The sequence below is a fragment of the Astyanax mexicanus genome, chromosome 5 (genome assembly GCF_023375975.1).
Source record: "Astyanax mexicanus isolate ESR-SI-001 chromosome 5, AstMex3_surface, whole genome shotgun sequence".
In the NCBI taxonomy this organism is placed as follows: domain Eukaryota; kingdom Metazoa; phylum Chordata; class Actinopteri; order Characiformes; family Acestrorhamphidae; genus Astyanax; species Astyanax mexicanus.
In genome coordinates, this window is record NC_064412.1 from 32,593,508 (window position 1) to 32,665,596 (window position 72,089).

Below are 72,089 nucleotides of genomic sequence, written 5' to 3' on the forward strand. Positions count from 1 at the left end.
AGGCCTGTCACAATAATTACATTATCGACTTACCGTACAATAAATGGACATGACCTCAATAATATTTGATATTGTGATATTGTCTATTGTGTTTATTTGTATGTTTGTACACATATATAACAATGAAGAGTATTTTAGCCAGCAATAACAGACCAATGTTTTAATAACTGAGACTTCATACACACAGTGTGGACTGCAGTAGGTAAAGAAAAATATGTATTTCCAAGACTATGATTATTAAAATTTAGTTTTCTTTAAAAGGGTATAATTCCTTTTTTGTTGTTTGTTGGTTATTTTTTGTATATTTTATTATCATTATATCAGTGACATAAAATTGGCTTAAAATTACAATAATATCGATTATCGCAATAAATTTTGGGACAATATATCACCCACAAAAAAATTCCTATTGTGACAGGCATTCTGTGACTAAATTAATATTAATAATATTAAAATATATAATATTTAATCATATAATAATATTCTAAATATTAGAATAATATTATAAAATTAATAAAATATTTAACAATGTAATAATATATTATATAATATATGTATATAAAAAATATTTAATATAATATTCAATAATATAATAATATATAATAATTTATTACCTCTAAACATATAAAGAAAACTGATCAAAAATGTAAAGGTAACTTATTAACTCTATTAAAATGTAAAGTAAATTCATTACCTTTCTAAAAATATAAAGAAAATAAATTAACTCTATAAAATATAAAGAACATTTATTAACTGTAAAAAATGTAAAGGAAACTTAAGATAAATAAAGAGAAATATACAGAGAAATAAAAAAGGATACTAAAGGATACTGGTGAATCAGACACGAAGTTTCTTGTGTGGTGGTTCCCAGTCCTCTTCTGTGAGCGCGATGCAGGGGCCCTTGTGTTCGTTGTCCCTGTCTGACAGAGGATCCAGCTGTCTGCAGGCAGATGTGGCAAACCTAAAGACAAATGACAATGACAAGACAAAGACAAGACAAAACAAATATTATCCCTGGACTATTTTAAATGAAAAGGTATAGAAAGAAATAGAAGTTTCTGAATTTATTGTATTTAAATGTTCATTTTTATATCTATGTAATGAGGAAAATGATGGTTAATTGTTCATTGTGTTATATTGTAATGTTATAATCTTTAATAAAGTCTATTTAAAAAAGCAAACCTGGTCTTCTGGTAGAGTCTCCAGGTCAGTTCCACGAAGCAGGTGTGCAGCATGGCTGCGCAGACGCCACTCCCAGTACTCGAACCTGTCCTCCCACTCGATCGGGAAGAAAGAGGGGTAGAACAGGCCTGCAAATAAACAGAAAAACACAAAATACCTCATCAGTGCTGCTCAAAACCATCTACACTCATTTACTGATCAGTCAGGTACAGCTGCATATGTACAAAGAGAACCAGATTAAAGAAGGGAAAATAAGAAACTTACCGGTAGCTGGGAAGTAGAGGCGCTGAAAAATTCCATCTGGTCCATACAGGGGAAAGGATGGACAGAGGAACACGAAAGCCACTGTTGGAGCCGATCCGGGCACTGTAAACGACAATATCAGATATTTTACACATATTTGCAGTATATTTGTACTGAATGTACTAAATGGATACACAAGGTGGGGGGTTCTGTTCAGTTTTGGTCTTTGAACATGTAAGATTATTGTAGAAAAAGCTGTTTCTTACCAGGAAAAAAGACACGACCGGTTGGTCTGGGGAAATAGGGGTGGTGCTCCTCCAGCCAGTCCAGGTACTCCAGCAGCTCCGGCCCTGAAAAAAAAACTGGAAAACTGGACATGGTGAGAAAAGCCCTGACAGAAATGTGTGACGAAATGTGTAGGAATGTGTGAGAAATGTGTAAAAAATTAGTAAATATTTGTAAAAATGTCTGAGAATATAAATGAGTGAGAAATGTGTGAAAGCTAGTGAGAAATGTGTAAAAAAAATAGTGAAAATGGCTAAAATGTGTGTGAATGTAAATGAGTGAGAAATGTAGTGAGAAATGTTTTTAAAATGTGTAAGAATGTGTAAAATTAGTAAATGTATATGTTAGGTCATATATTGATTAAATGTTTACTTAGTAAGGTCAGAATGAAATAAAGTGCTCCCAGAAATTGATGTTTTATTATATTATGTAATACAGTCCTTGATTTTAGTCACCTTTAAAATTATATTTTCTACCCTGGGGCTTTTATTATGAAAAATAAACATGGCAGATTAGCCTAACTGCTAACTTTCAAGGCTAACGGCTAACTGGTGAAGGTAACAGCTAACTGGAGATGCTCACAGCTAACTGGTGATGGTAAGTGTTTTCTGAATGAATGTGTGATGTTTGATAACGTGTATTTGTGAATTATAGCTGTAGTTTAGTCTTTAGTTATTGAACAACACCGCAGTGCCGCCAGTGTCTGAACTCTAGCTAACAGCTAAACTCAGCAGTAGTGTTGGAGCGTGTTGGAGTCTGGATGTTGGTGTTTCCTGAGATTAATTCATGAGGTTTGATATCAGAATGATCTTACTGTGCTGTTAGATATTGTAACTTCTGCTGTTTGATATGATTTATAAACTTTTAATATCTAACCACCTTCAGACAGCCTGTAAGTTACATGTTTTACTTTATCTTATTTCTTCTTTTATTTCTTCTCTTAGTTCTTTATTTCTTTTTTATTTCTTTCAGTGTTTTATTTTCGTTTTGTATTATCACTCTTATTCTTATAAGTGTATTATTATAATTTAATATAAAAAAATAATAAAACAACAACAATAATAATAATAATAATAATAATAATAATAATAATAATAATAATAATAATAATAATAAAAAATGTGGAGAGGACTGAAATCAACTGAACTGATCAGGACTGGACTGAAGTATTAATGAAAGATTGTTAATTGTGTAGGCCCCTTTGGACTAATAATATATTTTTTTTTTGTAAAAGCTCATGATACTATTTTTAGGTCACCAACAGTCATTTTGCTGAATTTGTGCACCCATTTGTTCAATTTTAAATTCATTATATATATATATATATATATATATATATATATATATATATATATATATATATATATATATATATATATATATATATAAATGTTTTATTTAGGCTTTATTATAAGAATTACATATGTAGGAATATCCACAGCATATCAACAAAGGTAGACCTATTAAATTCTGATAATCTAATTGTGGTGTGTAAGTGGTTATTTTAGATTTCTTGTAAATTTGTCTTAAAATGTAAGGGATACTGAACCTTGGTTGGGATAGTGGGATGGCTCGAAGCGGGCGGCAGAAAATTTTCCTTATTTTTAAATTCAAAACTTGACAGGTATGGGTATGATCCCATCACAGAACCCTGTTTTGGTTGATAAAAAATTATTTTTACTAGATTCAGACAAACTATGGTCAGAAAAACATTAGATTATGTTTTATTTTTAGTTACTGATTAAAGTTCATTTAAAATATGTTAATGCTTTAGTTTGAATTAATTTTTGTCAGCCTCGTGTACTGTACATTACAGTGTGCCAGTGTTGTTTATAGGCCTTTCATTTGCACTCTATTTTTGGTAATTAAATTGGTTGTAATTAAATAAAAATGTGCTGGAAAACAGCAGCATCACTGTATGCACTCACATATCAATAAACCTTCACATCCAAGCATTAAGATATTATACTTCTTGAACTTGTTCTGCTTTAAGTAAAGCTTTAAAAAAACTGCCTGTGAATGTCGAGCTCAGAAGGTACTGTATTTTTCGGACCGGATTATAAGGTGCACTGTCAAAGAACTTCTGTTTTCTGGTCTATTTTTATACATAAGGTGCACTGGATACGGCACAGTAAGCAAAACTAGTAGGATGCTTTCATTGAAGTGAGCAAGGATGTTACCATGTTTCCCTTTAATAGGGGGAGGTGGGAAACAAGTAAACAAAAAAATTAAAAAGTCAAACACGCACTGGAAATCTACACAGATTTCTCCCCTGAAAACCGTTTATTTAAGTGAGTTAAGCGCTTCTGTTTATTTACAGTAGGCTTAGAATACCAGTATTTTGTCCAAGGGTGCTAGCCACAGTTAGCAGCATAGCCAGCTATGGTTAGCAGTGCTGGCCAGCCCCAGTTAGCAGCACAACCCAGCCCCAGTTAGCAGCACTACCCATCCCGCAATAGCAGCACTAGCCAGCCCGCATTAGCAGCTCTAGCCAGCCCTTGTTAGCAGCACAACCCAGCCCGCATTAGCAGCTCTAGCCAGCCCTTGTTAGCAGCACAACCCAGCCCGCATTAGCAGCGCTAGCCAGCCCTTGTTAGCAGCACTAGCCAGCCCTTGTTAGCAGCACTACCCAGCCCGCATTAGCAGTGCTAGCCAGCCCTGGTTAGCAGCCTAGCCAGCCCCGATTAGCAGTGCTAGCCAGTTCCGGTTAGTAGTGCTACCCAGCCGTGGTTAGCAGCTCTACCCAGGCACAGTTAGCAGTGCTAACTCCCTTATACTCTGTAATTCCTCAGAGTAGCTTTACTACTCCCTACAACCTCATACATAAGGGAAAATTTTAGGTTTGCCTTGTAGTCTGAAAAATACAATACCTTTTTTATATAAAATATGGAATATAATCAAGAGGAAGATAAAAACAAACCATCAAACCAAGCTTAACTGCTTGAACTTGTGCAACAGGAATGTCATAAAGTTATCCAAAAGCAGTGGAGGAACATGACAAGATGCATGAAAACTGTGATTAAAAAGCAGGGTTATTCTACCAAATATTGAAACTTAAAATATTGAAACTTTTAAACTTTGTAAATACATGAACTTGTTTTCTTTACATCATTTGTACATTATTTCTTTATATTATTTCTTATTTTTTGCAAATAAATGCTATAAATGTCAATATTTTTATTTGGAATTTAGGAGAAATGTCTGTAGTGTATAGAATAAAAAATGATGTTCCTTTTACTCAAACATATACTTATAAATAGCAAAATCAGAGAAACTTATTCAGAAACTAAAGTGGTCTTTAAAATTTTTCCAGAGCTTTACACACATAGACACAATCACACACACACAGCTGCTGCTCCTGTCAAACATAAATTTTCCGTGTCTTTTCTCCTACCTGAATAATCCCCCGTTTATCTGTTAAAGCTGTTTGAGGTGAGAGCTGCACATTAAGGCTTCTGTGTCCAAGCTTCATTGACACCACCAATTTTTTGTTATACTGAATGATATTTGTACCCCGTTCTGCAAAAGCTTGTCCAACCTAGCAACCAACATTTGCTACAAAATAACTCATCTCTCTCTAACATAAATAATCGAACAAGGCTCTGCTGAGCAGCTTTAATCATGTTGAAACATCAAGATATAACATAATATGCTCTTCATTACACATTGTGCTACACATTAGTACAACATAACATAAAAAAACACACACACCATAGCATTTTAGCTTTGCATTCAACCAAATCTATGTGAATTATTACAGTATCTCATGTAAATGCACGTACAAATATTCTTTACAGGATTCTATACACTGCTTAGAGCATTACAGACCCAGCAATATAAACATATTCTAGTCTGGAGAAATCGCTTTATCACCTGCTAATACCAGTTGTATATGCCATAAAACTTACAAAAGAAAAAAAAGTTTTTCACAATTACTCTTTTCTTCTCAGGCTCTTATTCTCACTGCAGAAATAAACTCTCTGCTGTAATTTCATTGTTTCATAGTTTCTGAATAAAGATGTTTATGTATATATATACAGTATATTACAGTTTCTAAAAGTTTGTTTGATATTTGAGCCCTGTGAATAACCATATATCAACCATTTCTATTCTTAAAAAAATAATAATAATAAATAAAAAAAATCTTTATTAGAGTTTAGGTTGATCCAATTAAAAACTGATGTCAGGTCTAATATTGGTGTCAACAAATGTATTGGAAACCGGATTGACCATGGGTCCATGCATTTGGATCTCGTTCCCATGTCTTAATAAGTCAAGGCCACGCTGTCCGATCTTGTTTATGTGCTTCAATAAGCCATGGCCATGCATTACAATTAATAAAGCGACTTACTAAAGCATGGGAACAAGATCCTAATGATTGGCCACGACTTATTAAAGCATGGAAATAAGATCCTAATGCGTGGCCTTAACAAGTTAGGACCACACATTAGGATCTAGTCTTTTGCACTGTAGAATATCATTTCCATGTTTCAATAAGCCGTTGCCAGAACTTATTAAAGCATAGAAATAAGATACTAATGCATGTCCTTAATAAATTGGGTCAAATGCATTAGGATCTCAGTACCATGTCTTAATAAGTTATGGCCACGCTGTTCAATCTTGTTTATGTGCTTCAATAAGCCATGGCCATGCATTAGAATTAATAAAGCGACTTACTAAAGCATGGAAACCAGATCATAATGCATGGCCATGACTTATTAAAGCATGGAAATAAGATACTAATGAGTGGCCACGACTTATTAAAGGATAGAAACAAGATCCTAATGCATTAGGATCTAATCCTAATGACTTAATATTTATTTTTATTTATATACAATGAGTCCAGGGACAAGATGTCATAAATAAATTGTTTTAAAAGGCATAAAAAAATGCATTGTATTTGTGTATATTTTGCCCTCCTAATAGAATGTGCTGTGTTGTCAGTTTCAGTGTTGTGATGTAAAAATAATAAAACAATTTAAACAATATTTACACAAAAGTGCTCTTCTATCAGAATGTGCATTGGTAATGGCACTTGTGTATCAGAATCTGATCAGCACTGCAAATATGTGCATCAACCCATCATTAAGACTTAAATTCATGAAGGCACTAAAAATAATAAAATTACTTTTAATAAAGAGAAAGGTTGATAAATGCTTTTTCATTGGACAGGCTCATTTAAAAACACAAGACACTTGCTGATGATTTGTCCCCTGAAAAGGTTGCCTATAGCACTCCACTTCTGCTGGATTTTGAGGAAAAAGAGGAGTAAAATAGTCACTTCATCATCTTTTAATGCATTTCCTTTGCTCACAAGTAGCTGATTTCCAGGACAGTCTCTGATGTGTCATCTGACAGCCGCTTGCAGTTTCCCTTGTGGGCACCACTGAGAGAAGCAACAGGTCCAAAAGTTGGACTGATATAGCCTCCATTCCCCCCAGTCCTGGTTCCATTAATGGGGCCTGCTGCTTTGCCCTCAGATGTGTGTGAGAACCGGGCCCTGGCTCCCTCCGTGTGTCCATTCCTGCAGCCGTTCTGTACCGACTTGCAGATTTCCGTCATCTGAGTGGCACTTTCCATGTAGCCCATCTCCACTCCCTCTTCCTCCTCATCTTCTTCTTCTCCTTCCCCCTCTCTTTCTGGCTGTATCTCTGAGCAGGTTTCTCTCAGGCACTCTCTGGGCTCTAGATCTTTCTTGACCTCCTCAAGTGGGAGGGTGTGATTCCCCATGGTTCCTTGCTGAAGGTCCTGACTGTCCACTCGCCGAGTCGAGCGGCATAGAGCTTTCCGAAACCCACGCTTGAAGTTGTCAGAGAGGAACCCATAGAGAATGGGGTTGGCACAGCTGTTGGCATATGATAGAACAACCACAAAGTAGTACAGGCCACGGAACTCACCAGGGAGCACCACTAGCAAGTTAACGATATTAAGGACGTAGAATGGCAACCAACAGAACACAAACACGGCTACCACGATCACCACCATTCGTGTGATTTTCCGCTCTGATTTGCGCCGCCGGATGGATGTGGCACGGACTCTGCGTCCAGAGTTGCGCACTTTGACCACGATAAGCAGGTAGCACATGCAGATGACAAGCAGGGGGCCAAAGAATCCGACTGTCGCAGTGTAAACGATGAATGAAGCTTTCCAAACCTCTGCAGGCTCTGGCCAAACAATGCTGCAGTTTCCATCATCCTGCAAGACATCAGCAAACACCACCACTGGCAGAACCACCACAAAGGAAACCGCCCACACTGTGGCATTCACTGCTTTGGCCACTCGAGGACGTCGCCAACTAGAGGACCGGAGGGGATGCACTACAGCCAAGTAGCGATCGATGCTCATCACAGTCAGGCAGAAGATGCTGGTAAACTGATTGATGGCATCTACTGTCATGACCAGGCGACACATTAATGAGCCAAACGGCCAGGAAAGAAGAGCATTCTGGACTGCCAGGAAGGGAAGCCCCAGCATGAAAAGCTCATCAGCTATAGCCAGATTCAGAATGTAGATGTTCGTGACAGACTGGGTTTGAGAGTATCTCAGAACGATGTGGATGACAAGGGTGTTCCCACCTAAACCAATCACACAGACGATTATGTAGATAAGAGGTATAAGGATTCCAGCAACGCTAGTCACAAAACCGGCATCATTGATATCTGTCCAGTTCTGCAGGGATCCATTGAAGAGGAGCTCTTCATTTTGGGGATGAGAGGGGAAGGGAAACACTGGGTTGGCAGGGAGAACCGAAGTGTTACTCCAGGAGTTTAAGTGTTGCTGGGATTTGAGTCCAAACCCTGGCTCTGTAATTGGTGTCTCCATCTTGCCACAGTGGTCTCTAGCAACTCTCCATGTCACCTAAAAATGAGAAAATAAGAAATGTCTATTAGTTGTAAACAGAGGTGGAAACAGGTAATTTAGTTCCAAGTAAGTCTCAAGTATTAAACTTCAAGTCCTGGTCAAGCAACCAAATGCAATGTTATTTAATGTTTATCACCAATTATTATATGATATATATTATTTAATGAAACAACAATAAATTACATACAAAATGAGATCAGTTGTCTGGTCTGACACTATATGACTGAGCTGCTATGTGTTTTAAATGGTGCCACTGTTCTTTAATACCATTCATTTAATAGAGGGCAGGAAAGGAAGGATAGAGCATTGTTTACATTAGCTATTGTTTATCATTACATTGTTAAGTTAGCTAGCTAGCAGAGACATTGAGCATTGTTTCTCAAGAACCAGGAAGTATGTTTTTAACTATTACAGTAAATTAAAACCAAACCATACCATAAAATTAATAATATATGACCTGTGACTTAAGGCTGAACTTATAAGATAATAGTTTTCGTAAAATTTAATTACAGCGATAGAAGAATAAACAGAGAAGGGGAGCAAAATTATACATTACACAAGATTCCTAATAAGATGCACCCTAAAATCTAGCACAGTATTTTTTTAAATAGCAAAATATAGTACATTCCACATTTAGGCATTACATAATGCAAGAACAGGATTAAACCAAGCTTGAAAATTTGTCTTTTTTTTTTGCTGCTAAAGCATCAAGAAAAAGTCTGCGGTGAGAAAGATGCTGTAGTTTGGAGTCATCGTTAGGAAGAAAGACCGTTGGAAAAGAAAAAAATGGGAAGGTCTAAATCTGTTAGCACTGAAGCTATCTTACACCAGAGCTTATAAATAATGGGGCATTCCCAGAACATATGCATTACTGTGCCAGTTTGATTATTAGTACAGAGATGACACAGACTGCAAAATTAATTCATTGGGAATGCAGGCATTCCAGCTGTTGCTGAAAATATCTCCATAATATTCATGCATTTTTACGGAATTAATTCTGCAATCTGTTTACTAATCCTAATACTTTGGAGCATTTCACACATGAAAACTGAAGTTCTTAAAACCAGTCTGTGAATCGTCTAGTCACTTCTCATTTATTTTATACAAACAGCAAATTATTCTGTACAACTGTCTGCTGATTTCAAAATTATTAATTGTTTCTTTTACGCAGATTACAATATACTATACGATACTCTGCTGACCTGGTTTACCCATTAGAACAGATAGCCTTTAGTCCACTGCATACGTCAGAGCCTGTAATGCAGATTTGATATATTTGTATTAGATTTTGTCTGATAAATATCTCCTGAATTGATGACTAACTAAAGTGTTCCTATATGCTATAAACAATCTGTGATCTGACAATTGTTGTGGTTTTAGAAACATACATCTGATATGTTTTCATATATGTATGTATATATATGTAACTGTATCTTGTCATTCGGACGGAGAAAAACTGCAATAAGCTACCTGTGCATTTTCAAAGACCTCAGTGCCTAAATTTTTTAAATGCTAGGGCCCTCAGAATTCTATCAATCAAGTGTGGAGCTACTTTGAGCTTGTAAATGGTTTTAAAATTGTAAAAAAAAAAAAATATTGCAAAATGTTGCATGGGCAACATGATGTCCCTATCACTAGCATTGTAAGCCTGTTGGCAGCATCAGCTAACAACGCTGTTTTTTGCTATAATGCTGTGGGTAAATGGAGATAGATGATAGATAGATACTTTATTTATCCTGGAGGAAATTTAGGAATGGAGGTGGGCTGTTCAACAAATGTTCCTACTCGCTATCATGTTTCACTACAACCCAAGTCCATTTCACATTGGATTTCTCCTTCAAGTTCAACTCAGTGAAGGTAAGGTCGCAAGTCGTAAGATCTGGTACTCGAGTCCACACTTCTGGTTGTAACAACAAAAGGATAAAACTTCCACCAGGAGGCTCATGAGAAGGAACTGTTTTTGAAGCCTCAAGCCAAAGTACAAGTTGTGCACTAAAACCTGCTCTATTAATTACTGAGACAGACAGAAAACATATACAGGCCCGGGAGAGCATCAGCGAATCATTTCTGAGAGAAAACTCTGCGAGATTACAGAGCGCCTGGACCCCGGCGGTGCAGGAAATGAGCGGGAAGGATAAATAATGGCGTGTGACGAGGCTCGCCGATCTCGCAGCGGCTGTGCTGGTGCTGTTAGGTACCCCTTCGTGACACTGGCGCCCACGCTCTGCACCCTTTCTCCGCCACCATGCTAATGCTGGCTAATTGGCTTTCTATTAGAGGCGCCGAGAGCAAGGGAGAGGCAGAGTGGTTGCGTGGCACAAGGAACAAACTGGTCTATTAGCACTGGTGGTAAAAAAAAAACACATACATAAGCCTAAGTGTATGAAATGGCTTCTTATTTAGCACTACTCCACAGCAAGACAGCAGGTGTTCCTGAAGACCACATTAAAAATTAAGTCTTCAGAAAGCATTATTTGGCCCTTTTTTAAAGCATCAAGAGAAGGTTCTTTACAGAATCACTTTCATGAGCTTCATAAAGAAACACCTTCAATCCTATACTTATTTATTATTTATTAAAATTGAGTATACTGGGGCTCCGAGTGGTCCAGCGGGCTAAGGACTGCCACTGTAATAAGGAGATCGCCAGTTCAAATCCTGTTCATGTAGCTTGCCATCAGCTACCAGAGCCCTGAGAGAGCACAACTGGCCTAGCTCTCCCTGGGTGGGTAGATGGCGCTCTCTCCCCTCATCACTCCAAAGGGTGTTGTCTGCAGCACATGGCGACTGTGAGCTGATGTATCGGAACCGAGTCACTGCACTTTCCTCAGAGCGTGCCGTGATGCTACTCAGCAATGCTGCATCAGCAGCAGCTTGAAAAGAAGCGGTGGCTGACTTCACATGTATCAGAGGAAGCATGTGCTAGTCTTCTCCCTCCTGGGGCATCACTAGTGATAGGGGGAGTCATAATAAGTGGGTTGAGTAATTGGCCTTGTAAATTAGGGAAAAATGGGAAAAAAATTAAATAATAAAAAAATATATAGAGTACATTGTTAAAGGAACATTCAGTATTAAATGTAAACCAGAGTGCGGAATAGCTGCAATTTCCAGTCCAATTTCCAGACACTGGAGAGAGAGCTGAGATCTGTCAGCATCCCCCACTCCTCCCCAGATGTGAAGCTTCTGTGGGTTGCCAGATTGATGCAGCTGATCAGCTGTCACAACAGCTGTTGTGACTGATATCAATTTTATTAAAAAAATTATAGCATTCAAGTCATCTATCTATCTATCTATCTATCTATCTATCTATCTATCTATCTATCTATCTATCTATCTATCTATCTATCTATCTATCTATCTATCTATCTATCTCAAATACTAGCTGCCTGGATAACCCAACTGTGCACTTGAATAGTGAAATGTCTTACAATGCCCGTTCCTACTACGCTAATGGAGATTAAAAATTACCTAGCTATGTTTAGCAAAACTTACTGAAGCTCAGTGATTACCAGTTAATGAGAAACATTGTTAGGACGCAGTGCACTGTTTGCGTGCTGTTGTGTTCTCTACCTGCCAAACAGGGGTGTGGAAATGGGACTGAAAGTATTGCAGTGAACAGGTTCAGAGGTTACAACCCACACAGATTATTGTGCTACACCAGGCAAAGCAGGATAAACTCTCTTTAATACACTTGATATTAGATGAAACCAAGAACATTGAAAAACCAAATGTCTCAAAGCTTTTTCTCATTGAGTGTATGTGTACCTAAGCTTTTGCTGATTACATATTCTAAGAAACAACCTCACGTTTGTCCTGATACTCAATTGCCTTCCAAGTGGGTTTAAGTAGATGCCCCACAGAGTATGCTATATTCGTTAAGACAGTGACCGCAGGCTGGTTTAAGTGTGATGCCACTTAAAATTTCGACACAGCCTTTGTGCCTCGGTAATATGCAAAGTGAAGTAGCATAACAATGCAATTAGCATTTTAGCTCGACCCAGACCGGAACCTGTGCCCGCAGGTGAGCTCTCGGACTCTCTAACCAATCAGACAAAAAAAGCCATCCCAACAAAACCGTGCCAGATATGTTGTACTCCAGGTTCATAAAGGTGCCAAAAAATGATGTTTAGGAGACTATAGTCTGTGTTTCATTTACATTTCTATCTCTCTCTCTCTCTCTCAATTTTTTTTCTCGCCTTCACCATGCTGTGAAAGCCACAGTGAACAGCCGCTGATGTGATTTATTTAAAAAAAGATATTAAAACAAATCTTTGTTTATTCCATGAGCAACAGAAAGACATCGCTAAATAAAGCACACACACAATACATACAATAAAATTTTAGACTGTCTTTAGGTGTCAATTGTTAAAAAAAGTCATCAGATTAATCACAACAATATTCTGTTGTTAACAGCGATTAATTGCACTTGTTCTTAAGACGCAGAGGTTTTTATAGTGAATATTTAAATGTAAATAAAAGAATCAATGTAAGAAATGTAAAACGCAACTATAATTATATTAGTGGTGTCAAATAAAATACTAGTATATACTTGTATATTTGAGAGAAGATAAAACCAACTTCGTTTGCTGGAATAAAGAATGCATGACAAATTGGATAGAGGTAACCTTTTTACTTTATTGTAAACATCTCAGCCTGGTTGTAAGGATTTCTAAATTATAACTTAATTTGTTGATTATAAAAGGGCGTTTTCACACCTGTAGTTGGTTTCTATGGTCTGGATCAGTTGATTTGTTTGTTTATTTAGAGCGTTTTCTCCCTCTGTTTGGTTTGGTTTCACACAGGCACAAACCTAAACGCAACAAAATGCTCGTCAATATAAACATGAGCACATTGTCTCCTCTGATTGGTCAGAGCTGTCTGGCATGGGAACAAAAAAGTAAATATTGTGAGAAGATTTTGTGTTACGAGACCAGATCACGTTTTCACCTCAAGCGAATGCTCCTGAAAAAAAAAATCCACGGACTAGGAGAGGACAGGGCAGATAACAGCAAAAGTTGAGGTCAAATTGGTGGCCTAATTAATTGCATTAAAAAAATAATAACGCCTTACTGAATCCAAATTAATTGTGTGTTTATGCTTTATCGTTGACATCCATACTTTAGACCCTTTCACTTTTTTTCACCTTTTATTATGTGTGTTAAGTTTTATTTCCCATCAGTCTACACTTAGTAACCCATCATGATGAGATGAAAACATTTTTTTTTTTTGCAGATCTATATAAAATTTAGCGTAGACATTTCTCTAATGTTTAAACTTTAGCTTTCAGTCTGTCCAGAATAATGACTTATATTTTCTAGGTGTTAGAGATATGTTAGTTTTAAAGGTTGTGCAAGTCATGTTGTCCTGGGTCATGGCCCTAATACAAAAATAGAACATACAAAAAAATAATAAATCATGTATATAAACACCACCTTGTGCAGGCTTTGTGTTACAATGCTGCAACCGATGTTCTGGTAACATCACACTTATCCATATGGAAGCCTCTGTCCCCCCTGTATCTGTCATTGGCAGTAAACTCTACTGTATGTCATGGTCTCCAATCACCAACATGCACCAGACTCTGAATTCACTGCTTCACATGCTTCACGTGAAACAATTCCGGTAAAGGTCACCATAATTCTAATTGTTCCAACCTGGATCACACACTATAAATACCCTGTGCTGTTACTCAGGTGTCGCTGAGTATTATATTGGTTTGCCCGGCATACAGAGTCTTAGTTTTTAATGATTTCGGACTGTGCTTTTCGCCATGTCTGTGATATTGATATTCTTCGAAGTCACCGAATCTACATGTATCCTTGTTAGTAGTATTCTTTTATTAGTATTCTTGAAGATATAGAAGGATGCTGTTTTTCAGAAACTCTTCTCTAGCCTTGTAATACAATCTAATGCTCTTGTATAAAGCCTGCAGATTTTTATTTAAAAATGTCTAACAGACCTTTACAATCAAATCCATTCAAAGGCACCACTGAGTTGCAATTCATTTGACTGAATGAACCTGCTCCTGCTGTAAGAGTCTGTGGTATGACTGTATTCTACTTGAGTTAATTCATGGCTTTTTCAGAGGCATCGCATTCCATTGGAGCTGAAAGACTTAAGTGGAAAGGCTTTAGCATTGTAATGCAGTTTTATGAGAGGGTTTACATGTGCTGCATTCATTATTATTCCACATAAGTCTTCAATATGAAGCTGGAAAACAACATTTCTTAAAGAAAATGCAGAGTGTTTGGGCAGATTTGGAGGTTTACACTTCCTGGCAGTAGCTAGGCTGCTTCTAAGGAGCCAATATGGTGAAACTTCTTCATCAAGCCACAATATTATGACCACCTTATTGTTTCTACACACATTATCCATTTTTTTCTGCTTCACTGATCATATAGGAGCACTTTGTATGTCCAACATTACATACTGTAGTCCGGTATCTGTGTCTCTGTATATTGTAATATCCTCTGTTCACCTTGTTCTTCAATGGGCAGGGCACCACAAGAGAGACCACCACGATAGCAGCTATTATTTGGGTGGTGGGTCATTGTTCTCAGCACTGAAATGACACTGATTGGCATGGTGGTGGTGTATGAGGTGTTAGTGTGTGTTGTGTTGGTACAATGGTAGCATTAAGTAACACTAGTAAGGAACTTCTAATTAAGCAGGTCTTGTCGCTGGGTGGTGGTGGGGGGGCAGCTAAGTAAGTTAAGTAAAGCTAAGCTAAGTAAATCAAATTAATAAAAAAAATACTGTCTTTTAAAGTCAAACAAGCACTGGATGTTAATCTACACATAATTCTCTCCTGAAAACTGTTTATTAGGGTGAGAACGCGCTTCCCTTTATTTATAGTAAGCTTAGCATTAGCATTAGCAGCTAACTGCTAGCAGTAAGGCAGGGCAGTTTGTCCCACGTAGCTTGTTTTACCACACAGGCTACTGTCCCATATACTCACCTTTGAACGAAGAAAGAGCTCCAGCAATGCTAGCCGGGATTAGCAGTAGGCTACAGGCCAATAATACTCACTTCTGAATGGCTAAAGAGTTAGTGCTTAGCGTGGTTAGTGGGTAATGCTAATGCTGCTCCAGCAGTACTAGCCGGGTTAGCAGCAGACTACAGGAAAGGATTTTATGTGTGCCTTATAGTGCAAAAAATATGCTACTATAAATTGTCATTGTGTGTGTTTGTGCATGACTCTTTACCCAGATATGGATTGGCACTATAAATTGGGTCAGCTCTTTAGTGCCTGACGCAGTTCTCCAGGTGGACAGTTGTTTCCGGTTGAGAGTATGCTGTGTGCGATTGGCTGTCGCTTCTCACTGGTGTGTGTGTGTGTGGATGATGCTGAGTGTAAATGGGTCTGTGTAATACGTGATTTTAAAACGTTTCTAGAAAAGTGCTACATAAGTAAAACTAAATGTATTCATTAATTTTACAATCTTATAACATTGTGATGTGAACAATTATTAGGTAACACGTTTTCAGATCCTTCCCGGAACATTATTTAAGTTTGGCACTGACACTAATGTGTTTAAAAACTCCAGCAGCACTGCTGTGTTTGATCCATTCATACCATAATAAAACACACCACCACCATGTCAGTGTCACTACAGTGCTGAGAACAAGGACCCCCTTTCCAAATGAAAGCTGCTCTGTGGTGGTCTTGTGGGATCCTGACCTTTGAAGAACAATATACTGTATAACAGAATCACTGCTTCTATGCCTGAGCAGCTTCTGTAATAGGATTGTACTGATCGACACTATAAGCTGACAGGCTCTCTATCTTGGTATAAGAAGATGGATTTCAAGCAAACGTTGTTAGATTGGAACCCTTGAGAGCCTATATTTCAGTATGTTAATTGCTGGACAGGTAGACAGGATTGAGCTGTCATCGCTCTGCAGGTTTGATCTGGAGTGAGGAGCTTCCCACTGTTCTTTTAGCAAAACGTAATAAAGATATATACTCTGAGGATACTTCCCTATCAGCAGAAGTCAAAACTCTGGCCCATAAACTATAATTACAGGAAATCAATCTAGATTCTGGAGTCAAACTTAGAATAGAATGATACTGTGGGTATCATACACTGGATAACCTTATGAAAATTAATTAGGCACTTTAAAGACACTAAATCTTACCACAAAATGGGGTAGTAACACTTACCCTGCTGAGGAACCATTGTACACGAAAGTCAATTACCCCATATAGCGATACAAGGGACACCAACAGCTCAGAGATACTGTATGTGCAAATTGTCCTGTAGTCAAATGTGTTGTCTTTTATGGCAGGGCTTCCAATTGGCATTTTTCAGCAGGACAATGCAACAGATTGGCAGATTTATCGCACAGTTGATCATTTATGGGACTAGCTGGGATGCCAGTTTCAGCAAGCTACGAATGTGCAGGACCTTTAGATCATGCTGCAACCTGCAATCTGTGGGCAAATGTGCTGAAGGATTCCTGATATGGAACCCATTATGCCTCACTCTTGGACAACATGGCACTAGAGCCTCCCTTCAGACATACAGTTTTCCCCAATAAACATTTCTATTCATCCTAATATTGTAATCACTTACATACATATATTATCTTTCAATGTTCTCCACAGTAACATACATCTACTATAAGCAGGATTTTTTATACCAAAGGTTGTTCCTCAAGGGCATCGCTTAAAGAATCCTCGCAAGCATCAAATACGAAGTTTGCCCAGCTATAGCACCTTTATAGCACCTGCTTCTCTACAAAAGGGCTGTGAAATTTCTGAAGCCTTCCATTTCCCTCTGAGATGGAATTAACTTTCCCCTCCAGGTAAGAGATGTTCATTCTTCATTCTGAATGCTGTTGAATTGCTTTCAGCAGCTAAGGTGAATGCCAATGGCTTCCACAAAAGATAAGCTTAAACACATCTTCACCCACATACGTGTTTCCAACCTTCCTCCCAGATTATACGATACTACCTGCATCTGGATCTGATGCATTTCCAGACCCGATTAACACCCCAACCTTAGGCTCTTACTCAGTAATCTAAAGATCTGTGATTATGTATGACTCACTATCTAATATGAAAGAAATGCAGAGATGAGGAAATTAGGTGCAGGTATGGGCCTTTAGGGATTATGGGGTTAACAAGAAAAGGGATTTTGGTGTCAAGCAGTTTTCCGATAGCACAGTGTATTATGAAGTAGGTGGCCAAACCAATCAGGCTGTGCTCCACTCAATTCTACTGCCAAATTATACCGGATCCAGACATCATCGCAGGAGTGAAGATGGTTGGAATTGAGAAGAGATCGCGGCTAGATATGCTCTTCCTCTCGACACCTGAAAAATGGTTTGTTCAGTGGGCCAGTGGAAGTGGGAAGTGTGAAGACAGCTCTAAATAGCTCAGGTGTAAAATCTAAGAGAAAAGGTGTGCAAGAAATTTGAACGGGTGAAGAGATGGGGCGCATGAACGTGGCTTGTGTCTATTGGGAAACAGAAAATGAGGCATTGCTCAAAGCACCAGCCAGCAAACACAATGTGACAACTTCTCATAGACATGTAACATCTACCCTGAGCCAGCATGAAAAAATAAATAACTAAAAAATAAATAACTAAAAAACTCCAGCTTCTTAAGCTCAGAGAGCACTGACCCAATATTGACCCATGCACCACTCCAGAAATAGAAGTGGCAAGCCAAAGGAACCACAATGAATAGGGGAGAACATTCTAAACCAATGAATCCAAGATTCTAGATCAGCGTGAATCACTGGAGCATTTTAGACCAGTGTGAATCACTAGAGCACTGTAAATCAGCATGAATCACTAGTGCATTCTTGACCAGTGTGATTCATTAGAGCATTCTAGACCAATGTGATTTAAACATTCTAGACCAGTATGAATCACAAGAGTATTCTAGACCAGTGTCAATCACTTCAATCATTCTTGACCTGTGTTACCAAAGAGCATTCTAGCATATTTTGAATTACTAGAGCATTACAGACAAGTTTAGACAGTGGAGAACATTCTTGAACAGTGTGAATCACTACAGCTTTCTAGAGCATTGTGCATCAGTGTAAACAGGGGAGAATATTCTAGAATATTCTCCAGCGTAAGACCTTTTTTAAAATATTGTGAATCTAAATCACTACAGCATTGCAGATGAGTGTCAATGAGAAGAATATTCTAGACCAGTGTGAATCACTACAGCATTCTAGACCACTGTGTATCACACATTCTAGACTAGCATGAATCACTACAGCATTCTAGACCAATATGAACTTCACACTTCAGACCAGCATGCATCAGTACAGCATTCTAAACCATTGTGAATCACTGCAGCATTCTAGACTGTTGTGAAGTGCTAAAGTTCTGAGCAGTAGCAACACTATGTTAACATAGCTAAAAACACACTAACACATCAACAGGTTCTGTAAAAAGAGTGAATTATTGCAGGAAGTTGGGGCCAAAAAGGGGTAAAATGATTAATGCTTTAAAAAATAGCTTTTTCCACGTGAGGTTTCCAGGTGAATCTTGTGCGTTAAGGTGTTACTGACAGCACTACTATGGCACTAGATGGATGAAACACTAAGTAAAAAGAGGGAGTAAAAAATAGCTTTAAAAAAAGAATCTGTGTAATTTAATCAAAACTGCTCAACCTGGAAAGACTGGATTTTTACAATTAGCCAATTACCTTAGCCAGTTTCTGCAGTTACTGCCAGTCACCAATCTGTAAGTGTTGGCAAGCCTAAGCCTCCTAAACCCTGTCCTAAGCCCCCCTATCATTCATTACTGCCTCCCCCCACCCTATTCAGCTCAGGCTTGCCTACCAGGCAGTGATAGCCCTGCTCGTGTCCTTTCGGCCGCGGCCGTAATGAAAGGCAGCGGTGATACAGGCCTAATCTCCCACACACACAAACAGGAAGTACACAATCTCTCGCGCCGAGACCTGCCCTCCTTTGTTGTCGCTGCCTTTTCAGGCCTCGGCTGGCCCTGGCATGTCACCATGGAGATGAAGGGTTGGAAGAAGGTAACGGTCCTCTTTCTGATCTAAATTGGTTGGGGGGTTAAGGGGGGGTTGGGGAATGCATGTCCAGCACTGTTATTGTGACTGCAGGGATTGTAAATTTATATGGCACCCAATTTTGCCTTTCTTTCACAGCATTGATGTGGTTTGGAGGTATAAACACACACACACACACACACACACACACTACATGAAAGTACTGTAGTCATGAGGGAATTATCCTACAGGACTCCACTTCGGGTGCATTGAACTGTTTTGAAGAGTGCTTTTTTCAGGAACCTGTTAGAACTTACCAATAAGCCCTGCTCTGTCATCACCTAGAGTTGTTTGAAGTGAAATATGGTTCACAATAAGGCTGGGTTAATGGCCAATTGTCCTCTCTCAGACTCTGGCTGCTGATGCCAAGCAGGTGATATGTGTGGTTGAAAGATGCAATCGGCTAGTGATCGGCAAATGATCACCCAGTAATCGATGATGCCTCACAGACCCCCAAATATTGTACAGGTTTAACATCAAGGCCTGTCTGCAACTTTACGGCCAATAGGAGCACAAAACATGGGGTGGGGAAAAAGTCAAGGTTGGAGTTATTTATGCACCTCTGTGTTCGTTTTCTCATCCATATTCTTTTCTACTTTATTACAAATCAGTGTTTCTTACCAAAATAATAATAAAACGACAACACATCAATTCTCGTGTGATTTTTTTCAGGAGAAAAAATATGATTTTTTTGAGAGCAGTCAGACTCACAATGGGCTCCTCCACATTTCCCTCCATCCCTTATTTTACCCATATGCTAAAATAAACACTGTGACCTGCAGATGCTTGAACAATCTTTGTTAATGACTGCCAAAGGATGTTTTAAGTAATGAGTTTCACAGCTGCTTTGCCCTTCCAGGGAAGGCACAATATCTTATCTTTTTTTCTCAAATTAGTGTGAAACAGCAGCATACATTTGGAGAAAATGCAGGTCTGCACTTTCTCTAGGAATAGCCATCGTCATTAGATTCCAGATAACATGTCTATATAGGACCTGTATGGTAGCCCATCTGGGAACCAGAATGTTTTGTCCACAGGTTGCACATGTTGGACCCACCTAAACACAATGAGCAATCCAAAGCAGGTCAAATACCAACAGGATACTCTACAATATATAATAACTATTACACTATTAGAATTTGACAAGAAAAAGAGTGACACTTTACAATAAGGGTCACAAATAACAGAACTTACACTTAATTGTTAATAATTAGTTGATACATTCTTTTGTAAGTACTGTTAAATAATGTACCAGTATTGTAAAATGTTACCCAAAAAAGTTTGCCCAAGAATGTTACACAGTGTTTCTGATTAGAAAAAAATATCTGATCAGATGAGGCAAAAGTGGAGAGTTGTTTTGGCACAAAATGCTTTAATGCAATGTTTGGAGAAAGAAGAAAATTGCATACAAACATAAAACTCCTGATTCTATCTGTGAAGCATGGTGGTAGGAGCATCAAATCCTACCAATATGACTGTAGCTGAAGATGAAGGATGTGTGCCTAAAACAAATGAATGCCATCTAAATGAGCTGGAGTGTACATCCAGAAGCTCTGACTGCTCAATGCTTCTCAATGTTTTAACACCTCGGGTAAAGAATTCCCAGAAGTCTAAAAGACTATTGCTTTTTGCAGGAAAAAGGGACAAACTCTCTATTAATGTTAATAATAGCATTAACATTTGCACAGTGCACTTACAAGGGAACTTGGTTTCCAGACTATTTGATTTCCAATTACTGGTGCATTAAACTATTTTAAAATAACAGTGATTTGTACTGAAACCTATTCAGTAGGTTCTGCAATAAGTGCAATGCTATCATTTTAACTAGGTGCACACTCGAATAGACTCTTTTTGCTTCGCACACACTCATTCACACATTGCATTACCTTGCTGCACAACACCAGAGTAAAACACAACACGTTGCCCGAAGTTGTGTGGTAAAGCCGCACTTAAACGGCTGATGATAACTCTAGTGCACCTGAATGCTCTGCCTGATTGCATGGTTCAGCAGCTAACGCTTTGCTGCCTATTGTGGCGTCTGAGACAGCTTCACTGTAATTACATATAATAACAAATCCGCCTCGCAATCCTCACCGGAATAAATGGGGGGAGGGGGGGTGGGGGGGGGGTAGGGTGCTCTCTAAAGGACCCGAGCACACCCATCAAAGCCAGCCAGCAGGCCTGTAAACATTCTCTCACAGGAATCAACCGGCAACAGCGGCCGGTACATTTTGTCTCATTTAATGTGAAATTAGCTCTTAAGAGGTCAGAGAAATGCTAATGGACAGCAGGCTTTAGAGCAAATGGCTGAAATGCCGCTTAGATAGTAATGGATCGACTGGCTAATGCACATGAAGATACTAGCGTCATTCTGACTGGAGCTGCACAGTGCACCTGGAAACCTGGTTCAGATCCTGGCTGAGCCACGTGCCTCCCTTCTGATAAGATGACAAATCATACAGATGATGGACCACGAGTACTTGTGGTGCTGAACTGAAATAACAGCAGCGTTCACCACTGAACTGCTGTCCATAGCAATGTATTTTAGCCTTGACTAGCAGGTTCATTGGAACTAGATGACCAGAACATGTTATGTATTTTAGATTCTTTAAAATACGCACCTCTTGCTTAGATACGGCTTTCAGTTAACAGCTGTGCCTTGTCAAGAGTTAATTACTTGAATTCCCTGCGCTTTTAATGTGGTTGAGAGCATCAGTTGTGTTGTAAAGAGTTAGAGTTGGTGGTATACAGTGAATAGCACTATTTGAATAATGTTCTAATTCAAATTATAGCAAGAACTGCTGAAATACGTTAAAATGTTTAGGATTTTTAAAACAAATAATTTTATTTCTAATTTTTCCCATTTTTCCCCAATTTACACGGCCAATTACCCAACCCACTCACTAGGACTCCCCCTATCACTAGTGATGCCCCAACACACCAGGAGGGTGAAGACTAACACATGCTTCCTCTGATACATATGAAGTCAGTCACCGCTTCTTTTCGAGCTGCTGCTGATGCAGCATTGCTGAGTAGCCAGCGCGCTTGGAGAAAAGCGCATCAGCTCACAGATGCCCTGTGCTGCAGACATTACCCTAGGAGTGATGTGGGGAAAGAGCGCCATCTACTCACCCACCCGGAGAGAGCAGGGCCAATTTTGCTCCCTCTGAACGCAGGCAGCTTGATGGCAAAGCTGCATACGCGGGGGTTCAAACCACTCAGCGACCCATGTTTAGAAACTTTAAAAGTATCCCTAAGTGCAGTCGCCATCAAAGACCATCAAAAAGCATTACGATGAAACTGGCTCTCATCAGGACCGCCCCAGAAAAGGAAGACCAAGAGTTACCTGTGTTGCACAAAATAAGTTCATCAGAAACTGCAAGCCACCTAAATGCTTTACAGAGTATTTTGGTTTGCTTTTACGTTACTACATCCAAAGTCCAAACTTGGTACTGTATAACCATATATAACCACAGGAATAAGCATCAATTACCAACAGTTAGCAAGTTAGCAAGACACAGTTAGCCTAGATAGCACACAGCCCTCCTCACACCTGGCAAAATGCAAATGTCTTATGTAAGCACTTGTGATCAGATTTCTCTCATATCATTTCTCATACGGCGAGGCGGTTAAGGTATTATACAATATTATTGGCTGATTTATGAAATCACCTGAAAAAACACGTAGCCTAGCCCTGCTTAGTAGCTTTTATACACTGATGACCTGGCCACTAGAGGGCCCTCCACCAGAATTTATCATTTCACAAGGCTAGAGCAGGTGAAAGTAGCCCAAATATGATTTTTTTTCACCAAATTCAGTGTTTATTTAGTCTTATCTGTTTTATGTGACCAATTTCTGACATTTATCTGACCAGTTTGCAGTAACTGTGTAAATGATGATCTTGCACACAAAAATATTTGCTAGAATCACAATATATACACATGCTTTATTTTGTCTCCTTGTTTTCTTTAAACTTAAATTTAATTTTTTTTTTCCTTTAATGGAGACATCAAGAAAAACATATCATAGACACCAGGTGACTAAATACATTAGTCCAAAGGGGTGTTACCTCTATATCTCACTACTTAAAACCCTCACTCACTGCTTAGGTCCATTTTCCCTTCCCCTTGACGTCAGTGTTACATACATTTTGGACTTGGCTGTTCAATTGTATTGGTAAGAATCAGATATGTATCACATTTCAATACCACATGCTCAAACCAAGTGCCAAGTTCCTCAAATTTGAACTTAAACTATCAGATTCTGTGTATTTTTTGCTGTTCTCACTGCAAATGATTTAACAATCAAGAGCTTCTTCAGTGACAATGTTAGACAATCTAATGAAAACAATGAGTTGCTGAAATCACCAAAGTGAAATTTACTCAAGAAAGAAGTAGCACGCTGAAATTAGCATGCTTTTGTTATTTGACTTGTTACAAACAGAAATCAGAGGCAGAAAGGTTTAGTGAACGTAGATTGAGCGGAAGGTATTTCAAATTACGCATTCAAAGCACATACGAACATTCTGCAGGAGGTAATTACACTGGTTTTAAAAACAGCATTTGGCTGGCTGTCATCTGTGTTTATGTGGGGCACAGAACTAGCCTCCAACTCTGCTTTCATTCCTTCTCATGCAGCAGTGCTGTGAGTGACAGGCTGGAGTTTTGTATCCATTTAGATAGCATGCTTTTAGTTTGTATTCCAGGCTTCCAGCATCTCAGTTTCCAAAATGTAGAACAAAATGCACATAAGCAGACACAGTGAATGTGCCCATCACCACCTGATTTTAGTTTGCATATTATTGACCATCATCTTATTTAAAAATTAATTATATTAATAATTAATAATTAATTTAAATAATATATTCATTTTAGTTCATTTCTATTTCAGTGTATATTTTGTGTTTTGGCTTGTATTGGCCTACATTGTAAATTATGACTATCCTTAATGTATGAGTTTAAATAAAGGTTGATTAATTGATTGATGATATACAGTGGCTTGCAAAAGTATTCATACCCCTTAAACATTTTTTACATGTTGTCACCTTACAACCAGAAACTTAAATGTATTTTAATGAGATTTTAAATGATTGACCAACACAAACCAGAACATAATGATGACATGGAACAAAAATTATACATTTTTCTGAATTTTCTTTTATCAAACACAAATATGAAAAGTTATAAAAGACAGCTTCTTACATAAGGGTCTCCAGAGGATATGGCCAAGTCTCTTGTGATAGACTGATAGACTGTGACCCCGGTCATAAGTGAGAAAAGATGCTTTTTCTTCACTTTTTCTTCACATAGGAGAAGTGTGTGTATGGGAGCATTTGTGGCAGACCATCTAATTTATAGGTGCAAATGTATTGGAACTATTTCTTCCACCTAAGGCAATTTAAACCATACACATCATGCCACAACCTGCTTGTTTCAAAAGGAAAAATCACACTGTTCCCTGTTCTCATTTTATATCTGCCCAGTTTAATTTATATACAGAGATGTCATAATTAATATCTTGCAATGCTGACTCAAAGAGTAAATTCTTGAATTAAAAAAATAATTTGAAGTAGGAAGGTAAGTAGGTAGACTTTATAAATATAAAGTTTTTGGCCAATTACATCCAATCCTAGACCCTCAACACCCCCTTAGTCTTACGGCCTTACCCACAGGTTAAAAAAAAACCTGTCATAGACAACTGTCTGGTCTTCCTGTTGGTTTAATCTTTTAAACAATAAATATAATTTTTTAGAACAATAACAAATAAATACATATAACAAATGAATTATGTTTAGTGTGCATTTAAATGATCCTTTAAGCTACAGTATTAATACATTTAAAATGGCTATAGCTACCGCTCTTGAAGTTTATTTTCACCTCGTTTCCAAAGTTTTAGAGAGTTTTATCACTTGTGCTAAATAAATGATTCTGTACTCAAGACTGATTCTGGGCTCATCAGGGGGATGAGAGGAACTTTTTCCGAGCTGCAGATCGATTGCATAATTCCATGCTGCTCTTTTCTGAGTAAATAATTGCTGTTTGTTGTTGTTTTTCTATTTTACTCGCATACAAACTCTCATATAGTGAGGAACAGCAGCAGGAGCTCATCAGATAAAGTGCTGTTATCACTTTTTAATTACAGCCAAAAACCAGGGCAAATTAAGATCTAATAGGCCACACCTGGACAATTACATGACATAGACATCCTTTCAATGTAAAATTTCCATTTAAACCTGGAGCACCCACCATAATATGTTTAATAACTATAGTAACTGAAACCTGTCTGAAAGACAACTATCATAGAACTATCGAAGAGCTGTATTATAAGCATTATGCCTCAAAGGCCCAATCCCATTTGGCCCTACCTTGGCCCTACCACTTACCCCTACCCCTCTGTTTTGCATGTGCACACCAAGGGGGAGGTGGTGTCACAATTCTTGTTAGGCTAGAGGGGTAGGGGGAAGGGTTAGGGCTTCAAACGGAATCTCTGATAAGATGGTGGAATAAGCGACCAAAGAAACCCACAAATGAAAGTATTTTCCTTGTTAAAAGTTATGATTAGCACGATATTACCATAGTTTAATGTGTAGTTTCAATGCTTTATAGCCAAATTTTTCATAACAAGCATTAAAAAAATCGCAAGTAGTTTGTCTCGGTAGATAGCTAGCTAGCTAACTTTCCCGTTCCACCTTTAATGGTGCAACATAAGGCAGGGGCTGCAGCATTTAAGGTGTAACGGGAAAAATAAAATAAAATAAGAGAACATCTAAATCTCAAAACTGTAGTGCTGATTGCTTTGGTGTGGCTTTTCCAGACCAGTTATAGGAGCATTACTATCAGTTCAGTCCAGGCAATCAGTTTTCTTTAGTTTGTTATCGCTGTTATTGCATTAAACAAATCAAGCTGTAATTTCTGCAAAGCACTGGCTTAGAAAAGCTTTAGCCTATCTGAGTCACAATAATGTCATAATAATCACCCGCTAAATGTCTCAAGTATGAATATTTTATTAATCATCCGAACACACGCTGACTGGCTCTCTGCTGGTGTTGTGTGATAAACATCACAGCCATAAAAAGACAGAACTGATATAAAACTCTACAGGATTAGCAGTGGAGTCATATTCCCCAACACTTTAACTCCTAAATAAGAACAAAAAAAACTAGAAAAGGAAAGTTCGATAACGAACTTTAAGTTGGCTTGGAAAAGTACGTTAAATAGTTAAATAACGTTGAATAGTTAAAATGGTTGCTAAGATATTTCTGTCTAAAGCGTGTGAAGAGTGGTTGCTATGCTGTTGACTTTCGGCTAAATGTTGAAGTCCAAAAAGTTTTGGCTAACATGGTGAAAAGCTTATAATTATCTTATAAAGTAAAGTGTTGCTAAGTGGTTGCTAGGTAGTTGCTAGGCAGTTGCTAATGTAGTCCACATCGTTGCTTAGTGCTTGCTAATTGGTTGCTAGGCAGTTGCGAAAATATTCCAGGTGGTTGCTAAGCTGTTGCTAACTTGTTGCTAGGCAATTCCTAACGTATTCCAAATGGTTTTTAAGTGGTTATTAGGCAGTTTCTAATATTTTCCAGGTGGTTGCTAACTGGTTGCTATGGTATCTGGGGTGGTTGCTAAGGTGTTGCTAGGTGGTTGCTAAGGTGTTGCTATGGTATCTGGGGTGGTTGCTAAGGTGTTGCTAGGTGGTTGCTAGAGGGTTGCTAGGTGGTTGCTAAGGTGTTGCTATGGGATCCGGGGTGGTTGCTAAGGTGTTGCTATGGTATCCGTGTTGGTTGCTAAGGTGTTGCTAGGTGGTTGCTAAGGTGTTGCTATGGTATCCAGGGTGGTTGCTAAGGTGTTGCTAGGTGGTTGCTAGGGTGTTGCTAGGCGGTTGCTATGGTATCCAGGGTGGTTGCTAAGGTGTTGCTAGGTGGTTGCTAAGGTGTTGCTAGGTGGTTGCTATGGTGTTGCTATGGTATCCGGGGTGGTTGCTAAGGTGTTGCTAGGTGGTTGCTAAGGTGTTGCTATGGTATCCTGGGTGGTTGCTAAGGTGTTTCTAGGTGGTTGCTAAGGTGTTGCTAGGTGGTTGCTAAGGTGTTGCTATGGTATCCGGGGTGGTTGCTAAGGTGTTGCTAGGTGGTTGCTAGGCGGTTGCTTAAGTGTTGCTATGGTATCCGGGGTGGATGCTATGGTGTGGTTGCTAAGGTGTTGCTAGGTGGTTGCTAAGGTGTTGCTATGGTATCCAGGGTGGTTGCTAAGGTGTTGCTAGGTGGTTGCTAGGGTGTTGCTAGGCGGTTGCTATGGTATCCAGGGTGGTTGCTAAGGTGTTGCTAGGTGGTTGCTAAGGTGTTGCTAGGTGGTTGCTATGGTGTTGCTATGGTATCCGGGGTGGTTGCTAAGGTGTTGCTAGGTGGTTGCTAAGGTGTTGCTATGGTATCCTGGGTGGTTGCTAAGGTGTTCCTAGGTGGTTGCTAGGCAGTTGCTAAGGTGTTGCTATGGTATCCTGGGTGGTTGCTAAGGTGTTTCTAGGTGGTTGCTAAGGTGTTTCTAGGTGGTTGCTAAGGTGTTGCTAGGTGGTTGCTAAGGTGTTGCTATGGTATCCGGGGTGGTTGCTAAGGTGTTGCTAGGTGGTTGCTAGGCGGTTGCTTAAGTGTTGCTATGGTATCCGGGGTGGATGCTATGGTGTGGTTGCTAAGGTGTTGCTAGGTGGTTGCTAAGGTGTTGCTATGGTATCCAGGGTGGTTGCTAAGGTGTTGCTAGGTGGTTGCTAGGTGGTTGCTAGGGTGTTGCTAGGTGGTTGCTAAGGTGTTGATTTGGTATCCAGGGTGGTTGCTAAGGTATTGCTAGGTGGTTGCTAAGGTGTTGCTAGGTGGTTGCTAAGGTGTTGCTATGGTATCCAGGGTGGTTGCTAAGGTGTTGCTAGGTGGTTGCAAGGTGGTTGCTAAGGTTTTGCTAGGTGGTTGCTAAGGTGTTGCTGTGGTATCCAGGGTGGTTGCTAAGGTGTTGCTAGGTGGTTGCTAAGGTGTTGCTATGGTATCCGGGGTGGTTGCTAAGGTGTTGCTAGGTGGTTGCTAAGGTGTTGCTATGGTATCCTGGGTGGTTGCTAAGGTGTTGCTAGGTGGTTGCTAGGCAGTTGCTAAGGTGTTGCTATGGTATCCTGGGTGGTTGCTAAGGTGTTTCTAGGTGGTTGCTAAGGTGTTTCTAGGTGGTTGCTAAGGTGTTGCTAGGTGGTTGCTAAGGTGTTGCTATGGTATCCGGGGTGGTTGCTAAGGTGTTGCTAGGTGGTTGCTAGGCGGTTGCTTAAGTGTTGCTATGGTATCCGGGGTGGATGCTATGGTGTGGTTGCTAAGGTGTTGCTAGGTGGTTGCTAAGGTGTTGCTATGGTATCCAGGGTGGTTGCTAAGGTGTTGCTAGGTGGTTGCTAAGGTGTTGCTATGGTATCCTGGGTGGTTGCTAAGGTGTTTCTAGGTGGTTGCTAAGGTGTTGCTAGGTGGTTGCTAAGGTGTTGCTATGGTATCCAGGGTGGTTGCTAAGGTGTTGCTAGGTGGTTGCTAGGGTGTTGCTAGGTGGTTGCTAAGGTGTTGCTAGGTGGTTGCTAAGGTGTTGCTATGGTATCCAGGGTGGTTGCTAAGGTGTTGCTAGGTGGTTGCTAAGGTGTTGCTAGGCGGTTGCTAAGGTGTTGCTATGGTGTCTAGGGTGGTTGCTAAGGTGTTGCTAGGTGGTTGCAAGGTGGTTGCTAAGGTGTTGCTAGGCGGTTGCTAAGGTGTTGCTATGGTGTCTAGGGTGGTTGCTAAGGTGTTGCTAGGTGGTTGCTAAGATGTTGCTATGGTATCTGGGGTGGTTGCTAAGGTGTTGCTAGGTGTATCTAACTGGTCGCTAGGCAGTTGCTACCATTTCTAAAGTGGTTGCTAAGCAGTTGCTAGGCAGTTGCTAACGTTTTCCAGGTGGTTGCTAAGGTGTTGCTATCTGGTTGCTAGGCAGTTGCTAACGTATTACACATGGTTGCTAAGTGGTTGCTAGGCAGTTGCTAATGTTTTCCAGGTGGTTGCTAAGGTGTATCTAACTGGTTCCTAGGCAGTAGTAGATAAAAAGAAAGAGTGTTAAATGTAGAAGTACAGAAAAAGGGAGAGCCTGAAATAGAGAAGTAGAGAGAAAATCAGCGTGAGAAGTAGAGAAAGAACACCCGAGAATGTGAGAAAAAGAGTGACAAGTAGAGAGAAATATTGAGCGAGAGAAAGAGAATTAGGGAAAAAGAGAGATCGAGAAATAAAGAAGTAGAGAAAGAAAAAGGATGTAGTAGAGAGATAGATAGAAAGAGAAAGCAAGACAGAAAAGTAGAGTGAAAGAGAAGTAGAGAGAAGAGCGAGAAATAAAGAGAGAGTAAGAGAGAAATAGAGAAATAGAAAAGTAGAAAGAAAGAGACATAGAAAAGTAGAGAGAGTGAGAAAGAGAGAGTGAGAAATAGAGAAGTAGAGAGAGAGTGAGAAATAGAGAAGTAGAGAGAGTGAGAAATAGAGACGTAGAGAGAGAGTGAGAAAGAGAGAGTGAGAAATAGAGAAGTAGAGAGAGAGTGAGAAATAGAGACGTAGAGAGAGAGTGAAAAAGAGAGTGAGAAATATAGAAGTAGAGAGAGTGAGAAATAAAGAGAAATAGAGACGTAGAGAGAGAGTGAAAAAGAGAGTGAGAAATATAGAAGTAGAGAGAGTGAGAAATATAGAAGTAGAGAGAGAGAGTGAGAAATAGAGACGTAGAGAGAGAGTGAGAAATAGAGACGTAGAGAGAGAGTGAGAAAGAGTGAGAAATAGAGAAGTAGAGAGAGTGAGAAATAGAGACGTAGAAAAGAGTGAGAAAGAGAGAGTGAGAAATAGAGAAGTAGAGAGAGAGTGAGAAATAGAGACGTAGAGAGAGAGTGAGAAATAGAGAAGTAGAGAGCAAAAGAGAGAGTGAGAAGTAGAGAGCAAAAGAGAGAGTGAGACAGAGAAGTAGAGAGCAAACGAGAGAGTGAGAAGTAGAGAAGTAGAGAGCAAAAGAAAGAGTGAGAAATAGAGAAGTAGAGAGAGAGTGGGAAAGATAGAGTGAGAATTAGAGAAGTAGAGAGAGAGTGAGAAAGAGAGAGTGAGATAGAGAAGTAGAGAGAGAGTGAGAAATAGAGACGTAGAGAGAGTGAGAAAGAGAGAGTGAGATAGAGAAGTAGAGAGAGAGTGAGAAATAGAGTGAGAAATAGAGACGTAGAGAGAGAGTGAGAAAGAGAGTGAGAAATAGAGGAGTAGAGAGCAAAAGAGAGTTAGAAATAGAGAAGTAGAGAGCAAAAGAGAGAGTGAGAAGTAGAGAAGTAGAGAGCAAAAGAAAGAGTGAGAAATATAGAAATAGAGAGAGAGTGGGAAAGAGAGTGAGAATTAGAGAAGTAGAGAGCGAAAGAGAGAGTGAGAAAGAGAGAGTGGTTGCTAAGCAGTTAATAGGTGGTTGCTAAACTCTGGCTGGGGTGCCGGGGTGTCCAAACTTTTGACTGATAGCTGCTCCATACAGCAGCTCCTCCATACACTCACAGTACTGGAGGAGCAGGGGAGAGAAGGGGTTCCGTGCGCAGAGCTGCTCGTGTGCGAGATGGAACTCTGGGCCCCCCATTCATTTCTATGGGAAAACTTCGTACGAAAATTGTACGAAAACCGTACGTCGTATCGCTTCGCAACCTGCTATTAATTTAAAGATCTCGGTAAGATCTATAAGCTCGCCAAATTTGGTCTTCGTATCTCAAAAATTGTGGCGGCTACGGACGTTTAAAATTTCGCCCCATTCATTCCTATGGGGAAAAAATGCGTACGTTTACGAAGTTTTTACGAAAACCGTACGATAAATCGCTCCAAAAAGCACAAGCACGCTAAGTTGGCATAGGTCCTACGATCCGTGAAAGTTTCGTGATTCTACGTTGAAAGCTCTAGGAGGAGTAGCGTACAGAAAAAAAGGCGTAAGAATAATAATAATAACTAGAAAAGGTAAAGTTCGTGAACGAACTTTAAGTTGGCTTGGAAAAGAACGCTAATAACGTTAAAAAGTTAAAATGGTTGCTAAGCTTTTTCCGTCTGAAGAGTGTGAAGAGTCATTGATATGCTGTTAACGCTAAATGCTAAAAACGCTGACATCTAAAAACATTTGGTTAAACGCTGAAATCTAAAAACGTTTGGTTAAACGCTGAAATCTAAAAATGTTTGATTAAACGCTGAAATCTAAAAACGTTTGGTTAAACGATGAAATCTAAATACATTTGGTTAAACGCTGAAATCTAAAAACCTTTGATTAAACGCTGACATCTAAAAACATTTCGTTAAACGCTGAAATCTAAAAACGCTTGTTTAAATGCTGAAATCGTAAAACTTTTGGTTAAACTTTTGATTGCTAATGTGTTGCTAGGCGGTTGCTATCATTTCTGAAAAGGTTGCTAAGCTGTTGCTAGGCAATTGCTAATGTTTTCCAGGTGGTTGCTAAGCTGTTACTAACTGGTTGCTAGGCAATTGCTAACATATAACAGGTGGTTGCTAAGGTGTTGCTAGGTGGTTGCTAGGGTGTTGCTAGGTTGTTGCTATCATTTCTAAAGTGGTTGCTAAGTGGTTGCTAGACAGTTGCTATCGTTTTCCTAGTGGTTGTTAAGGTGTTGCTAAGTGGTTGCTAGGCAGTTGCTATCATTTCTAAAGTGGTTGCTAAGTGGTTGCTAGGCAGTTGCTATCGTTTTCCTAGTGGTTGTTAAGGTGGTGCTAAGTGGTTGCTAGGCAGTTGCTATCATTTCTAAAGTGGTTGCTAGGCAGTTGCTAACGTTTTCCCAATGGTTGTTAAGGTGTTGCTAAGTGGTTGCTAGGCAGTTGCTTTCGTTTTCCAGGTGGTTGCTAAGTGGTTGCTAGGCAGTTGCTAACGTTTTCCAGGTGGTTGCTAGGCAGTTGCTAAGTGGTTGCTAGGCAGTTGCTAACGTTTTCCAAGTGGTTGCTAGGCAGTTGCTAAGTGGTTGCTAGGCAGTTGCTAACATTTTCCAGGTGGTTGCTAAGTGGTTGCTAGGTAGTTGCTAACATATTCCAGGTGGTTGCTAGGCAGCTGCTAAGTGGTTGCTAGGCAGTTGCTAACGTTTTCCAGGTGGTTGCTAAGTGGTTGCTAGGCAGTTGCTAACGTTTTCCAGGTGGTTGCTAGGCAGTTGCTAAGTGGTTGCTAGGCAGTTGCTAACGTTTTCCAGGTGGTTGCTAAGTGGTTGCTAGGCAGTTGCTAACGTTTTCCAGGTGGTTGCTAGGCAGTTGCTAAGTTGTTGCTAGGCAGTTGCTAACGTTTTCCAGGTGGTTGCTAAGTGGTTGCTAGGCAGTTGCTAACGTTTTCCAGGTGGTTGCTAGGCAGTTGCTAAGTGGTTGCTAGGCAGTTGCTAACGTTTTCCAGGTGGTTGCTCAGTGGTTGCTAGGCAGTTGCTAACGTTTTCCAGGTGGTTGCTAAGTGGTTGCTAGGCAGTTGCTAACGTATTCCAGGTGGTTGCTAGGCAGTTGCTAAGTGGTTGCTAGGCAGTTGCTAACGTTTTCCAAGTGGTTGCTAGGCAGTTGCTAAGTGGTTGCTAGGCAGTTGCTAACGTTTTCCAGGTGGTTGCTAAGTGGTTGCTAGGCAGTTGCTAACGTTTTCCAGGTGGTTGCTAGGCAGTTGCTAAGTGGTTGCTAGGCAGTTGCTAACGTTTTCCAAGTGGTTGCTAGGCAGTTGCTAAGTGGTTGCTAGGCAGTTGCTAACGTTTTCCAGGTGGTTGCTAAGTGGTTGCTAGGCAGTTGCTAACATTTTCCAGGTGGTTGCTAGGCAGTTGCTAAGTTGTTGCTAGGCAGTTGCTAACGTTTTCCAGGTGGTTGCTAAGTGGTTGCTAGGCAGTTGCTAACGTATTCCAGGTGGTTGCTAGGCAGTTGCTAAGTGGTTGCTAGGCAGTTGCTAACGTTTTCCAGGTGGTTGCTCAGTGGTTGCTAGGCAGTTGCTAACGTTTTCCAGGTGGTTGCTAAGGTGTTGCTAAGTGGTTGCTAGGCAGTTGCTAACGTTTTCCAGGTGGTTGCTAAGGTGGTTGCTAAGCAGTTATTAGGTGGTTGCTAAGCCCTGGCTGGGGTGCCGGGGTGTCCAAACTTTTGACTGATAGCTGCTCCATACAGCAGCTCCTCCATACACTCACAGTACTGGAGGAGCAGGGGAGAGAAGGGGTTCCGTGCGCAGAGCTGCTCGTGTGTGAGATGGAACTCTGGGCCCCCCATTCATTTCAATGGGAAAACTTCGTACGACATTTGTACGAAAACCGTACGACGTATCGTCAAAACGTTAAAAATTTCGGAAAGAACGCGGTAAGTTCTATAGACCGTCCGATTTTTGTCTTTGTATGTCAAAAATTGTTACCTACACAGACGTTCAAAGTTGTCCCCTATTCATTTCCTATGGGAAAAAAAAGCGCACGTTTACGAAGTTTTTACGAAAACCGTACGATATATCGCTTCAAAAAGCACAAGCAACCTATTCGGGTATAGGTCCTACGATACTGCAAAATTTCGTGGTTCTACGTCAAAAGCCCTAGGAGGAGTAGTCGATTAAATTTTGAGCGCGGAATAATAATAATAATAACTAGAAAAGGAAAGTTCGATAACGAACTTTAAGTTGGCTTGGAAAAGTACGTTAAATAGTTAAATAACGATGAATAGTTAAAATGGTTGCTAAGATATTTCTGTCTAAAGCGTGTGAAGAGTGGTTGCTATGCTGTTGACTTTCGGCTAAATGTTGAAGTCCAAAAAGTTTTGGCTAACATGGTGAAAAGCTTATAATTATCTTATAAAGTAAAGTGTTGTTAAGTGGTTGCTAGGTAGTTGCTAGGCAGTTGCTAATGTAGTCCACATCGTTGCTTAGTGCTTGCTAATTGGTTGCTAGGCAGTTGCGAACATATTCCAGGTGGTTGCTAAGCTGTTGCTAACTTGTTGCTAGGCAATTCCTAACGTATTCCAAATGGTTTTTAAGTGGTTATTAGGCAGTTTCTAATATTTTCCAGGTGGTTGCTAACTGGTTGCTATGGTATCTGGGGTGGTTGCTAAGGTGTTGCTAGGTGGTTGCTAAGGTGTTGCTATGGTATCTGGGGTGGTTGCTAAGGTGTTGCTAGGTGGTTGCTAGAGGGTTGCTAGGTGGTTGCTAAGGTGTTGCTATGGGATCTGGGGTGGTTGCTAAGGTGTTGCTAGGTGGTTGCTAGAGGGTTGCTAGGTGGTTGCTAAGGTGTTGCTATGGGATCCGGGGTGGTTGCTAAGGTGTTGCTATGGTATCCGGGTTGGTTGCTAAGGTGTTGCTAGGTGGTTGCTAAGGTGTTGCTATGGTATCCAGGGTGGTTGCTAAGGTGTTGCTAGGTGGTTGCTAGGGTGTTGCTAGGCGGTTGCTATGGTATCCAGGGTGGTTGCTAAGGTGTTGCTAGGTGGTTGCTAAGGTGTTGCTATGGTATCCGGGGTGGTTGCTAAGGTGTTGCTAGGTGGTTGCTAAGGTGTTGCTATGGTATCCTGGGTGGTTGCTAAGGTGTTGCTAGGTGGTTGCTATGGTGTTGCTATGGTATCCAGGGTGGTTGCTAAGGTGTTGCTAGGTGGTTGCTAAGGTGTTGCTATGGTATCCTGGGTGGTTGCTAAGGTGTTGCTAGGTGGTTGCTAGGCAGTCGCTAAGGTGTTGCTATGGTATCCTGGGTGGTTGCTAAGGAGTTTCTAGGTGGTTGCTAAGGTGTTGCTAGGTGGTTGCTAAGGTGTTGCTAGGTGGTTGCTAAGGTGTTGCAATGGTATCCGGGGTGGTTGCTAAGGTGTTGCTAGGTGGTTGCTAGGCGGTTGCTTAGGTGTTGCTATGGTATCCAGGGTGGTTGCTACGGTGTTTCTAAGTGGTTGCTAAGGTGTTGCTAGGTGGTTGCTAAGGTGTTGCTATGGTATCCAGGGTGGTTGCTAAGGTGTTGCTAGGTGGTTGCTAAGGTGTTGCTATGGTATCCAGGGTGGTTGCTAAGGTGTTGCTAGGTGGTTGCTAGGTGGTTGCTAGGGTGTTGCTAGGTGGTTGCTAAGGTGTTGCTATGGTATCCAGGGTGGTTGCAAAGGTGTTGCTAGGTGGTTGCTAGGTGGTTGCTAGGGTGTTGCTAGGTGGTTGCTAAGGTGTTGCTAGGTGGTTGCTAAGGTGTTGCTATGGTATCCAGGGTGGTTGCTAAGGTGTTGCTAGGTGGTTGCTAAGGTGTTGCTAGGTGGTTGCTAAGGTGTTGCTATGGTATCCGGGGTGGTTGCTAAGGTGTTGCTAGGTGGTTGCTAAGGTGTTGCTAGGTGGTTGCTAGGGTGTTGCTAGGTGGTTGCTAAGGTTTTGCTAGGTGGTTGCTAAGGTGTTGCTATGGTATCCAGGGTGGTTGCTAAGGTGTTGCTAGGTGGTTGCTAAGGTGTTGCTATGGTATCCGGGGTGGTTGCTAAGGTGTTGCTAGGTGGTTGCTAGGCGGTTGCTAAGGTGTTGCTATGGTGTCTGTGGTGGTTGCTAAGGTGTTGCTAGGTGGTTGCTAAGATGTTGCTATGGTATCTGGGGTGGTTGCTAAGGTGTTGCTAGGTGGTTGCTAAGATGTTGCTATGGTATCTGGGGTGGTTACTAAGGTGTTGCTAGGTGTATCTGACTGGTCGCTAGGCAGTTGCTACCATTTCTAAAGTGGTTGCTAAGCAGTTGCTAACGTTTTCCAGGTGGTTGCTAAGGTGTTGCTAACTGGTTGCTAGGCAGTTGCTAACATATTCCAGACATAAAAAGAAAGAGAAAGCAAGACATAGAAAAGTAGAGTGAAAGAGAAGTAGAGAGAAGAGCGAGAAATAAAGAAAGAGTAAGAGAGAATAGAGAAATAGAAAAGTAGCGAGAAAGAGAAATTGAGACGTAGAGAGAGAGAGTGAGAAAGAGAGAAAGAAAGAGTGAGAAATAGAGAAGTAGAGAGTAAAAGAGAGAGTGAGAAATAGAGACGTAGAGAGAGAGTGAGAAAGAGAGTGAGAAATTCAGAAGTAGAGTGAGAAAGAGAGTGAGAAATAGAGAAGTAGAGAGCAAAAGAGAGTGAGAAATAGAGAAGTAGAGAGAGTGAGAAAGAGAGAGTGAGAAATAAAGAAATGTAAAGAGCAAAAGAGAGAGTGAGAAATAGAGAAGTAGAGAGAAAAAGATATAGAGACATAGAGCGTGAGAAAGAGATAAGTAGAGAGCAAAAGAGAGTGAGAAATAGAGAAGTAGAGAGCAAAAGAGAGAGTGAGAAATAGAGACGTAGAGAGAGTGAGAAATAGAGAAGTAGAGAGCAAAAGAGAGTGAGAAATAGAGAAGTAGAGAGAGTGAGAAAGAGAGTGTGAGAAATAGAGACGTAGAGAGAGAGTGAGAAAGAAAGAGTGAGAAATAGAGAAGTAGAGAGCAAAAGAGAGTGAGAAATAGAGAAGTAGAGAGCAAAAGAGAGTGAGAAATAGAGACATAGAGAGAGAGTGAGAAAGAGAGAGTGAGAAATAGAGAAGTAGAGAGCAAAAGAGAGAGTGAGAAGTAGAGAGCAAAAGAGAGAGCGAGAAGTAGATAAGTAGAGAGCAAAAGAGAGAGTGAGAAACAGAGAAGTAGAGAGCAAAAGATAGAGTGAAAAGTAGAGAGAGAGTGAGAAAGAGAGAGTGAGAGAAGTAGAGAGAGAGTGAGAAAGAGAGAGTGAGAGAAGTAGAGAGAGAGTGAGAAAGAGAGAGTGGTTGCTAAGCAGTTAATAGGTGGTTGCAAAGCGCTGGCTGGGGTGCCCGGGGTGTCCAAACTTTTGACTGATAGCTGCTCCATACAGCAGCTCCTCCATACACTCACAGTACTGGAGGAGCAGGGGAGAGAAGGGGTTCCGTGCGCAGAGCTGCTCGTGTGTGAGATGGAACTCTGGGCCCCCCATTCATTTCTATGGGAAAACTTCGTACGACAATTGTACGAAAACCGTACGTCGTATCGCTTCGCAACCTACTATTAATTTAAAGATCTTGATGAGATCTATTAGCTCGCCGAATTTGGTCTCCGTATCTCAAAAATTGTGACCGTCACGGACGTTCAAAATTCTCCCCCATTCATTCCTATGGGGAAAAAATGCGTACGTTTACGAAGTTTTTACGAAAACCGTACGATAAATCGCTCCAAAAAGCACAAGCAACGTAATTCACTATAGGTCCTACGATCCGTGAAAGTTTCGTGATTCTACGATAAAAGCTCTAGGAGGAGTAGCGTACAGAAAAAAAGGCGTAAGAATAATAATAATAATAATAAGAAGAAAACGAAGAACAATAAGTTGGCTTTTCCAAAGCCAACTTAATAAGAAGATTACGAAGAACAATAAGTTGGCTTTTCCAAGCCAACTTAATAAAAACAATATTATTGGTAAAAAAAAAAAACTTTTATATTGCAAAAGGTTCTTTAAAAATAAACAAAAAAATTATATGCATATTTTAGCTTTTGTCATCATTTCATGATAAATGAATCAATAGAAATGTCCTAAAATGACTTAAAATGCATAGTCTTTTTACATTGATTTCCATTTAAGATGGTTATAAGTTTTTTTAAGGTTGCTTTTTTGGAAATTAAGGTTTTTGGATGACTGCGACAACAAACTATATGTTAATGTCTGTTACATACAGGCTTTATATTAATTTCAGTGATTTAATGTTAGTTTAGCACAAACATACTTGTTTGGTAGGTAGCAGAAAAAAAGAATTAGAAAAACCTCATATATGTTATATAATTGTATACATTTCAGTGGAAGTCAACGTCCAATGAAGTTATAAATTAATAAAGTTACACTTATATAGCACCTTTCTAGAAACACAACGATTCTTTATAATCACACAGCTATTTACACTAGTGCTGGGCAGTATGACCAAAAATGTATATCACAATATTTTTTACGGTTAATTCCTCTCAGCCTAGGGGATTAGAGGAACTTTTTACGAGCTGCAGGTCGATTGCCTAATTTCATTTGTCTCTTTTCTGAGTGAATAATTGCTGTTTGCTGTTGTTTTAATATTTTACTCAGATAGAAACATTCAATACAGTGAGGAACAGCAGCAGAAGCCCCTCAGATAAAGTGCGTTCTCATATTTCTCCAGGCAGGGATGGAGTGTTTGATTCCACAGAGCTTAGCTACCATTACTCCAGTGTATTAGCTTGTTATGCTAACTGGCTAGCATTAGCTAGCAAGCTGTATCTGCTTCTCCACACCTCTATCGGTATGTGAAAAATGCACTAGCACTAATTTACACCCATCTATACACACACTGGTGAGAATTGTACAATTGCCAATTGTACACAGCATACACTCAACCGGAAACAACAATCCACCTGGAGGACTGCATTGAGCACTAAGGATTGTATCATAGACTTGGACACCAGGATAATTAAAACTTGAATTTGAACCCAAGACCCCATTGCCGAGAGACAAATGTGCTAACCACTAAGCCAATGTGCTGCCCAAATCATTTTGGAGGGTTTCTATTGGTCAGAATTATTCTAAGAATCAAGAATGTCTGATGTTCTGAAATTCTTAATAATTATTTTGTTCACTGCAAAATCTTCAAAGTAGCTCAGAGGAGCTCAACCACTCTCTTTAACATGAGAAACTCTGTATTTAAAGTATGTTTACTTGTGTCTGTTCTCATATGATCTGGTGATCACTAACCTGTGATCATTTATTGCTAAGATAAATAATTTAAAAATGTGTTTTAAATTACTATAGGTGCTGCATGTTTTATACTTTAGATTTACCTCATTTAGCTTTGATGGCAGATCTAGACACTCTTGGTATTTGTATCTCAGTGTCTTCATGAGGGAGAGTCACCTGGAATTGTTTTCTCAGTGTCTTAAAGGAGTTCCTGGAGGTGCTGAACAATAGTGTCCCTTACTTGTTTAGATTTTTTTATAAGAATTATCTACAATGTAGAAAATACACATTGAATTAGAAGGAGTGTCCAAACCTTTGACTGGTATTGCATGTTGAAATCCCTGATCAATCATATATAATGGGACACATGGCCATACAGTATATCAGATTTCCTATGGAACACAGGTTTTAAATCAATTTTCTCCAATTTCTGTCAGAACACTTAGGGATGATTGCCTTTTTGTTCTCAGGAAAATAAAAGCCCAGAAAGAGAAAGAAGCTGGATAATGGTCATATTAAATGAATTATACTGTTTGGGACATAAAACCGTACAATTGTTGTAAGGAAAGTGCACTTGCCTTAACAAAATACAAGAAAAATGTCCTTAGGGATCTGCAAGTGCTTTGCCATTGGCATCGCTTCAGAAAAGCCTTTTAGCAACTTTATTTTTCAGAACGTACCCAGACTGTGCATGTGAACGTTCATTTCACTATTTCTTCTTATCTGAAGAATCCCACTTCATACCTGCAGCTCAGAGAGATGAAATGGTAAAAATCTAACTTCACAGGAGGCAAAAAAGAAAATGCTGAAGCATGTGGCGACGGGTTCAAACAAGCAGTCGTACACAAATTGGTTTCTGTAGCTCAAGCGTAATTGGTTAAACTCGAGTGTGTGTGTGTGTTTGTTTGTGCATATGTTGAGAGGAAGTGCTAAGTGCTGTCTGGAAAGACGTGGTGTGAGACGTGTTTTGTGGCGGAAGCAGAGACATCAGAAAAGACAAACACTGCTCATGTCACAGCAGTGTGTCAGGATGATGAATGGAGCTTCAGTAGAACGCTCTGGCAGTTTGTGGGTATGTGTGTGTATTTACCAGTTTTGAAGGACTAAAATCTCCTCAGGTAGACTGAGAACATGACAATCTTTGACATTATGGGGGCGCTGAGTTGGTCCCTGTAAGAAATGCCTTTTCCACAAAACAACCAAAGTAAAGAAGGTCAGATTTTCATCTCTTTTCAAGTTGGCTAAAGCAAAAGAACAAAAACAAAAATTCTAACCAAACCATTAGCATAATGCTAATCACACATGCAAGTAAATAACGGCTCTAAGTTTGACCCCAACTTCCGCTGAAAACGTGATCTCGTCTTGATCCGACCCAACTATCAAATGAACTGCTTTGTAATTGAGCTAAACTGCTGATAAGGCACAGTTTAATCTGATATATTAGCCAGATAATATACTGCTATAAACACTGGCTCTGCTGCTTCATGCTGTTTACACATTGAGCACAGTATGTGCAGCGTTTACTGCTTGCAGCTGTGCAGTTATGTTTACAGAGAGCTCTGACCAATCAGAGGAGACAGTATGCTTGTGTGTTTTTTTGGTGCATATTTTAGTGGTTTAGGTTTTGCCTGTATGAAACCAAACCAGTTAGAAGAAGAAAACGTTTTATATTTTAGTTAGGTGACAGTTCAGTCAGCTTTATGAGGTAGAATCATCTGGAACGGCTTCAGGTAACAGCTGTGCCTTGTCAAGAGTTGTGTTATGTAGAGGTAGAGTTGGTGGTATACAGTGAATAGTCCTATTTAGGTAATGTTCTAATCCATTATAGCAAGAACTACTCTACTAAGTAAAGAAAAAAATACCTCAACGAATAAAGGTAAGTCAAACTAAATAAAAAAAATTAAGAAGTTTAATCCCAAAGACCATTGAAAACAAGATGAATGATGAAACTGGCTCTCATCAGGACTGCACCAAGAATGGAAAACCAAGCGTTAGCTCTGTTGCACAGGATAAGTTCATCAGAGAGTTACCAGCCTCAGAAACCATAAAGATAACACTATGCCAGATAAGAGCATTCACATTCATATTGCTATTATTGCAGTGGAAAACACAGGTGCGCCACTGACTAAAAACAACCTAGAAAGACGTGAACAGTCAGACGATCATTGCTATCTTGGGAGTAAATGATCGACAGGCTCATCCCAAATACAAGTACACCCCTACTTTTTACTCAGACATGAACACACAGCAGTGCACAAACCCATAGCACGTGTCTGTGTGCAGCTATGCAAACTTTTACATCAACAATAAACTAAATAAACAAGCGTGAACTAGAAGATCAGTTTCCTTTGCTGAGAAGCATTGGATACATCCAGGTAGCTGCACCCTTGACATAGCAATGCACCATAGCAAAAACAGAGCGTCCCTTGCTCTTAAAGGAAATTGCAAGTGAAATGCTGAAATGCTGATTGGTTTATTGCATGTTACGCTCAAAACATGCCTTTGAATAATTAAGAGAATAAGAAGATGTACACACAAGATGTACTTTTCCCTTTGTTACAACAGCAAAGACACATTACACGCCCTAAATCAATCTAGGGCTGCAGCTATAGATTATTTTAGTAATCGAGTACTCTACTGAAAAATCGATTCGATTATTCGAGTAATCGGATAAAACATAAAATAAGAGATTTCATTAAATAAGAAATTTAACTTAATAATGAATGACCAATAGGTTTAATTTTTAACATTTTAATAATTTTTAACAGCTTTTTCACATTACAGGTCCACGCAAAAATTGTGCTCTGCGTTTTAAAATTAAACGATTCCTTGAAGCACAAAAAATTAATTGATCAGTATTTTTAAATCGAGTAAATCAAATTACTCGAGTAATCGTTTTACCCCTAAATCAACCCATGTGGTGCACAGTTGACAGCTCGCATATAGATTGCTACAATGAGGCTCTGATAACATTAGAGACATGCTTTGTGTTCTATAGGTTAGAAGCCGCTAGTCATATTGTACAGCTGCTGTGTACAGAAGCAATTTCTTTTGGCATTTGGAAAAGTCAGCGTATGCCGCCACCTCCGTAATTGTGTTTTTAATTCTTGTGTACAAGATGATTATCCACTGTTTGCCACCTGTAATTGTATGCAAGCCTCTGCTGAGGCGCTAGCATAGCTAAGCTGCTCGAACCCAGCACTGGCTGAGTGGTTCTGACTGTTTTACTGGAGCACAAATTGCAACACTGAGTCCACATGATCGGCTTAAACCAACAGTGACAAATTCAGGTCCCAGTCCCAGCCCTGACCGGGGGCTAAGTGGAAGACTCTCAGCTGTCTGCAAGCAGCCTAGCCATTAGCTAGCGGTGCGAAGAAGCTAAAATAAACACTTCAACATCTATGCCAGAATCAAACGAGCACACACAGTGACTGAAACAAAACACCATTAGGAGGTTTTCTGGGCAGGATGGAGCACAATTAAATAGAAGGCTTCCATTTCTACTCTCTTCCTCCCTCGCTCCCTCTCTCCCTCCCTCTCTCGCTCTCTCCATCACTCTCTCTCGTCTATTGAAAGGGCCAGATTGGCGGCTGGAGAGAGATAGCGTTTACTGAAGAGAAGCTAATTGCACCAACAGGGTGCAGAGAGGACATCAATCAGCCGTGCTTTTCCCTCCATCAGTCAAAGTGAAGCAAGGTGCAGTAGTGTGAACAGCTGTGGACTCTAATCTGAATTAATGGACACCAGAGCGGTCAAAAGGCCGGCCATTTTGATTTATGTGGGGCGCACAGGGTGTAAGCCACGCCGATAAATCTATTTGCAAATCAAGCAACGCTATGTTTCTCTAACGAACATTGACTACTGGAAGACCGAACATCAGTGAGATGGTCAGAGACCACTAGTGTGCACAAATGTTGCAATAACATCAGATTCTATCCACCTTAATGATTCACTTTCACTGGAGTGAAAAATCAGTAATTAGTGTGCATTCATTAAAAGAAATAACAATCTGACAATTTCCAGACTGTCAGAGGCAGACGGACGAACTGATGGATAGACAAGACAAGACAAGACAAGAAAAGAGGTGCACAGGCAGTTCGAGAGATTGACAGGTGGATAGGCAGGGCAATAGAGAGCATGCTGACAGATTGACAGTAAGTTAGAAAGACAAGTAGATGGACAGAAAGCCAAGTGGACAGAAAGACAGAGAGAAAGACAGGCAAACAGCTGGACAGAGAGACTAATAAACAGACAGAATATAAGGCAAAAGGCAGAAAAAATAGTAGTATGGCTCCGTTTACATTACCAGTTTAAAGTGGTTTTGTTACTGTTTTTTATAGTTATGTTCACATTACCAAGTTAAAGTTGCATTTTTTCCCAGTGGACTACTCACACTCTAGCTATTTGTGCACAAATCCCCACTAGATGTTTTATCTTAAAGTGAACCAGATCTGATTTATTTATACACAAATATGATATTTTCAGATGTTCACATTACAAAGGCAAACTGCACCATTTGGTAATAAACTGGTTATGTGAAAGGAGCATTTTTTTACCTCATGTTCTTTTCATCTGGTGATGTAAATGATAATTGTTGTTGATTAATGCCTACATTCACATTACTTCGTTGAAGTGGTACAAATCCGATTTGTTGTACTGATGGCTATGTTTACATCACCCGTTTTAAGTAGTGCAAATCCTATTTATTGTCTTAATGGCTACGTTAACAATACAAAGTTGAAATAATGCAAATCACATTTTCCACTAAAATGGCTATATTCACATCACAAGGTTGAAGTGGTGCAAATCAGATCTTGTTTTTTAATGGCTAATTTCACATTGCCAGTTTCAGATGAGATGATCTGATAAGAGCTGCATGGCAACATACATTTGATCTTTTGGAACCAAATGCAAGCCTCATCTAAGCACAAATCCAATTGTTTGTCTTTTTCAGTCCGTATTCAACTTATTTTGTACCAACCCCACTAGATGTTTTGCCTTAAAGTGACCCAAATCTAATATACAAGACTTGGACACTGAAACTGAAACACCTGGTTTTAGACCACAATAATTTATTGTCTCGACGGACAGTTCTGGTGGAAACAGGAGAGTTGAGGTGCACATTGAATTCTGCCATGATTTGTTCAGCCGTGGTTTTATGTTTTTTGGATACAATCCGGGTTAGCACCCAAACATCCCTTTCAGACAGCTTCCTCTTGCGTCCACAGTTAATCCTGTTGGATGTGGTTCATCCTTCTTGGTGGTGTGCTGACATTACCCTGGATACTGCGGCTCTTGATACATTACAAAGACTTTCTGTCTTGGTCGCGGATGCACCAGGAAGACGTTCACCAACAATTTGTCCTCTTTTGAACTCTGGTATGTCACCCATAATGTTGTGTGCATTGCAATATTTTGAGCAAAACTGTGCTCTTACCCTACTAATTGAACCTTCACACTCTGCTCTTACTGGTGCAATGTGCAATTAATGAAGATAGACCACCAGGCAGCTCCAATTTAGCCATGAAACCTCCCAGACTAAAATGACAGGTGTTTCAGTTTCATTGTCCAACCCCTGTTCACTACCTGGTCAAAAAAAGGTCACACACTCTAATATTTAGTTGGACCGCCTTTAGTTTTGTTTGCTGCATGCATTCACTGTGGCATTGTTTCAATAAGCTTCTGCAATGTTACAAGATTTATTTCAATCCAGTGTTGTTTAAATTTTTCACAAAGATGTTGCAGCATTGATGATGATAGAGTCTGACCACTGCACAAAGTCTTCTCCAGCACATCCCAAAGATTCTCAATGAGGTTAAGGTCTGGACTCAACAATCCATGCGTGAAAATTATGATCTCATGCTCCCTGAATCACTCTTTCACAAATCCAGCCCCATTAATCCTGGAATTGTCATCTTGGAATATGCCCGTTCCATCAGGGAAGATAAAATCCATTGATGCAATAACCTGTTTTATATTCAGTATATTCAGGTGGTCAGCTGACCTCATTCTTTCAGCACATACTGTTGCTGAATCTAGACCTGACCAACTGCAGCAGCAACCCCACATCATTTACTTAGTTAAAACCAGGTGGCAACTTTCTTTTGGACAGGCAGTGTATTTAGAACAAATTTTGTCTTTTCACATGTCATATTTTGATATTTTAAAACACTAAAGAGGCAAGTAAAAAATTTTAATTTGATTTTGTGTTATGACAGCAACGTTTACAATACCAAGGTGAAGTGCACCATTTTTTTGTAAACCATGTGCATGTAGTTGTTGTCTTAATTCCCAGGTTAAAGTGGCACAAATCAGGGCCCAGTTTCCAAAAAGCATCTCAGCATTAAGAACATCTTAACATGGAGAGATAGATAGTGCTCATTCTTGTACATTATTCACATTAATGTTCAAGAATGTGATTGCACAAATCAGATTTTTCACTTTAATGGCAGCATTCACATTACCAGATTGAAAAGGTTTCAATAGAATGTTGTGTCCTAAAGACCAATTTTACATAGCAAGTTTCAGGTGACGTAAAATGAGTCCGATTAGAGCTGCATGGCCACACAAATTTGATCGTTTAGAACCAAATCTTGGCCTCATCCACAACCAGTTTAAAGTAGTAGTTTTAGTAAATGTCTTCTATAACACTCTATTTGGGCTATTTGTGTACAAATCCCCACTGAATTGCCATTTAGAGTGACTGTAAACTGCACATTAACGATTATGGAAAAATAAAACAGTTTAGACACATTAAGCTTACCCACAGCACTTATAACAATGTTTGTGTTTTTATGTTTTTCATCAGAAATATTGAACGAGTTCCCAGTCTGCTACATATATGCATGCATCCTTCGGTTTTCCTAAATCAGCCATACACTGCATTCTGGTCAACTCTCATAATCAGATGAGAAGCACTTTGGGGAAAAGTGCTTACTTTTACATTTTGTGCAAATGCAATTTGCTGTTTTTTTATGGCAATATTCATATTAGAGGGATGAAATGGTTTAAATCAGTTTTTTTTGTGCCCTAAAGGTTATGTTTACACTACCAGGACAACATGCACAAATCCAATTTTGTGTGTTAATGGTTATGTGCACAAGTCCAGTTCAGTGTCTTTATGGCTACATTCACATATCTATCCATGTTGAAGTGATGCAAATTATATGTTTTTGTGGTAATACATTCACATTGCGTCGGCATTAACATTGGTATGTTCATATTTAAGTCACACAAATCTGATTTTGTTTGCTCTTTTGGATATCCTAACATTAACATGTTGAGGTGATGCAAATACAATGTTTTTGTCCTAATGTCTATCTTCACATTACCAGATTTATGTGGTACAAAATTAAATGTTTAGCCTTAAAGTGAGCCAGATCTGATACTGTTTGATCTGTATGAAAACACAAGTCAGATCATTTTAAATCAAATCTGAGCCAAGCTCATATCTGGTTTAGAGTGGAAAGATTTATAATTCTGGACCATAAATCTTAAATCAAATTCAATATGTTGTCTTAATGGCTATTCAGGATACATGATTAAAGTGGCACCTGATTTGTGCCACTTCAATCATGTATTGTGAATGTAGTAAGGTTTTTTTTAATGCTCACATTATGAGGTTGAAGTGGCACTATGGCTATGTTCACATTACTAGGTTAACCACAATCCAGTTTACCAGCTTACACAAATCTGACTGTGTCTTAATGTGTCTTCTTCATATTGCCAGTTTTATGTAGCAAAAGTGTTAAGGTGACCCAGATATGAGCCTTCTCCATATTTGGTTTTAGACTGGACAGATTTTTGATGCCAGCCATGATACCTTAATAAGAGCCAGATCAAAAGGTTCTTTCTGTAGGTTAGTAGTCTCTATTAAATCATCAAATGTATCTTATATCCCTTGTAACTTTTTCATCATAAAAACTAGGCGTTCCCAGTATGCTGATAGTCATATATGTGTGAATCATCCAGTTGTTTTAATGGCTACCTTCACATTACCATGTTGAAGGGGCACAAATCAGATTATTTATCTTGATGGCTCTGTTCACATTAATAGTTACAAATTGCACAAATTGGTTGTGTGTCTTAATGGCTGTGTTCACATTGCTAGGTTAAAGTGGTGCAAATGCAACTTTGAGTTTTAACGGCTATTTTGTTCATGACTGATTCATGATGTGTAGACACACAAATGTGATATTTTTAAATCAGATCTGATCCTTTTCTCTAGTTAGTCTACAGATATCTGATTTCAGCCATTAGACCCTACTGAGAACTGTCAGATCAAATGGTTCTCTAGAGTAATCAATTCACTATTGGCAGAATGCTTTTATTCCTTATTATCAGAAATAGTGGAAGTGTTTTGTGCACTCTTGTTGCTATGTATGCTGCATGATCCAGTTTTCCACACCCTGACACTGCCTCTCTGAAATCAGACATAAATAGCCCTGTTACAATAACCATTTTTTCAGACAATATTCTCCCAGAAATGATTGTGACAAAAATTATAATCATTCTTATCAAATCTTATCATTTAAAGACCATTTAAAGTAATCAGTATGATAATAATACAGCAGAATGGGATTGAATTGATTTATACAAATCTTTGAATAAGCAAATAAATCAAATATAAATAAAAGAATCCATTTGTTTTTAAACAAATTTAGCATACCTCCTTGTTAATGTTAATGGTCTTTGTTTGAAAACTAAACACAATATATTGTACTATACGTTGATAACATAATTATTTTGACAGTTCTAGCTGCAAAGTGCATTTTGGTCAAGCTTGTGAGAAGTTAAGGGGTAAAAAATATATATTACATGGGTCATTATTACAATACTGTGTCTCATAACTTTAGAAAAGTATATTTTGACTATCTTTTATATTTACATTAAGACTTCAGACTACATATAGATCATACTTTATGAGCTTAATCACTTTTTATTTCTTGTCATGCATTCGTCCACCCTACAGGACTGGGTGAAAAAAATTAGCCAAAATTTGAAAATTGATAAAAAAGAGTTTTTTTATTGTTCATGATGATCTTGTTCTGTTTCAAAGATACATTTTTGATTTTGTAAAAAAAAAATTGATTTTCATAGATACTTAACTATGACAGGGTGGACAGCTCAGGCTTCACCTCAGCTAAATATGGACACAATATGAAAAATATTAAGGAACATTATTATGAATTGTTGAACATGCAGCAAATGTCCTCAGTCCCATGAAAATAAAACAGTATGAAGGTTGTGACGTCACTGATAACAAACGTTACTTACTAAAGTTTCTTAAAGGGGTGGTTATTTCTAGAAAACAGGGTAGACAGGAAATTCTTAGACACCTTTAATAGCTTGATTTGTTTATCTAAATGAATACTTAAGATGCCAAAATTCTTACATTTAAATATAAAAAACACACTTAAAAAGAATCATTCAAGAAAACAGAAAAAACAAAAACAACAAATCCCACATCCATGATTACTGTATAAAATGTATATAATATTTTTTTTAATAACTAAATGTTCAAAATGTGTTGTTACATTACATTTATATGAAACACAAATAAGAAATTTGTTATAATTTTAAATTGATATTGACCTAAATCAGTCAGTCACATCAGGTATAATCACACACTTTCAGAGCCAAGCTACACTGAGCACGAGCTACTAAACCCGGTGCAACCTGAACTTTCTTACCGTGCAGTGCTGGAATTCACGCTCTTCACGAAAATTCGAAGCTGCGCGTGCACTATTAACCCGAGCGCACGCGGACAGCGCATTTTGTGCAGCGCGAGAACTCACATTCCTCCATCCGTTCTGCGCGTGCAGGGCTTTACCTCAGCACAGCACAGCCTCGCGCTGACTGCAGCTCGCGCGCAGAAAGAGAGAGAGGAAAGTTTAAACGCGGTTCGGCCAGGCGCTCGCGCTCACTTTCCCGCGCAAGTGTAAACTCACCGTGCTCTCGCGCGCGCGCGCCAGGTGTGTCCGTCCGCGCCAGGTGCGTCCAGTTGTGTCCTTCCAAGAAGCCGCGCGGAGTCCTGCCGGCAGCAGCAGCGGCGGAGCGCGTGCGCGCGCTCACGATCCGCCACACGGTGCGGCGCGCGACCAGCATCCCGTCCGTATCCAGGTAACGGAGCGCCCGCAGACACGCGCGTTTATGTATGTGCGCACAAGTGTGTGTGTGCGTGTGTGTGTGTGACGTTTATATGATTATAATCAGTTAGTGTTATGTTTATGTTGTTTATAATTACAGCATAATTATGTAATTACTATAATGATATACACTGATTATAATAGGCTGTTTATGTTTGTGCACGTGACTGTATTTCTGCATATTTAATACTTGTATATATTTAATGTGTCCAAGTGTTTCCGTGACTTGAAAATATGATAAAAAAAAATCCCTTTTAATACTTTTGAGGGTGAATGAATCAAAAATAGTCCTTAATCATTTCTATATGAAGTCAAGACAGCCTGGATCTATATTATTTTTTAATTGGTATAACGTTGTCACAAAGCAGCTTTACAGGATTCCATCAATACATAAATAATACATAATACTAACTATTTTCTTTTATTACCACTTATCAGTCTCTCTCTATCCCTTGTAATTTATTCATCAAATATTCATTAAAACAATCAGGGCTGAAACACTCCTTTTTACGTCTTCATTACATTTCTGGAGGCTAGAGGAAATATGTAAATAGTTTGTTTTTTGCATATTTTTATAGAATGGAATAGATACAAGTGTCAGTAAAAATCAAGTTTTGTGCAAGGTTTATGTTGTGTTTACAATTATAGCATAATGATTTAATTAAAAAATAATATAGATCCAGGCTGTTTATGTTTGTGCACATGACTGTGTATGTTTGCATTTAATACTCTGTGGGTGAATAAATCGAAAAAAGGTTAATAATGAATCATTTCTATATTCTATATATGTCTTTTACATCTTTTACAACTGATGTTGCCACAGAGCAGCTTTGCTTGGTTCCACTAATATATATACAACAAATAAACATAAAACAAAAAATACTATTTTCTTATATGACCAGTTTAGAAATGAAACATTCTATTCTGGTTGGCTGTCATAAATTCATTAAAACACTTTGTACTGAAACACTCCTTATAACTTCAGAATTAATGTGGCTAAACTACTACAGGCTCAATGAGCAGAGATATGCAGTAAATGGTTTTGTTTGCTGACATCACAAAAGCAGACAATTTGAGATGTATTCGAGAGTATGGTGTGTGTCCCTTTTACTGGTGTGTGAACTAATTACTAATACTAACTGTTTTTCGAGTAAAAAGTTTGTAGTATAGATCAGTATGGGTAAATTAATGTGTTTGTTTAACTGTACATATTTTATTTATTTGAACATCAGTCGTGAGGTGAATCAGAAAAATGCTGAACCTAAAATAAAACACTCTCTGATAAAAACTGAAATTATTGTTTACTGTGAAAGTTTTGTTTAGTTTTATGATTAATAGTAAAGTTGGAAATATCTAAATCAACCAAAAAGAGGCGATACTCTAGAGAATGCAACGTGATGCTGATTTGTCTAAAGATATTTAGAGGCAGGATTTGCCGATTCGAACAGTCACAGCTAGTGTAACACAGTTTGAATGTGCTAGAAACATTTTTTTCTTACTTTTTGTCTGATCACTCTAATGAAGAAGCCCCACTAATACAAATACTGTACAGTGTGTAACTTAAATATAGGTAAATATTTATGGGCGCCAAACGGTTCAGCAGTCGAAAGTGCTGCTACGGGAGATTGCTGGTTCAAATCCCAGTCATGCATCTTGCCATCAGCTGTCAGAGCCCTGAGAGAGCACAATTGTCCTTGTTCTCTCTGGGTGGGTAGTTCTTAGCTCTTTCCCCTCATCACACCTAAGGTGATGTCAATCAGCACGAGGCATCTGTGAGCTGATGTTTCGGAACTGAGTTGCTGCGCTTTCCTCACAGAAGGCATGTGCTAGTCTTCACCCTTCTTGTGTTGTGACATTACCAGTGTTGTGTATGCAGCTGAGTAGCAGCTGAATGGATGGGACAATTGGCCTAGCTAAAATGAAAATGGGAAAAAAATGTAATAATTAAAAAAATGATAAATATTTATATTGCTGTGTAGTGATTACTGGAGGCAATGCTACATGAGGTGACTAGAAAACTTAAAACACAAAAATATCTCTGTAATGCAAGTTAACCAGATAATTAATTTGCACCGTGCAATCTGACTGTTGTCTAGTTAGATAGCTGTTAATATTGAATAGGTTACCATAATATTACATATATTGTTACATACATATATTATTACATATTACATATTACATATAAAAAAAATTAGGCAGAAGCCAAATCACTTTTCGGTGGTTTTAATGTTATTACTAATCAGTAAAGTTATAAAATCTTGATTACCCCCATTCTGAGAATCATATTAATTTAATTAACCTCCCAGAACCAGGTGAAGCTTTTTTTTTTTTTTTTAGTTGTGTTTGTTTTAAGTTTCCTTGGAAGTGAACATCTCAGTAAAGTGCATTTTCTGTAATGGTTGAACGAGTCTGCTATTCTGTTCCTTTCTGGATCAGTTTGCTTTAGTCTGACATTTGCTGGATCACTGACGCACACATACACACACATACGCACACCCTATAACCATCTCTTCTTGCCTGAGGAAAGATGCATGTGTGTGTGTGTCCATGTACTGTGTGTACATTCATGTGTGTGCATATATACTATGCATGTCCATCCATGCCTTCATACAGTTTGCTTCAATTAGTGTCTTCATGAGTATGCTTGCATAGATACGGACCCAAGGTGTTTGTCCTAGAGTGTAAATGGGTGTTCGTGTGCTGTATGTATATGTGTGTGTGTGTGTGTGCGTGGATGTGTGTGTGTACACTCGTCAATCAGTGTGTATCCTGCCGCTGCTTGTTTATATGCTCTCTCTCTCTCAGTGCAGGTGTGAAAGCTCTTCTATAAACACCCAGCAACAGATCAATCCCTCATCAGCCCATCACGAGGAAACCGACACGCCCCTCCCTCCTGCCCCTATCATCCCTCTATCACTCTCACATCTCCTTCTTCTTTACTCACTCGTCCCTCCATTCCACTCGTTCCCCTTTCCGCCCTCAGGGCTGCTTGCAAACAGAGTAGCCTCTCTCGCTCCGGGTTCTCGACTCTCGGCCTCCTGCTCTGCTCAGTTGCTGCGACTTTCACACTACACGACTGATCGGCAACACAAGGTCTCAATTTGCACGATTTTTCACTGTGGGAGACTGCACACCCACCTGGCTTCTCTCCATAAACACGTTTTTTCACAAGAACACGCCAGAAAAAAACACACACAAGAATTAGTGATGCCAAGCTAGAGAATCTCTAAAGAGGAGAATACTCACTTAAAGTGAGTCCAAAATGTAAGGAAACATATTGAGCAATTGAACAAAAAGAGTCTATTAATGTCTGATCATTTTTATACAAAAATAAGTACTTATTTTCTCAACGCAGAACAATTTCAAATGTTTCAGTACCACAGACTCCAGTTATAAGCCTTTTATCCTCCAATTATAAATCTTTTAAAAAAGCACTCTGGCTGTAACTCCACCATCAGATCAACAACCAGTCAGCTTGGGGTGCCGAGTGGTCCAGCGGTCTAATGCACTCCCACGATGAGCAGAAGGTCGCAGGTTCGAACCCCAGCTTACGCAGCTTTGCCATCAGCTGCCGGCGCTCAGAAGGAGCACAATTGGCCCTGCTCCCTCCAGGTGGGTAGATGGCGCTCTCCCCCCATTCACCTTAAAGGTGGCGCCGGGCGGCACAAAGCGTCTGTGAGCGGATGCATCAGAACCTAGCTGCTGTGCTTTCCTCTGAGCACGCTAGCTGCCCAGGCAACGATTCATCAGCAGCAGCTCGAAAAAAGGGGTGACTGACTTCACACGTGTCGGAGGAGGCGTGTGCTCGTCTGCATCCTCCAAGGGTCGCAGGTGCCACTGGTGATGGGAACGCACAAAGAGGTGGGACAATTGGATAACCAAATTGGGAGAAAATGAGGAAAAATCTGAAAAAAAAATTATAAAAAAAAAAACAAAACAGTCAGCTCTCAGAAGCAGAGATGCTAGTGTCTTTACTGTGTAAAACCCATTTTCTATTCTAATTTATAAAATTAAAGGAATACTCAGAACAAGTAGTTTTTGTGTTGCTTAAAGCTTCAAGTTAATTTCTTATTTTTTAAGTAAAAGTCACAGAATGTGTACTTAATCGCTAAATTTGTTATATCATTTTTTTGGAAGAAATTAGTATTATTTATCTGATCACAGCATGCGATGGTCACTTTCTGTTTGGGTCACTTCTGGAGAAATTATTGGGAGCTGTTATTCTGCTGATCAGAAAGCTAGTCAAGCTGTCACACCTTAGCCTGTGTCTGTCCTGTGTTTTTCCCTCTATGTGCTTCTGCCCTCTGTTTTCCTATCTGTGTTCCCAGCCATGTGCTTTTCTTAAGCACATGGCATTGTTTTGTTATTGTCCTGTCTCTGCCTTAGCCCCGCCCTGTCATCTGTAATCCCTCCTGTCTCATTTGTAACCCCACCCCCTTGTTAATTCCACAGGTGTCCCTTGTGTGTGAATCTTGTTTAGGTGTGTTTGTTGAGCCTTTGACCTGCTGTGTTTTTGTCTACAGTGTTCTGCTTTGTTTCTTTAGTTTGTTTCTTTGTTGGATTATTTTGCTTGTTTGTTTAAGTCTTTTAGTTTATCCTTTGTTTTATAGTGTTTGTTTAAGTGACCTTATTCTTTTTAGTTTGTCCCTAGTGTTTTGTTCTTTGTTTATTTTCATTATGGAAAATAAAAGCGACTTGCGTTTGCATCCTGCCTCCTCTTCTGAGTTACACAAGCACATTCATCTCCACCCTAGTGAAACATTATTGAATACTTTTGTTAAAGTTAATTTATTAGTGGCGAAATGGTTAGAAATTATGTTTAAGTTAGTTTAAACATGTTTTGATTAAGCTGTGTGAGAAGCTAACAGCAGCATTAGCATAGCAGCTTTGTGTGTGCTATTGTTTCCAGCTATGAACAATGCAATGTGTAATGACGACAGAATTTTTTTTGTATTGTTTATTTGCAGTTTTCACCTCAGTTTTAATGAGGAAGACTGACAGTAAATAGTCACGCTTACTATGATTTGATTTTATAGCTGTTTAGCTCTATTCATCCCCATTCATAGAAGACTCACTCGTGGGCTCCCTCTACAGTTTACCAGTGGTATAACAAGGAAAAGTGGTCATACTCTCCGTAAATGGCTCTGGCTCTGCAGAACATGCGTTTTGGACCCTTGGTTCTTTCTTTCTACATTATCCCATTGGCTGTTTGCCGCTGCTGTTGACTAAAAAATTTACCATGCCAAATATTTGCGTCTTTCAGTAGTTCACACTGCACGACAAGAGATCCCCGCTTTGCCTCTGAGCAAATGTTTTTGTCTGCAACCATTGAAAAACTGTTGGCGACAAAAAACTAGGCTAAAATCGTGTAGTGTGAACCCGGCATTATATGACATATCCTTATGAGGTTTTAATATTTACTTTTTTTGGGATAATTAAAGTATGGATGAACCAAATAATTCCAACAACATTAGGATACGTTCAGCTGAGAACACAAAGTGCGATTTTGGACGTCCGTAGCTTTCTAAGGGTTAATCATTTAGTATTTAAGGTATCCCTCAATTAATTAATTTTGATCATAGTACATGGTTATTTTATTTTTTCCTTTTTTTAATTTTTGATTAAAATCCTCTTTTGTATCACTACCAATCTAATGTACAACACTGGTCAAAAATGACCCACAAGTGTTTCTATGATATATCTTAATAAATAAATAAATAAATAAATAAATAAAGTACTAATAATCATTTTAATCATGCTATAAAATGTGAAAGCTGCAACATCTAGCATTCTGAAAAGAATGTCCCTGTGCTCTGTTGGCCACATTCCCACAACTGATGTCTCAATCATGTCCTCTTGCCAGCACATTAGATTGGAACAGATGCATGAACATGCATGCATAACGTATGTAGGTTGTAGATGATTGTCCACTACAGTGGAGAAACTGAATTTGCAGTTCTCAGGAGGATATTGTTTTCCATATAAATGCTTCACTGCTCAATTTAGGTTGCTGCTGCCACAGTTTTGAGTTAAATGACCTACTTATATCTATTTTCAGACAGTAGTATGTAAAAACAATATTTTATAAAGTGTCAGAAGCTATAAAAATATGCCTGTTAGAGATTACTTACCAAATATGACACAGCTGTGTGATGAATTACACATTTTAACTATAGTCGAGACCATATTTATCCAGTCCAAGACAAATCTAAGACCTTGACTAGTCTAGATCAAGTTAAGATCGAGTCGAACTGCACTGAAAATAAAAGTACAATTTACTCAAAAAAAGGTTTTGCAACTTTCTGCATTTGTTTTTTTTAAGTTTATTTAATTTCAGATAAATTTAAGTAACTTTAACTCGGTTTCAAGACTTACAGTCATATAAAAAAGTTTGGACACCCCTATTAATCCTAATCATTTTTAGTTCTAAATATTTGGGTGTTTGTAACAGCCATTTCAGTTTGATATATCTAATAACTGATGGACACAGTAATATTTCAGGATTGAAATTAGGTTTATTGTACTAACAGAAAATGTGCAATATGCATTAAACCAAAATTTGACCGGTGCAAAATTATGGGCGCCCTTATCATTTTATTGATTTGAATACTCCTAACTACTTTTTACTGACTTACTGAAGCACAAAATTGGTTTGGTAACCTCATTGAGCTCGAACTTCATAGCTTGATTGATAGATGATTAAGATTAATAGGGGTGCCCAAACTTTTTCATATGACTGTAAATGTTACATAGAGTAAATAAGTTAACCGAACTTTAGTCAATCCTTTCTTTTATTAAATTTTACTTAATTTATTTTAGCTGAATCAATCCTTTCTTTTAGTAACCTTTACTTAATTTCTGCATACAATATTACCTAATTACAATTACTTAATTATACAATATTACTCAAATAATTTATGATACATAATATATTATAATATATTCCTGAAATTTAAATACTTTTAGTTAAAACACACATATTACACTGTCTCAACACATGGATGGCATTACATACCATAACATGCCATGCATGTGTTTAGACAGTGTAATATGTGTGTTTTAAATTCAGTAAAGTTTAAGAAAGAAAAGAAAGGATTGACTAAAGTTCAGTTGACTTTTTTACTCTATGTAACATTTAAGTCTTGAAACCGAGTTGAAGTTACTTAAATTTATCTGAAATTAAATTTACTTAAAAAAAAAAGCAAATGCAGAAAGTTGCCAAACTTTTTTAAAGTAAATTTTACTCGTCATTTTTTTTCAGTGTGGAGTCTGGAAGGAAGGCAAATGAGAGTGAGAAATCTTTAATGTCAGAATCCTCTTTAATTATTTAAATGTATTTCCATCAAATTTCAGACCGTTGGCTCAGATCTGTTTGCTGAACCAAATGTGCCGGAGATCTTCTTCACACTGGCTCATGTTTGAGTTGCCGACTGAGCAAGCAGAGAGAGTTAACCCTCTTCTTATTATCTCTGGGGTCAGTTTGACCCCATCCAATCTGAAAAGATGACTGACATCGTTTTTGTGCTTCATATTTAATGGATTTTCCAACTTTAATGAGGACAAACTAATAGATATAAAACTGGCATAAGAATATATTTAATGTCCTGAGCACATTTTGTTCACTCCAGTATTCTTTGATGGACCAGTATGACCCAGGCAGTTTTAGCTATATCAGCATATTTGTGTTGGATAATATTAGAATCTTCCGAGAACTTCCCCTTTGCTATAGACTATAACCCAACAACACAACGCTGGTAGTAAGATAAGAACCAGTGTACTAAAACATAGTAGAAACATAATAAAAACAAATCTCTGATGCATAAATGTTATTAACATGTTTAATTAGAATAATTTCCTGGGGTTAATATTGCTGGAGTCAGATTGACCTCAAGGACAGAGGATGTTCTCAAATGTAAATTTGAGAATAACAGTTGGTTGACAGGTAGGTAGACACCGTATAGTCAGAGAATAAATGCTATGAAGTGAAAGACGAGTTGAAGATGACAGAAATAACATGTGCTTATTAATATAAGCTCATATTATTAGAGTTACTTTACTTATTACCTGTTGCAAAATGTGATTATACTATATAATAATTTAACAGAACACAATCTTTTTACTTTCCATTACTTTTACTAGTTTTTTACAAAGTAAACTTTTGATCATAATCAGTGTTGGGCACGTTACTTTGAAAAAGTAATTGGTTATAGTTACTAGTTACTTCTCCAAAAAAGTAACTGAGTTACTAACTGAGTCACTCCACTATAAAAGTAACTAGTTACCAGTAAAAGTAACTATTGCGTTACTTTTGTGTTACTCGCCCCGTAACCCCCACTCCCCGGCCCTCACCTTCTCAGAGAGTGTTTCATGAGCCAGATAAATTGAGTGTACGATAGCAAAGACAACAATCATTGCTTAGGCGGTTATCTCATCCTCCCCTCCTTTGTGACTTACACACACAACGCACACACACCCACACTTGCGCCTTTGTCTGTATGTGCAAAGTAAAAAAAAAAAAGTTTATTGAGCGGGTAAAGTAACGTGCAGTAACGGGGTGTTGGAAATGGTAACGGTGTTATAGTTACAGTCAGAGTAACTAGTTAGATAACTCCTTACTAAAAAAAAGTAATGGCGTTAGTAACGCTGTTTATTTCAACGCTGTTATTCCCATCACTGATCATAAAATGGTCAAATATCTAAATTCTGGTAATATTTACATTTCAGATAAAGATGTATTTGAGTAGTCTAGTCTTCAAATACCCATCCCTAAGAGACAGCAAGGACAATTGTGATCTATCTCGGACTCCGGCTGCTGAAGGGAGGCAACATGTTTCCCGTATCATAGTGGCAGATCCTTAGTTTGTTGGATTACTTAGAAACCAAAGTTATTGTGTTTAAACCCAGAATGCCATTTTAGATTTTAAAAGTTTTTCTTTCTTTAATAGTTTTACTAAAATTATATATATATATATAAAAATAATACATTGGTTCATAACACCTGTATTGTAATACTTACTATGTTTCCTGATTTTTGCCAATACACAGCCTTACTTACATTTTAGCTCATATTAGATTGTTGCCCCTACAGTATACTCCCCTATACCTCAAGTCAAACAAACTCACTGAGGACAAAAAGAGAAACTGTAAAGGCCTGTATGTGTTTCTGGGCCCCAAAAACACATTAAAGCAGCTTTTGTTGTGTTTGTAATCTGAAGGTAATCACTATAACTGCAGCATTTTCGTCAGCAGAACAGAAGCACCTCTGCTTGTATGTTATGAATGATTATTTAATATTGTGCATTTTGCAGCCACTTGGCTTTAGTGTGCCATTCAGAACATCTAGGGGGAAATTGGTATTGCTTTGCTTCCTAAATTGACTTTCTGGGTCAAATTAATTTCATATTCTGCTCACTTTGAACAAGCTGCTCTAAAACAGCGATTGGTTCTTTTATAATGTTCCCCTTACTCTAAATGTAGTCGATCAGCCAAGACATGTTTGGTGTTTCTTTAGTTTTATTATCGAGCTACAGAGCTAATGTAGCTAAAAAGCAATACACTTTTATGACCACATATTAGTGTTGTTTACATGGCAACTCTGCGAAAAAGAACCCCAGCCCAGCCAGTACTGGTTGTCTTGTATCTTTTGACCAGGAAAGTTTAGTGTGGCAACACGTTATTAAACTAGAATTCAGGTAGGGAACATTAGCTGAGGTAACTTAGTCTTAACATTACCAAAATGTCAGGTGCACTGTTGGAGTAGCACTGCTGAGGTATATCTACATTTAAAATTGCACTGTTGAGGTGCAATGTTGGTTTGTCTGCTGGGATATAAAAATGATTTTAAAGGATCCTAAGTGGTCCAGTAGAATAAGGTGCTACCACTATGAATTATTAATGAAAAATTAAGAAGTCAGTTTATCTGATTTTGCAATTTATAGGTATATGTTTGAGTAAAATGAATATTATTGTTTTATTCTACATTTTTTGAAATAACAAAAAAGATGCAGAGCTTTCAGACCTCAAATAATGCAACAAAAACAAGTTCATGTTAATAAAGTTTTAAAGGTTCAGAAATCAATATTTGGTTGAATAACCATGGTTTTTAATTACAGTTTTCATGCATCTTGGCATGTTCTCCTCCACCAGTCTTACACACTGCTTTTGGATAAGTTTATGCCACTCCTGGTGCAACAATTCAAGCAGTTCAGCTTGGTTTGATGGCTTTAATCATCCATAATCCTCTTGATTATTTCTAGAGGTTTTTTAATTTGTTAAAATCATGGAAAAACACCATCATTACATATTTTAGTGCATCTCTACTTTGATTACTTGTTATTTACATATATTAGCTTATGCTAAACCTGTAATAAGTTCTTCTAAAGCTCTGAATTCAATGATTCCATGAAAAAGTGCTTCACACAGAAAGCATCAGCTTAATCATGCTGTACTTTAGATCATAACCCACCTGGAACAGAACACACAATCATTTCCATGAACCTTGACCTTGGTGCGTCTGGTATATAAGTAGCATGCTCTGTTCTGTGCATTAGCGTGTTTGTGCATGAGTGCATGCGTAAGCGTATACGTGCACTGTGTATATTTTTTCCGATTTACTTTAAAACAAAACATATTTCACCATCTGTAGCCTAGCATGACCCATTAATAGCACAGATACGGCAGTATTGGATGGCACTGCTTAACTGCAGGACCTCATGCTGTTTGACGTAGCGTTCCAGTAAAAGCAATGGGCTTTAATGATAATCACTGTGACCTAACAGTAAAGCTTAATGACTACACAGAAAGATTGTGAAAGTGTGAGTCACAGATGAAGAACTGCAGGGCTGGAACGCAGATTTTGTTTAGTAGTGAGAGGGTAGCGAGGGAGGTGGGAGAACATTTCAGCTGTGATTTTTTTTTAAAGCACTTATTTTTTATTCCTTTTAGTCCCATTCATCCACCTACATCTCCTTCTCTCCCTGCTGAAGAATACAGCTCAGCTCTGTATAAGATTTAGCTGTAACTGGTTTTAAAAAATCAATTGTTCAGACTTAAATACAATACCAGTCAAATTTTGGACACATCTTTTTATTAAACAAAGTCATCCAGACTATGAAGGAACACATAAGAAATCATGTAGTAGCTTAAAAGTGTTAAAAAATACTCTGTGAAGCCTTTAAGTGCTTTTATCTGGGGAGCTGTTAAATTGCGTTTTCTGAGGATGGTAACTCTGATTAACTTATCCTGTGCAAGAGAGGTATTTCTTTGTCTTCCTTTTTTTTGGCGGTCCTAACCAGTGCCTTAAACCCATACATCATCCAGTGCCCCTCCCAAATCACCCCGTTTTTTAGCCTTTTTCAAATTGGAGCTGAGGGTGAAGTCAGCAAAAATCAGGGAGTTTAGTGCCCCTTTAAGAGGCCAAGACATTTTAAGTAATTAAGTCTTGACAAGTTCAGCACAGCTGTTAACTGAAAGCCATCCCACATGACTACATAATAAATCTTGACTAAGAAAATGCCAAAATGTGCAAAGCTGTCATCTAAGCAAGTGGTTCTACTATTTAGAATCTAAAATATAAAACAACATAATCTGGTGTGTTTAACAATTTTTGGTTTACTAAATAATTCCATATATATTTTCTTAATAGCTTCATAGCTTAAGTCTTAATCTACAATTAAGACTGGTTAAGCCAAGCCATCTTGGTCATGCTGATCAAACTGATTGTTTGTGGTCTTTACAGCGCATTGTAAAGTCGTTGTAATTCATACCAGTTTAATTTGATCTTCATCCAAACTTTCTTAAATTTCTAACCATATTTATTTTCTATTTCTGTTCAATTATAGTTGACCATCTCCTTGTTTCTACATTCACTGTCTGTTTTCAGCTGCACTGATCATATAGGACCACCACAGAGCAGCTATTATTATCTGGATGGTGGGTTATGCTCAGCACTGCACTGACACTGACATGGCGGTGGTGTGTTAGTATGTTAGGTATGTTTTGCTGGTATAAGTAAATTAGGCACAGTAGTGCTGCTGGAGTTTTTAAACACCTTTGTGTCACTGCGGAACTGAGGATACGGAAGAAGGACTAGAGGATGTCCAACACAAACTGTGGAGCAACAGCTTTAAAGCTTCTATCGCTGTCTTAGATTTGTGTCCACTGGATCTTTATTGTTAGACCTTAAGGACCATGTTGTACCTTTAAGACTTCATTATTTCCAACAAGACGAGATTTTTGCTGTCTCATTTCTTGTTCTCTTTGTTACGCAGGAGAGCAGATTGTCTGGAAAGAGAAAGTGTTACACACACTACCGCCTCCTCATGCTTACTTTCTTACTCAAACATACACACACACACACACACACACACACACAGACACACACGCACTTAGTTATTAGTGTTTATCATTCGCTGAGGTACATATAGGCTATAGTAAGCTATGCATGCATACATAAGGACACACACACACACAAACATACTTATACATATATAAATTGACATAGGCTTGCTCACTCTCTCTCGCTCACCCCTCTCTCTCTCTCTCTCATTTAGACTAGAGAACAGCCGCTCTGTCCTGTCGCTCTGGCTGGTGTTTTGGTCAGATAACTTCTGTAATGACCTCACTAAACCCAGCCTGCACACACACACACACACACACAAACACACACACACATCATTCCACACCACTCTGCTGCACAAACATAAAGCTGCTGCCAGACAAGAATGTTACAATAGTAGAATAGTGTATTGAGTATTCTGAGCACAAAATCATTATTTTCATCTCTATACATACCAATCCACGCGCTGAAACGCTCACAATAGAGTTATTCATGCATTACATGCAGAAAAATCATTATTTTGATTTTTAAAATTACAACACAGCATAAAAGCACATGATCCAGAACACATGTGAATCTTGTCACACTTGTCTTGCAGGCAGAATTCTGTCAATATTTTTTACTTTTTATTAAATTGTGTTTTTATATATAAATGTATTAATATGTATATTAAAAACCCAATATAAAATACATTATAAGTTGCTACAAGAGTCATATAAAACAAATACAACTTCAGTTTTCTTTTTCCACAGATGATAGGTCAGGACAAGTATACTATAAGGTGCACCGCATTATAAAGGGCCACTGTCAATGTCAACGTCTATTGTCTGGTCTATTTTCATATATAAGGCGCACCAGATTATAAGGTGCCTAAGTAAACAAAACTCTGATTCATAAAAAAAAAAAAAAAAAAACATTTTCTTTCAAAGTCAAACGAATGATAAATGTTAATCTACACAGATTTCTGTCCAAAAAACTGTTTGTTTGGGTGAGTAAAGCACTTCCATTTATTTAAAGTAAGCTTACATTTCTAATAGTGCTGCAACTAATGATTATTTTGGTAGTCGACTAATCTGATGATTATTTTTTCGATTCGATTAGTCAGTTTCTGCCATGTCCTCCTTCTTAAAAGCCATTTAAATGTCTGGATGTTGTTTAAACATAAAAAAGTACTGATATTTTGTGAGTAATTATGAAATCTGTTGTGTTTGGGCACTTTTAGAGACACAGACTAAGGTAAGTTGAGAGTAAACTGTGTGAGTAAGCCATTTACCCATCTCCCCTTGCGCTTCTGTTACCAGCACTTTGTGTGATGCAGTACTGTTACAAATTATCGATTAGTCGACAATGAAATTTGTAGTTTACAAATTTAAATAATCGACACTAGCGATTATATCGACTAATCGTTGCAGCCCTAATTTCCAATGTTTTCAACAGCACGGTTAGCAGGAGCGCTAACCACGATTTGCAGGAGTGCTAGTCGCAATTAGCAGCAGCGCTAGCCGCGGTCGAATGCACTACACCGAGGAACCCTAAGTGTTCCGGTAAGCCAGGGCAATTTCTGCTATAGCAGTTTGTCCCATGTAGCTTGTTTTAACATGGTAAACACAAAGGCTACAGTCCAATATACTCACCTCTGAACGGTGAAAGAGCTAGCGCTGTGGTTAGCGGCTAATGCTAATGCTAATGCTTATAATGCTGTACTTTATTTAAGTGGCTTAACTGCTCCTTGCAACCTGACTGGTAGAATTCCTACATAAGGCGCACCGGATTAAAAGGCGCACTGATGATTTTTGGGAAAATTAAAGGATTTTAAGTGCGAAAAAATACAGTACATTAAGTTATATCATATTATAAATATATATCAAACAGCAGAGGTGTCAAGTAATGAATTACAAATGCTTTGTTAAAATTTTGGTTATCTATACTTTACTGAAGTAATTATTTTTCAGATGACTTATTTTTTTGCTTCTACTCCTTACTATTTCATTTCAGCTTGTTTTTAATCCAGACTTTTCATTATTCAAAAGAAACCCTATCCAGATAAATCTCTCCATCTGGATAGAGTGAATTTGATTGTGATTGGATGAGAAATATAAGCATATTAATTTACTCATTGTTAAACCAAGAAATTAGCAGAATTAGCACAACAGTGTTTTTGATACAATCACCAGATGTATCCACTCTGAAAAGACGACGCACCACAGTGCACATTTTAAAAGTACTACGGGCTGTCACTTTAAGGGAACATGCTAGGTCTAAGCACTGGCATTATCTTTAAAGCAGAGCTTATGTTTGTATTATAGTCTCTGACTGCGCCCACTGCCCATTCCCCAGTCCTATTTCCACACCCAGGGTTGCCAGGTATGGCTCAAAAGAGCAGGCCAACTCAGCAGGCTGCAGCCATGGAAGTGGCAAAGCAAATTGGTTTAGCAGAAAACAATAGATGCCACTCAACCTAAACAACCTTGGTGTCTTTGATCGATTCTTTTTAAAGCAATGATTCCAAGTCATTTTGAAGCATTTACTTTAGTGTGTGAAAATAGCACACTATAACTTTAAAGCAGATTGTGTCAAAAAAAAAAAGTAGAAAATGTTAAAAACAGAGATACAAAGTTCCACTTTTGCCAGCTGAGCATGAAAACAATGTATTTTGTGGTGGAATAAGAAAAATTCAAGTGATGGATGTTGCCTGAAATGAGCTAATACTCATGTGAGCTAATTTTATTTGACTGAGGAGAACTTGCCTTGTACAAAAGCTTTGGTTAATTAAACCACAGTATTAATTGATGCAAATGATGGAAGCTGTGTGAGTGCAGTATTTATCTTTAAACATAATGTTTAAATAGCAAACATGAACATAGAATCATGTTAAATCAAGCTAACAGCTAAGATAAGAAACACTAACTCTAGTTAATGACTAGTATATTGTTCTCTTTGTAACTCAGCAAGGTCATTGTGCTTATTGTAACTTATGCTTATTGTGCCTACAGTATGTCTGAAAATGAAAGGCACATACATACTCTTAAACTTTTACAGGCATTTTAAATGCAATGCTGAACAATTGATGGATTACATGTCTATATCAAATAAATACAAATATAAATGCTGATAAAAACTAAAATACAAAAAAATATCAAATCATGATTAAGAAGGCTTTTAGTGTACCAGATGTAGACGAGGCTGAGGTTGTACCCATTAGAAAAATAACCCACTAACCACTGATTTAAATCATAAAAAGCTTCTCAAAATGTTCCTGTTCCCTAATGTTGAGAATTCATTTTGTACCAGAGAGTGCGACTAGTCCTTCCTTTCTTTATTCTCTGATTTCTATTCTAATTTCTCTTTGCTTGGGTTGAAAATGAAATGAAATTGGAAAAAAATAGTTTTTCCATCTTATTTAAACTTTTTTTCAACATAAATATGAATGTGAATTGAATGAGGATGGTGTGTCAGTGTTGGATTATTTTTTCCCTAAAACCTTTACTGATGATGATAGATTTAGACCACTGTGCAAAGTCTTCCACATCGCATCCTAAAGATTCTCATGGCAATGGTAATAGATTGTAATATTAAAAACAGCATATTACTGTATAATCACTGAGAAAAAAATGTAAAATTTACGGTAAAATACTGGCAACCACAGCTGCCAGTATTTCACCGTAAAATAAACAGTTGCAAATGTATAAGATATTACAGTTTAATTCTTGTCAACAGTAAATTTCATATTCATAAACCGTTTTGTTTACAGTATATTCTTGTGAAAAAAAGTATATTACATTGAAGGAGAAGGATGTTATTAGGGCATTGTATATAATGGGTTTGTTTGCTCCTGGATTTTATTAATATCGGCAGGGTCTGAATGGGATGTAACGCAGCTGTCTATGGGGCGTGGTTATGTTAATTAGATGTTTAGTTTAGAGAAGTCACCATGATGTAGTTTCATAGCGGTTTTATCCACCTGGCTGGGTTTTACACTATGAATATATAAGTGATTTTACTCTCCGAGCACATCTCTGTGCTGTAAGTGAGCAGTAGTCCAGTTAATGAAGTGATTTTGACAAAGATCATGCTGTTTAAACCTGTATGTTGTTAACAACACACGGTTACAGCGAGAATCAAAATTATTGCACAACCACATACCAAGTGTTTTAACAAAAATTGACCATAAAATTGGACAATAAATGCTGTGGAATGGATAGTTTTTCACGTAAAAAGCAACAGGGTTACGTTGTGAATTGTTCAGCTATACCATGAGTTTATACACAATTTCACCGTTATTTTAACAGTAACTCCTCTTTATTAGTACATTTTCAAACTGTTGTTTTTACAAGTGTTAAAATACCTTACTGTAAAGCCATATACAAGATCACTGTATTTTTTACGGTAAAAAATGGCAACCACAGCTGCCAATTTTTCACCGTAAATTTGACAAGAATTTTTTTTACAGTAGGCTTTTTACAATGTAATATACTTTTTTTACAAGAATATACTGTAAACAAAACGGTTTATGAATGTGAAATTTACTGTTGAAAAGAATTAAACTGTAATATCTTATACATTTACAACTGTTTATTTTACGGTGAAATACTGGCAGCTGTGGTTGCCAGAATTTTACCGTAAAATAAACGGTTGCCATGTAAAAGATATTACAGTATAATTCTTGGCAACTGTTTATTTTACGGTAAAATTCTGGCAACCACAGCTGCCAGTATTTTACCGTGAATTTTACGGTGTTTTTTTTTACAGTGTAGGGTTTAGATCTGGACTCTATGGTGGCCAATCCATGTGTAAAAATTATGTCTCATGCTCCCTGACCCACTGTTTTATAATTTGAGCCAAAATAAGCTGGTCGTTCGGTATATTCAGGTAGTCATTCTTTTCATACTGTTGTTGAACACAGACCTGACCCACAGCAGCAACCCCAGATCATAGCACTTCCCCCACACTGTAAACCCATACGTTGTTTGAACTCAAATGATTTGAGTCTGTTTTACAGAAAATGTGATATTTCTAAACAATTCTCAAATATTTTGAGTTAGGTGAACATTAATAGGCACATATATACATTCAAACTAAGACCTTTGAGTTGAACCAACGTAATAATAACTGAATTTAGTCTGATGTCATTAACAGCTTCTTTTCCATTGGTTTCTGTCACAATTATTCACAACAACTATTTGCATAATGGGTGTGTCCAACTGTTTCTAACACTCATCATCAGTGTGTAGTGATTCCCCCTGGGCTACCTTACAAATAAATCAAGTTCTCCTTCTGTTGTAATAATTTAATGTTTTAATTTATGCTAACTCATGTTTTCATTCCCTGTTACTTAAAAAATTGAGCAAACCGGCTGCCTTAAAAAAGTGAACTCAACTTATAGTTGCACAGTAAAACAAAAAATAAAAAAAAAGTTAAATCAACTTCCCCTTTAGTTGTAATACCTTAATGTTCTAAGTTATGCTAACTTAAGTTTTCATAACCCATTACTTAACTTGTTTTTAAGCAACTGTTTTCCTCAATTTTTTAAAGTAAATTAAACTTATCCGGGCTTACAGTGCACAGGCTTGTACGTAACTCTGGAACAGGGTAAATATGGACTCATCAGACCACATGACCAACATCTATTACTCCAGGGTCCATTGTTTTTGCTCCCTAGCAAATTGAAGTTGATTTTGCAGATATGCCTCACTAAGAAAATTTTATTTTCTTAAGGCTACACAGCTGTTTAGTCCCAATCTTTTGAGGTCCCCTTACTTTGTGTGAGTGGAAATGCTCTTAATTTCACTACTAAACAAAGTTCTAGTGTTGCTTTTGTACAATTTAATTTCCCCACAATCACAATCAAGATTTTTTTCCACATTTCAGTCTCAAAGATGATGTTTCCCCACTGTCTTTCCACTTTTTATTCTAATAATATAAAGCGTTGGACAGATCTTTACGCTCGGAGGAAAGCACAGCGACTCGGTTCTGATACATCAGCTCACAGAAGCCTTGTTCTGTGGACATCACCTTTTGGTGATGGGGATGTGGGGAGAGAGTGCCCACCCAGAAAGAGAGCAAGGTCAATTGTGCTCTCTCAGGGCTCCAGTAGCTGATGCCAAGCTACATGAACAGGATTCGAACAGGCAATCTTCCAATCATAGTGGCAGTGCTGGACTACTCAAGCACAGTACTGTACCGGATTTAATAACTTGTTGCCAGCTGAAACATAATCACTCGGTCAGTAATTATCAAATGGGAGGCTCTTATTTATTTACTTAGATAAATACAGGTGGTGTCTTTTTTGGTCAGGAAATATATATAATACAATAGATGTTACATATGTTAAATATAAGGGGCCTATTGCTTACCCTGCGCAAGATGCGTTGCAATGCGCTTTGCTACCTTACACCCCATCAACACTCTATTTTCACGCCTTGCGCCTGTGCTATCAAAATAGTGTTGAGAAATAGAGCTTAGAAATACATTTTACACTGATGGGTGTGGTCACTGTCTGAAAGTGAGGTGTGTTTAGGTAAATTTCTGGCGTATTGCTATTTTGGCGGCAGAAAACACAGGTGCGCCATTGACTGAAATGAACCTAGACAAAAGTCAATCGTCAAAGTCCATTCCTATAGGTGTGCTATTCACGTACATCCCTGCTTGTTAACACACACACACACACACACAGACACAACTTTTAACTCAACAATAAACAGAATAAGGTAACACTTTATATAAAATTTCATTAATATACCATTAACTAATGATTAATAACTGTTATTTTTCACATTTTAAGAAACTAAAAAGAAATGAACGCACTGGCAACATGAACTTCAATTGATAAATATTTGCCTAGTTTAAAATTCGTACTTAGTAGTGATTTGTTAATGTTCAAATTCTGATAAGCTAATGCTTTGCTACCATTTTGTATATAAATGTCATATGCGAGCATTTGTTAATATTCAAATTCTGATTAACTAATGCTTTGTTTACATCTACTGACCATTAGTTAAAAATATATTAATGAAAGTTATTATAAAGTGTTACACAGAATAAAGATTAAAATAACATTGTTGTTTACTTAAATAAGCTGCTGGCGGTGTACCTTTACAGTGTAAATGCGCAGCTCAGTATCCTCCACTGAGCCACACAAAACGCTGCGCTGTTAAGATACAAACGCGCCAAAGTCAGAGCGCACCTGCTTCTTAAAGGGAATGGCAAGTGACATACTGATGGTTTATTTCACATTATACCCAAAATACACCCATGAGTAATTAAGATCAATTAGTACATGCCTTTTTCACATTTAGAGATGCGGAAGGCATATTTCCTTTTTACGTCCTCACGTCAAAAAATACACGCAAAGACACATCGACACGCCCTAAATCCAGCTGCGCGATCCACAATTAACCGATGTGCTATATTTTGCTAAAATAAGGCCCAATATGTTTCTGCAGGCTACTGCGATGTCCAGCCTCTGATTTTGTAAGTGCACCACACACTCCTTGCAGCTTTCCAGGGCTCATCCCATGCTGAGATATTCTGACAAAGATAGCATGTTTTCATATCCACGGAGAACCTCATGCTCAATTGAGGAAACCATGGCAACAGTCAGAAGAAGGAGAGCTAGAGGTAGAAGTGTCCAGTCCTTGGCCAGTCAGCCTGGGGCACATGTGTCCAGATGGGGGTTGAACCAGGAACCCTCTGACTGCACTGAGTAGAATGAGGCATTGACTCTGTGAGTCACGGCTCCCTGTGAACTAAGCGAACTAGTAGTTCCACCAGGGAGGCTGTGTAATGCAATTTGTATGGGATTTGATTGGCCAATTTGCGCGGGATAAAGTATCCGTGTAATTTTCGACCTATTTTCATATACCCACTGGTAGCCCAGTTTGAAGTGTGGAGGCCTAGAGAGACAATGGATAGATCTTTATCCATACTTTAATTTCCCACAATGGTGGGAGACCCCCAACCCCCACCCTTATATATATATTATATATATATAATATATTAAGCATGAGAAATGTGCTTAGATAAGCACACATGCAGGATTCATACTGGATTAAAATCACCCCACAATTACAACACTGAAAGGGAAATCTTCAGTAAAATCCACAATTTTACCATTTTTCAGCAGTAATTTTCAGCTTCTTTAGGAAAGACATTAAATATTACTTATTATTGTACACATTCTTTTTTTAAACAAGAGAGTTTACCTCATATATTTGAGTAAAAATTACCTACACTAAACAGCTGGGACACACTTAAACGTAAGACAATGTTTCCTTAGCCTTTTTTAATACACTACACAAAAAGAACACTTTTCTATTGGTTCCTGACATTATTTATTTGCATAATGGATGTGTCCATGCAACCCTCAGTCACCATCAGTGTGAAGGCTTGCCCACCAGGCCTACCTTCACTTGTGTATTCAGTTGAATTTATAAATGGGGAATAGTTGCTTGGCTACAGAGTTATAGTCTGTAAGAGCTATTTTCTTTATTGTAAAAATGTACTGTGAGGCCTTTAACTCTTTCATCTTAACCTTTACTCTGTCAGTATCAGAGAGCAGGGAAATGACATGTGCTTCCATTGTATCTGAGAAGGTGATCATCTGTTCAATTGCTTGTACTGGGTCTGCAGGTAAAGGTTTTAACCAACTACTAAAATGAAATCTAGGTAAATCTGAATCTAAAATAGAAGGAGGGGGAAATAATCTCAAAGTCCCCACCACAAAAGGAACAGGAGCAATGAACTTCACACAAAAAGAAACAAAATTATTAAGAGGACCTGTATGACCGTCATAAAAAGCTGTTGTTACTGAAGTCGAGACACACCATGTGGAATTACCCTGATATGCATAACGATCGGCACCTGGACCGGGTATGAGGTGATACACGTCAGTCTGCTGGGAAAAAGGTGTATGATCTTGATCAGGCACCCATATCCCCCCCCCAGTGACTTTACAGGAGCACATTAAAACATCCCTCAGAGCATTACAGCAAGTGAAGATAGCCCTGGTGGGCAAGATGTCACATTGACAGTGATTGAGGACTGCAAAGAAATGATGCCAGGAGCCACTAGAAAACATTCACTTAGCAATTTAGTGTATGTAATATTTACTCAAATCTGTGTGGTGATCTCTACCAAAAATATATACTTATATACATTGGGAGCTGTTAGATTCTATAGGCAAAGTGCAAAAATGCCATGTGCTCTATAGGCGATGCAGGCAAAGAAGCGGTCCATACAAATAAGCTCAGCGATTCACACACACACACATTATTAGCCACCAATGTCATGTTAAGAGATGCTTTTAATAAAATAAAAGCTTAGGTGTACACATTTACCAGGTAATTTAGGGTAAAAAGTTATAGTAGAAAGCCTTTTTAAATAGCATTTAAACTTAATAGCTGTCACTATCAACACATGTGTTTTGAAAGTTCTGCTAAATATCTTTTAAAACCAATTGAAACAGTTATTTTGTGTCAGTTGCACACTTTATATCAATCAAGCTCACATAACGAGTACGACACTATATTTGTGTGAATATAAATCAACAACATAAACTTGCTTTTACAGCTTACGACACTGAGACCCTGCAGTTATTGTATCACTGATGTGAAGCCCAAGAGAAGGCTGCAGCCTGTGAGGAATGACACACTGATGGTGAGTGAAAGGTGGAAGGACACGCCCAATATGCAAATAGCGTGACCAACATCAGGTGAAAAACCCTGCATAATTGCTGAGTAGATCCTGTTTAACTGAAGAGTAAAACTGAGCATGTGCAGTAGAGCAGAGTAGTTGGTTTGGCCTCAACTAGAGCTCAATTACAATTTGTAAATTTTGCCAAAACAAATGATTTAATTACACCAACTTTTAACAGAAAACTAGTTTGCTATAGTTTATAGTGCAATTAAATGTTTCTTGTTCAGCTGTCTCAAAAATCACTTTAAGGAAAGCAATTTTAAGTTTTTTTTTTTAGTGTAGCCTATCATTGGCAAAAATGGATTTATTAATCTTGTTGATTTGCTCATTTAATATATTTTCTCAACCTTTTCTATTGCCCTTGTAATGTCAGTTTTGCCAAAGTTGTCTTAATAAAGTAAAATAATATTAATATTTAACAGTATGATCAACTTTATTCAATACTTTGGTCACACAGCTCATCCCTCACATACTTAAATCTGGTGCCTGGTGGAGCCTCTCTACTTCTCCAGAGTGAAATCCAACATGTTCAAGTAGGTGGGAGAATTCAATGTTTGCTTAATATCTGATGACACATTCTAATCATTTTATAATTTGCTACTGAAAATATTATCCTTACTGGCTCGTTAAATAATTAGTATATTATGAAATATGCAATGTTAAATAAGTGTAC

At 38.4% G+C, this 72,089-nt stretch overlaps 1 protein-coding gene across 1 annotated transcript; it reads right to left on the reverse strand.

The window, feature by feature from the left end:
• Window positions 1-5,311: 5,311 nt before the first annotated feature.
• Window positions 5,312-49,352, reverse strand: si:zfos-169g10.2 (somatostatin receptor type 5). Its single transcript, XM_007231221.4, has 2 exons — window positions 49,189-49,352; window positions 5,312-8,568 (listed from the first exon to the last, which is right to left on the reverse strand). The coding sequence occupies exon 2, from the start codon at window positions 8,530-8,532 to the stop codon at window positions 7,021-7,023; it is 1,512 nt and encodes a 503-aa protein (XP_007231283.2). The 5' UTR covers window positions 8,533-8,568; window positions 49,189-49,352; the 3' UTR covers window positions 5,312-7,020.
• Window positions 49,353-72,089: the final 22,737 nt, after the last annotated feature.

Excerpts from the sequence above, each read along its gene's own strand:
- si:zfos-169g10.2 (XM_007231221.4), bottom strand. The coding sequence starts at position 8,532 with ATGGAGACACCAATTACAGAGCCAGGGTTTGGACTCAAATCCCAGCAA.